A 65,590-nucleotide genomic window follows, 5' to 3' on the forward strand; every position below is an offset into this window, starting at 1 on the left:
GCTGTATATCAAATTTGGTTGAAATTGGTTCAGTAGTTCTAGAGTAGAAGTTAAAAATGTTCAAAAGTTTACGAACGACGTACGACGTACGACGAACGACGACGGACGAAAACAGATAGCAATAGGTCACCTGAGTTTACTCAGGTGACCTAAAAATGAATATACAAGTATTTTTCCATGTTTATGTAAACATTTGGCAAAATTGTAAAGACCAATATACATGTCATAAAAATGAAGAAAAATGCTTATTTCATTCTCACTAAATATTTAAATCCTTGTGCGTTGAATTGTCTTGAAAAATAGTCATATCATACAGTTAAAAAAGCATGCATTTTTATACTTTTGCGAATTTGATGGTGAAAACATACAAATTATAGGTGTATATTGTACATTTATGCCCATCTTCCTGATACTCGCACTAAAGGTTGCTCTGTTTGATGTAATATTATACTATCTGATACCAACACAACACCGTTTGAAGTTGAATATTGTACATTTAAATATAAATTCAATATATTTACAGAAATAATGTTTCAATACCATGAAGAACATGTTGGCCTGGTACAATATCCTCCATTGCTTTCAATATATCTTCCCTTTGGATCGCTTTTTACTTGGACTAAATATGATTTATTATTTTTTCTCTCCAAGTGATTTGAAAAAAGAGGACCGGTGGAAGAAGTTGTAAACGGGGTATATTAACAGACTAAGAAAGATAATCAAAACAGCTTGATCAGATAGGTTCACTTGTACCTTTTCATTAAATATCCTCTAATAGCATGCGACTTTTCTCCGCATAAAAAAAATATTTTAATATATGCAATATTAAAACAAATTTTATGTTGAAAAAACAATTATTTACAAATGATATACAGGGAATAAAGACAAAGGATAAAAATCCTGAATAAACGCAGAGGTTTGAAATTAATGTTAGTTTTAAAATACTATAGATCTCGTAAGAAAAGTAAGTACGATGATGTTGACGCAACGCATTTAACACATTGATTTGATACAATGTACTGTATGGACATTTGACAGATATTGCATTTCTATAATATTCCATTAGCACATGCTTCTTTGCATCTTTTTTTATTGATAATGAAATTGTTATTTAACATTTTAAATTATATATCTCGTTTACTTAGGTGTCCATTAATTTAACAATATCTAATTCACATTGCTCTCGATTCTGTAATATTTGATTCTTTAAAGTTCATCTTCTTTCATCTTTCTATCAAAATTACATGTACCTGATGATCTTAATTTTTTGCCTGATTTTTCAATGTCATGACAGCAATCCAAGTAATCTTCTTGATCTTTCATTGCAGTTTCTTCCAGTTCCTTAGATTCATCTGGTAAAACAGTTATGTAGCTGTTCCTGCTTTTTAACATTGGTTTTTCATACCCGTCAACAGGAGATTCCATTGTAATAGTATTTGCAACGTCAAAATATTCATCTTGGTCATCATTCTTTTTTTCGAATGCATTTCTTGAGCAGATTGCCAATTTTGATTGGTCCTGAACTATAATTTCATTGATTTCATCGTTTTTTCGGAGCCCGATTATTTCACTCAGTTGGCAATCATTATTGATAGGGGTCAGAGTAGATCCGAATCGGGGAATGTTCATGAAGAGAGAAGGGAGTGCACTTCCAGGGTTTGGTCTGTTCAGCAGTTGTGGATTAAGCATGTATTCTGCGTATGATGGGACGTAGATGTTGTTCATTATATCCATACTATTAATTTCCTCGTAAATTTCTGGTTGTGGCTGCGGTAAAGACTCTGTTCTGGACGTTCTTTTATATTGACGGTAAAAGAATATTAGAAGACCACCAAGTAAAATTAGGCTTGATGACATTAAAGCAATAATGATAGTTGTTGTCGGCGTTTGGTTTCCTTTTTCTAAAAATTACAATAAAAGTTTTGCTTGAAGTATTTTAATATCAGAATACGTGAAATCATAATAATAGAATAAAGTTAAAATGTTGAGGCTTTTTTGGCGAAGGAAAAGTATTACTTATATTTACTTATTTTCCAAAATATCATCAAAGGAATCTTTCTGTAATGCGATACTAGTATGTATTTTGATTGATAAATCATGATCTATTCATATTATGGACAGATGACGCAATCAAAAGTTTAAAAGAAGTTACAAAAAAAGATAATGAAAATCCTTTCAAAATGCCAATGAATATATTTTACTGCATAATTTTTTTTCTCCAAATGTTAGCAATGATTTGATTTAAAGTGTAAAAAAATTACATATAATAATAGGATGATTCCAGAAAATAGAATTTTGAACATCATAGAATATTAACAATTTATTGATTAAAAAAATGTAATATTCTTATCATTAACAACCAATAACGTCCAAAATAAAGTTAACACCGATGAGACATTTCTTTTTCGTTTGTAGCATCTGTTCTAAATCATATGTACAAGACACGGTGTATCCCGGTTCTCATCCTTAGGAATTTATGAACAATACCCATCTTTGACTGTGTACAGGGGTATTTGTGTTGCTAAAACAATATCAATTAAAGCTTCGAAAAGATTACAATAAATAACCAAGTGTAAAAAAGTATTCATTTCATTAGAATCTCAAGAAATGGATAATGCACGATTTTGATTCCGTTAGTTTGGACTTGGCTTTATTGTTTTCATGCTCCATATAGTAACACATTGTCGACATAAGCGTGTCTTAGAAACCCTTATTGTTAACTCAAAAATGTCATATGCCTTAGTATGTTACAGAAGGTGTTTTTCTTCTAAAACACACAGAGATTTATGTAAGATGTAAACGAAAACTTTAAGATACTAGGCAATCTGTTTTTATATTTGTATTTCAAAAACCCCGTACAATCACAGCATTTTTTTTTTAATCTTTCGTCTTTATACTGTAAATCTGTCAATTTTTACGCCGATTTATTTTGCGAATTTGGCTAAAAATGCTGTTGATTAATTTTTACGCTTCAAAAAATTTGCGAATGACCACAGCTTTGTTAACATTTTCTTTATGGTAATTTTTTTTAAAGAAAATATTTGAGATCAACTGTAGTAAGAATATTTATCAAATAAATCTTCATTTTAAGACTATAAAGTATTAAGCAAAGAATGAACATCAAAAAATAAAATAAATTTTACTGAGTAAACAGATTTACATATACGACTAAATACAAGTAGTACAAAAAACGTATAATAAGCTAAGCATTTTTTTCTTAACTTGGCTTTTTAAAGATTTTAGTTTTACAAAACACAACCTTAATTAACTGTTAAAAAATTCAGCTTGAAAAAAAAAATATATAGTAGATCATGTTTTGACAAAGTTGTATGGAAATGTCAGATCATGTCTGCTTTCACCAACTATAATTATTGAAATTTGTTAAAAAAAATACTTCTATCTCTACAAAAAAATCATATAAAGCAAGATAATTTTGGATTAAAGTTCAGAGAATCATATATAATAAACATTTATCTTACCACTACATGGTTGTGTGTTACATGCCTTGCTTTCTTCGGACATGCTCTGGCCAACACACGGTTTACCCCCATACAATGGAGCCGGTTCAGAACAATAGCGGATTCTTACTCGTGTTTTAGTTCCATTATTGCAAGAAGATGAACACCGACTCCAGTCCCCATGTGGAAAAAACAACGACCATTGGCCATGAACTAAAAATGTGTTTCATATTTAAATAATTAACTGGAGAAACACATTAATTGGAAATTCACAATTAAACGCTATGAAAAAAGTTACATCCTTTATAATGTCAAATTCCCTCGTTTGTATGAAAATGTTTTTTATTACTTGGAGATGGGAATAATGTTTTAGTTAATTTGAGGCGAGATTATGTTCTTTATATGAGACATCTGACAAGTAAAGTGGTGATACGTCGGTAAAAATAATCTTGTTGACAATTAGAATTTTGATTAAGCTATGTTCGACAAATTTTAACCTTAATTTATTATACAGTGTGTTTTAAGATCGAATGATTACTTTCGTCCTTTGTACGAATCGTCATGCCATTCCTTAAATCCTTCATTTAATGCGAGTTTCTCTTGTTTATTTTGACCACGAAAAAAGATCATGCAACAGTTTTTTTTTCATAGAAGAGACACATAATTACAATTAATTCCACTAAGATGATAATTACTTATTCAGTTTTATTTGGCATTTGAGGAATGATTCAAGTTTGTAACTTTAATTCATATTTCACGGTAAGAATCATCAAGTTCATACATTAAATGACCGATAAAAATATTTACAAAAATATTTTTAATTTCAAAAAGAAAGGAAAAAATCGATATCCTACCTGGGCAGATCTGAGTATTACATTTGCGTTCCATTTTTTCCTCTTTAGAAGCCATACAACGCTTTTCTCCACTTTGTATTTCTGTATTGTTACACGCTTTAGTCCTTACACTCTGTTGAATCCCTCCACCACAAGTAACAGAACAATCACCCCACTCTGACCAGTCCCCATGTACTGCAATAAAACTGTAGTATTTAGAGTCAAATCAATGAATATTGTTTTCATACAATCATTTCAACGCGATTTGTCATTGGTTCGTTCGGCATTACGTTTCAATGCGTATGAATGCATATAGACCTTGACTTTCTAATTATCAACATTTAAAAACTTTGATACGCCAACTCCTATTTGTAATTTTGACGTCACAATTGGAAAAAATGTAACAATCCACTGAGTGTGGATACCCTGTACATTGATAACATATAATTATGTGTAATATATTAAGCATAAATTCATATAAATAAATCATTATCAAATTTAGCATTTCAATTTTGAACAATTCCGATATTGTTCATTAAGTACAAAGGGTACTTAACGTAATTTAAACTGCATATATTGTTATGATATCTAGTGTAGATTGTTTTAAAATAGAAATGAAAAAAAGTATTTATTCGACCGCGTGGCACAGTTGTTAAGGCGTCTGCGCTAAAGTCGTGAAATACAGAGTTGATCCTTAGGTCGAAGGTTCGAATCTTTTTGGGACGTGGAGACCGGTCCTTCGGATAAGACCATATAAACCAAAGTATCGTGTCGCGAGATTAAGATCTCTCACTGCAATGAGTGCCGAGTATATAGAGTAAATTTGCAGTTTTCCGCCGGCAAGTGGGGGGTGTCTCTGTATGAGTGAAAACAAAAATCAAACAAATAAAATAAAATTTGTTGTTTTTATCTCATCAAAAAAGTTAGCAAACGTAGTCCCTTTATCGATCTATCCATAATATATGGACCTCAAAGAAAACATGTCGATCTCTCACTTCTTTTTCGGTCAATATACTTTTCTGTGAAGTAGATATACTTATGGATCGACCTCATGAGAGTGTTCATTGTAAATTTGTATAGAATTCAAATTCAACTTGGAAATATTGTTCATATAAATTTGATGGTTATATTACTTTATTGTTTCTTTAAAGTATACTCATAGAGACACACCGAACTTATCGTCTGGCAGTTAAATTTCTCATTTTAATTCATTTCAATAATACATATTTTTTAATGCATTTGTTCAGCTGATACATAACTTTTACTCCTAAAAACATTATGAAAAGGTGATTATCAGACCTGGGCATGACTTGATGTTGCATGTCCTTTCTTCTTTAAAGAAGCTCAATCCAACACAGTCTCTGCCCCCGTGTCGCGGTACGGGGTTGTTGCATGTCCTATTTCGGGTTCTTTCCTGATGTCCAGCTCCACAGCTTGTCGTGCATTGTGTCCATTCATTGAATGGACCAAAAAGTGACCATCCCCCAGGAACTTATATAATTGAAAAAAAAGAAATGAGAAATCTATATTTATTTATTCAGTAGCAAAAGAACAAAAACGGAATACATTCGAATGATTCTCTGGAAATAATATTTTTTTCAGGAAATTTTCCTAATTTCTATTTTTGTATTATCTTAATTCACAGCAAGTCACATAATGTGAGTGCTATAAAAAGTATGACTTTATGAGTTGATGAAGGAGGAGGTAAAGAGGGTTACAAAAACTTGAACGTATGTTAAGCCAAAAACTATCAATCATCGTATAAAAAAAATGAAACAACAGTTTATTGAGTAGCTAAATTCTTTACCTGGGCAAAAAGGGCGTGTACATGGTTTGCTTTCTTTTCGTGCACTAGGTCCCTCACACGGATTACCACCATAAAGAGGGGCTGGTTGAGAACATGTGCGAAAAAGCACACGCGTTTGAGTTCCATTACCACATGAGACAGTGCACTGACTCCAGTCACCAAAAGGAAGAAATTCAGACCAATGACCATCAACTTTGATATAGATCTATGTATTTATTTCTGATAAGGAATTATGAAATCTAATTTTAGAAGTACAATTACTTCACAGATACTTTAAAAGAAATGCCTAATATCACACATGTACCTGGACAAGGACTCATAACACATGTCTTTGTTTCAGTAAGTGTGCTTGTCCCAATGCAATTTTCCCCTCCATACTGTGGCGTTGGATTATCACATTCCCTTGTTTTACTTCTACTTTGTATCCCCGTACCACAGGTAACAGAGCATAAATTCCACTCGCTGTATTTACCAAATGCTGACCAATTTCCGTCAACTTTCAATGCATAAAATTGATTAGTCAGAATTCAAACTACTGTATTTTCACAATCCTTTTCACAAATTTTCACAATCCTTTTCACAATATTTTCTAACGAAAAAAACTGCCCTTAATATGTTTTCTCTATAGTTTACATGTTCAACAGATACGTGAGAGAGTTTATTTGTAGTATACATCTTTACCTGGACAAGGCTGGGTATTACATGACCGCGAGGATTTACTTCCAAAGCTTGATCCTTTACAATCTATGCCGTTCCCGGAGGGACGAGGATTTGTACAGGTACGCACCTCTTGTCCTGATTGTATGCCACCTCCACACGTTGCTGTACATGGTGTCCAGAAAAAGGAGAATGGTGACCAACCTCCATCAACAGCTTAAAGGGATGAGCAGTGTTAGTAATTTTAAAAGTAATTTTAAAAGTTTTGCGAACCTTTTTTTTAAGTTATTATCAAAGTAATCGAATTTACAAATACAACTCCGCTATGAACAAGGTTTAATGAGAAAGAATGTGGTCAATTGTCACATCCTTTTTTTTTAACTTGACGTCAAATTTGGTAGAAAGGTTTCACCAAAAAATTCAAATGACAGGTTAAAAAATATTTAAATATCGCTATTTATCTCAAACTTATTTGGAGATAAAAATGTAAAATCCTATATCTTTGCAAGTTAGAGTTTAATAAATAAATCACTAAGTTAAATAATGTCTAGTTATTTCCTCTGTAAAGGCTGCATATTATTTCCGGATTTTTTTTAAATTCAACACTTTATGACATTTTAACTCTGGTCAGTGCGCAGTACTGGCGACCTTCAATGAGCGAGATTTTTTGCAAAAATATTAAGTTAAAAAATGAAAAAAAAAAATGTTTTGAAAAAAATCGCAATAATTGTCAATAATTTTTTCGACAATACTTATATTTTGCTTCGCTGAAAAGAAATAAATTTCAGGAGATAGGCAGTCTCCTTTTTTTTAAGATGACTTTGCAAATTGCCATGAATATTGCTGAAGAATCTACCAAAGAGTAGTGAAAATTTTAGGACGCAATGATGATCATTTTTCACTCCTGACAAATGGTCATGCTTTTACCAAACAACCCTCGTAAAATTATGTTTGTTTCATTGTCCAATGGTCTGCATCTCGCTCTGGAATAATACTATCTGTGAGTAACTTCTGCTGAATATTATTTAATTTTGTGTTTTTCATTTATATCTTTTCTTGGGCAAGGCTGGGGTGATTAATGTATAATAGAAACTGATTTACTTGTCACTTGATCATACATTTCCTTCATGTATGAGTTTTATAATGATAAAAAAACTTTTTAATCTAAGTTAGAGTGCCAGGAAAATAATGTAAAATAGTTTATATCTTTAATGATTAAATATAAGATTAATTTTGAATTATCGACATCTTGTAATATGTTTTCAACCAACTTACGTTCAGCACATCTTGGATCAGCAAGAAAACAACGTTTATCTTTGTTTATCTGTGTGCAAGCTGGATCTGATTGAAAAGGATCTTCTTGATAAGTACATTAAATTCCGATTGAACGTTCATTTATCAAAAAAATTTATATCTTACAAAGATATGATCTATATTGTACCTTTGAGCATATTTTTAAACATGTATATAATCATGTTTAAGAACTGGGCGCCTGAGTTCCATACCATATTACACGTACGTGACTGATTACATGCAAATATTAAGTAAACTTACATTTATCATAGCGAGCAGCACCAAGCGCTACGCGTCACTGCGAGCTCTTAAAACAATTTGAATGAAGAAAAATTAAAATTCAGACTTTGCACATTCATCGAAACATTCTGTTCGCAGTTACCTTTGGCCCCATAATCCTTAACAAATTGGCCATGGATCTCGCCTCAAACTACGTTCTCGTGGTAACAAGAAGTTCCAAGATAGAAATAAACTTGCCTAGAAGCAGACGATTTTAATGGATATATAAAGCAAACAAAAAGTAGATTAAACATTTTTGATTAAAATTCGCTCTGTTCAGACAGAGTCTATACAGATACCAATTGTACGTGTAGTTGATTAAACATTTTTGATTAAAATTCGCTCTGTTCAGACAGAGTCTATACAGATACCAATTGTACGTGTAGTTTGAAGATCCCCATCAAAAACAAAATTGAATTACTCTGCCTGGACGTAAGGTTCGTACTATCATCATATTAAATTCCTTAGTTTTTCATATCCTTATCAAAGTCTATATCAGTGAAAATATTAATTCAACTGAAATTCAAAGGTACAGAATCTATCTAAACACTCTATTGCTTTTGAATCAAGTAAACGTGTAGCATATGCACATGGACCTTAACGCTGATCTAAGTGATTATGCCTTTGCCACTGTTCATTATCAGAAATTACCAAAAATTTTACTCTTTCTGCTTTTCTGATATTTTTAATGAAAAGGATGAAGATAATGAATATAAACCGATCTACAAAATCAACAACCAGTATCACACGCTACAAAGAAGGATTTAGTGAAATGACATATTTATTTAAAAAAAAAGTAATAATAATGACCAGGGAATTTACGAAATGCTGACACTTTACGAAGTTGTTAAAATCTTATCACCACCTTATCTATAGAAGCTTGCCTCTTTCTTATTAAAAATGATCACAACCAGAAAATGCTCTTGAATATCAAATAAGTTGGGAGACAGAAATACCACGTTCAGGCGATGCTGGAATATTATTGCATGAACAAAGAAAGTTGAAGATGGAAAACCTAAAGTGATTCAACATTGTTCCTTGTTTACCCTTACTGTCTTAAGCTTCAAGCTTTAAGACACCAAGATTATTAAACATAATCTGTAGTATCCTTTATGCCATATTCTCGGGGATATCTGCACTGAACCAAAATTCTAAGTTTTCACGTAACATTTTTATTTTTTTTAAAGAACAAATACATACAATTAAGAATTCATGGTAAATGATGCATATTTCAGTTTGATGCGTAAATATCATGTAAGTATATCGTCAGAATTTTAGACAAAGTGTCCAGGTCATGACGTACCATCAAAATGAAATTCACATGAAATAATTTCTATGGAGTCAGACCACTACTCGCCCTAATTACTGCACGGCATTCTTTTGTCATATATATCATGTCTCCCTGATTATGAGATTGACCTGTTTGTGCCACAATTATTGCATTGATTTTCCCTAAACAGGTGAAATTGTTTGGGGAATTTGACACTCATTATTAGATTTGACACTCCTTATTACATTCCCAAGTGTTCTCAATAGGATTCAGATCCGAGGATTTGGCAGTGCATCATCACACAGCCTTATTGTCAACATCCTAGGGAACGTAAGTGAATCGCTTTAAGGATGATTCAGAATATTTTAGATGATAGTACTCTGCGACGAGCAACAATTTCTTACCATTGAAGTGTTTTTTAAAATGTTTTCAAAAGTGTTTCAAAACATTGTAACAGACTTTTAAACTAATTGTGACGCGAAAGATATAAGATAAAAACTTGATGTTTAACATGCATTCTCTGTAAGCACAAAAAATTTACTATAGGGCTTAGAAACGACATATCTCCGATTTCTATGAAATTTGCACCACAGGTGCACCTTGGTGCAAAACCAGCAAATATGGTACTAGAAGTTTCTCACGTGCACCCGGTTGCTATGGAGACGGATCCATTTAATTTGGCCATTTTTGGCCATTTTGACCAAAACAAAATTGAGGAAATATAACTGCATTTTTGTTTTTATGTAGTAAACTCAAATGCATGTATAATTCTTTTTATCATAGGAAAACATCAACTGTTAAGAAATACAGGGCATATAATCAGTTATATATTCTAGAATCAACCCCGCTTTTAGAAAATGGTCCTGCAATATGGCATACTTTCTGAAAATGTGAAAAGTGGCATTTTTTGAGAAATCTGAGGTTAAATAAAAACAATTGTCTACGGATTTTTTTTTAAAATATTATGCGTGTCGTCATACGTCAATATCAGTAGTGTCTCTTTGTGAAAAAAATTGGTATGGGATCTTAATGCTATTTTAAGTAACTTGTATAAAAAAATAGGCATTCTTCAGAAAAATCAAAAAAATGAAATTTGGGCGCAATTTAAGACGCCATTGCTAGGTAATTATGAAATATACTGTAAAAGTCAATATGCTTATGACAGAAACTGGACAATAAGAGCTACTAGGCATATTGTTTTTTGGGATTTTCGTTTTCTATTTATAGCTTGAAATGCCTAAATATAAACATGTCTCATTAAATACTGAAAAATGTCAATATTCCATCAATTACAAGCTCTACTGAATCATAAATGATAAACATACGGATCCCTCCACTATTTCATCAATAAGAACAAGGAATAATATAAAAACTCAAAAATTATTGAGAAAAGGCTCTCATATCTATAAATAGTAAAACTGTCTAAAAATAGACACATATGATATTAACTATGAAATGTTGATCTACCACTATTTCTCAAATTAGAGATGAAGAATTTACAGACTTACTGTAATTAATTGTAACCGACATAGTGTGACTGATGAGAACAAAAGAGCATTTAGGACACTCTCTACACATGAATTGCAAATATTTTTTCGGATATTGAGAAAAATATATTGTATAAAGGAGTTAATATTTAGCGTATTTATCTAGTTTTCACTATTTGATTGTGAAAGATAGAGAAACTAGAAATCGAAGGTTGACCGAACTAAAAACAATTCTTCTAGCACAACATTATCCAGAAAATCTTATTCTTTCTGCCATAGAATAATCCAAGAAAATTCCGCAGGATATTTTAAGAACAACCAGAAAAAAGGACAAAGATCCATTCTTAATCCCTTTTGTAGCAACATTCAATCCGAAACACAATAATATATTTCAAGAAGCAAGAAAGAATTTTACAATCATTGAACGGAATAATGATCTTCAACAACTTACATCGAAATCGGATTTGATTCGCAGACAAAGACAACCCCCAAATTTAAAAAAAGACTATTGACCAGAGCTAAATTCAACACAATTCCAGAACAATATTCCGTAACAAGTTGCGGTGATTCGATATGCGGTACCTGTCCTAATCTCCGAACAGGATCTTCTATAATTATTTTCAAGTGTGGAAAACATTTCTTGTGAATGAAAATATGACTTGTAAGAGCAAAAACCTCTTTTTTGTATTACGTGTAACAACTGTAGAGAGGAATACATCAGCCAGACTGGGACCCAATTAACCGCCCGAATGTGCGTACATCGCCAACAAATTAACAATCCGAGCCTCAGAAACACGCCATGCAGTGAACATTTCGATGTTTGCTCACAAGGAAACTACTGTGTGTTACCCTTTTATAAACTTAGGAACAATTCCGCTGCAATGAGATTAGCAAAAGAAAACTACGTCATAAATCTGTTCTCACCAAAACTGAAGAAACATTAAGATTGAGAAATTATTTTTTTCTATATACCAGCGATTAGAATTTCTTTTTACTTTGTTTATTGAGACTGAAAAAAAAATATGATTTATTGTCCAATATTGTCTAATTTGATTTTCCCTAACATTTACATAATGTAGCCTTACTATGACGTCATAGATTTCTTCCTTCCCTGCAAAGACTCTCATGGCATCATGACGTCATAATCAACGTTACCAAGTTACCAAGCAAAACAATCAGTTCAATTTATGTACACCTGAACACGGATTATGAAATCCAGAAAGCGCTTGTGTTAAATGAAATTTGGAAACTGCATTTTCTTTTTCATATATATATATATATATATATATATATATATATATATATATATATATATATATATATATATATATATATATATATATATATATATATATATATATATATATATATATATATATATATATAAAAATGAAAGAAATATCACAGTGTCCGGTAATTAATATTAGAAAAAAATTTTTGACAAGGCAACAATGTTAGTAAAACGTAAGCGCTTTCTTCATTATTTCTTCAGACGTTTTACATTTGAAAACGATTCAAAAATGTGACGTAATAACGTTACCTGTTGATAACGTCAACAACAATTCAATGACGTCACAATGCTATTAGAGGAAACAATAATAGAGCCAAAGTAAAATAACATAATTCATATATATATATCAATATTACAAATTAAAACTTTTCTAAGGTGAAATTTATAGCAAAGGGTTGGGACCCCTTAACCTTTTCGCTGTTGTACAGTTTTACAGTTCAAATAACGTACAGTGCTGTGACAGTTTTCTATTACGTCGAATCAATGATGTAACGTAACTGTGACGTCATAAACAATGTAGATAAAAGTCTAAATACTTTCCGCCTAAATGCTCACTTTTTGTAGTAAATTGTGCAAAAAAGACAATAAAAACAAATTCTACAACAACTTACCCCTTTGAAAATTACATTTTATATAACATACATGCAAAAATAATATATTTTAATAGACTATAAGTAAGGAGTTTTTTTTCTAAATAATATACCGGTAATTTTATGTGACGTCAAATACCCGTCAAATATATAAAGCATTCTAATTAAAATTTACAAATGCAGTGTGTTGTAATGCATACATAAATAACTACTTGCAAGTTCTCGTTATTTATTTTTGAAAATTCTGTAGGACTTCAAGAATTTTATTTGTTTAAAGTGTCGGGAGGAGGAGGGGGCTACAAAAAAAATCCGACAAGCAAAGTAAAAGCCTAAATTGTTCAGAGTTTCCGAACTCATTAAAAAAAATTCCTATTTCTCGTGCTTGTGTGTGTGAAGGGGGGGGGGGGGGTGGTCTTACATTTTGGTAGACTTTTCGACAAAAAACACTTTAAATTGCCATTGCTTAAACTTACTGCAATACAGAAATAGGGGATGGGGACGGCATCTTAAATAAGATTATAATGTTTAAAAAAAAAAAGTAAACACCCTTTGTTATACGGGCATTTGCACATTTACACCTTTCCCTTAATCGCTTAAAATTAATTGTATCGTTTTAAATAATTATTTATATTTGTTCAATGTTTATGGAGATCTTTTAATACTTTTGATATTTTTCATTGCGTTTCTAAAAATTAAAACTGGAATACACAGACAAAGACGTACGTTTCTTCACATTGTCTTCGTCTTTACACCCTTGATCGTAAACTGGGATGCAATATATAGAATGATGTCTGATCCAATCGAATGGAGATTGAACATCTGAATGTTCAGATGAATGAAAAACTACATCTACAGGCCTTATGTTCTGTAATCGTTTTTAATCCATTAAATTGTATTATATATATACTCTTAATTTTTCATATGGACTTAAAAATATCACAGAACTCGTGCTTGTCCTTTGTCTAATTACCTTTAAGGTCTTACGCAAGGAAATAGCCAATCAAAATGAACTTAGTCAAATGAAGTTCCATATACATAGAGACAAAATCTTTTTCTTTTTTTTTTATTTTCGGCAACTTTTTTTTAGGTCTACAATTTTGATTTTGGACTCATGTACTAGAGATATCAAATCTTTAGCAGAATTGTGCCACTGAATTAAAGGGAACTCTTCTTTAGGTGCGCGTGATGCAACTTCCTGGATGGTGCGTAGTCTGTTTGTCAACATCTGAAACCCACGTGTATTTCGGGGTAGGTTTGTTTACTCTCTTTTTTTTTCTTAAAAGCCGCATAAGGGGTATTTTTTTCTGATCTCAAATTTTTGTCTAAGCATTAACCTTTATTTTCTATTTCATGATTTATCTGCTGAGAGTCTAGTTAATTAATTAATTTAAGTAAAGCTATATAGTAACATATAGTGAAATTATTTCCTTGTGTGAGACCTTACGACCATCAGTCCGAAGTTTCACCTGTTCAAAAAGCAAATATAGTACGTGTGTTAAACAGTTCACAGTTTAAGGCTCTGTGCAATTGTTCTACCTGGTACCCTAACAGGATTTTGAAGCATGGGGTTGAAATTTGGAGCACAAAATACTGAAAATTATTCATAAAATCTGAAACTTCCTTTCTGCATATTCCCGCATCTCAACACGATCAAGGAAGCCTTGTTGTAAAGGGCTCGCTTTGTGATCAGGCCCGGGTTCGATTCTTGCGATCCGTCATATCTAACTACCCCGGTAATAGATAGTTATATTTTTCTAGGTGTCTTTCGAATGGGACCTGACAAAGCCGGGGTCCATTTTCAAAGTTAAAGGAGTAAAACCCAAAAAGAAGTATACAAAATAAATGAAATTCTTTAATCTGTGCATGCCTGTATAATTGTAAGATTTGCTTTCAATTTATTCTAAATACCTGTATGCAGTATAAACAACATTTATAATCACTGTGGGTTGGATGTTAGTATCAAGTTCAAATGTAAAATAAGTAAATCTCATTAATTTATTCTTCCACCTTCATAAGAGACTCGATGACAATGAAATAGTTGTAATTTAAAATTTTTATTCAGTCGATGAAAAACGTGATTTACAGTCATCGTTTCGTAACACAGACAGTGTGCTAACAAATTGAATATAACCGTTACGGCATTATGAAAACTTGTATTCGCAGAGTTGTAGCAGAAATTTGACAAAAATACGAAAAACGATGTAATCAAAAAAACTTTTGAATTAATAAGCATTTGTTTGAAAAAAAAACAAGCTAATTAAGAGAAATTGTGTCCCCCGCTTAAGGAAAAAGTAAAACATGCGCAGTTCGGGGGGAGGCGGGAGAGTCGGATCCCCCTCACTGAATTTGTAGAATTATTAAATGTATACACACATGTACAGTACCGACCAGGCCAAACCTGACACCAAAGCAGTCCCAGAAAGCAGTCCCCGGGACTGCTTTGGACCGCTCTGGGACCGCTGTGGGACTGCTCTGGGACTGCTATGAAAAGCAGTTCCAGCAGTCCCAGCTGCCCCTGGGACTGCTTTCTTGGACTGCTTTGTTCACTCAGGTGTGAAAAAGGTTCTGAGTGACATAATACCTCCGCCTCGTGTGTATTTTGAATTTGCAGGCTCCCTGTTGTTTTGTTTACTTGCAACAGAGAGGAGTTTAAACTGATTAATAAGCAAGGATTTCTTACATTCTTATAATAAGTAGAGATTATTAAAGTTAATTCATATTTTCAGGGACTGTATACTTACACAAATTAATTTGTAGTTTAGAATAAATTTTTGAAAATATATATAAAGTTGATAAATAAGGAATTCATGAGAACATTTTTATTCCAAAAAATAAATTACGTTTATCAGAGTTTATGAGAAAAAAATGGCTACATGTGGGCCTTTTTTAATTATTTAATTTAAAATTATGTACTCAAAATTTGCATTTGGTACTATTAAAATAATCATTACAGTTAGGTTCAACATTTTTTGATTAAAAATGCTACACGTTTTATAAGGACCACGCTAAAAAAGAGTATTCCATGTAACCCTCAAGTAAAACCCAACAATTTATTAAATGACCATGAAATAAAATTATGCTCCCAATCTCCCGTAACATAAACAATGTGAATAATCATTGGGGAATTAATTAATGAATTAGCGGTAGCTTTTAATTTATAAACAAGTTATTAAAAGAGTATATTTATTTAAAAAAAAAAAGAGAAAATACCGGGAATTGTGATTTATTTCTTTTTTGTTTTGCTAGTGTTTACCCTGCCGATTAATGTTTATAAGATGGTATCAACACCCATTGTTTCAATCGCCTTTGGGCAGAAAATCGATGCATGTTATTTGGGTATTTGTAACAGTGTTACACATCATTGAACATGCTGGTAAACAATGAAATTTGTATAAATTTCTTTCGGGATTAACTAATTTTGAAAATAATCTGAAGCTTCCATTCTGGTGATTTACAGATGTACACTCTAACATTTAAAATAAAACACTTAAAACTGAGTTTTACAGAACGAGGCATTAACGATAATTCGATTGACAAGTCAATAGAAATAATCATGACTGAAAAATAATACCTGATAAAATTAACAAAGATTTTTTTAAAAGCCCCAAGACTTAAGAAAATTCCTTTAGAGTATGCCGATAATTTAAATTGGCGATATAATGAAAAGATCTATTTAAAGCTTCTTCTGGTGGAAAATAATTAATTCACGTTTAATTTTCTGTACAAAAAATAAATATGGGAACCAGTATCAATCACAGAAGAATTATTAATATGCCCAAGAATTGTGATTATATATTCATGTTCAGTGTAATTCATATATGTACATGTAAGTGTGAAAGCCTTCTTCGTCCAATAAATATTATAATTTCAATTTTTATGCGCATACATGTTCTCTTCATAAATGACCTTCCCTTACATGTAAGGATTCCTGGCATACTAACCAGAATCAATTTCTACTGCCTTTTATTGTCCATTGTTTATTGCAAATCCTATTTCTGAGTTAGCTCCGCTCATTAAATTAATAAGCCCCGTCCACTGGGACTGCTGGGACTGCTTTCTGGGACTGCTGGGACCGCTGTGGGACTGCTCTGGGACCGCTACTGCACTACTCTGGGAGCGCTGTGGGACTGCTTTAGCAGTCCCCGGGACTGCCCTGGGACTTGTTGTGGAAAGAACAGAAATCCGTCTTGATCGTATAGTGGTTTATTTAGGCTCTGTTATTAACTATAGAAACAGAACGTACAGTATTGTGACGTAACAATAACGTTAACGTACTTTACATAAACCCGCGGATAATCTCTGACACTCCGGGCACCGAAATGAATTTTACTAGCATCTTAAAAAGTTCAAATCAAAATAACAGTTCACTGAAATTTAGAATAAAAACACGTTCATAATCGCTTAATTAAGAGGTGCATTCGCGGATTCTTTCTTTGGCTTTTGTTTTGACACTCGATCAGAAGAAAGTACTTTTAGTTCGTTCTCATTCACTTCGATTGGATATAGTTTCGCAATTGGTCTATTTGTAAGTCCATTTTTGGTCCGTAAAGTGGCAGCTCTAACGAATCCGTCTCTCCCCCGTATGAGTTCCTCCACGACAGCTAGTTTCCACATGATCCGAGGTTTCTCCTCATGGATTTGGATAATATCACCGACTTTAATTTTCTGCGACCTGCTTCCATTTGCTGTATGATACTCTCTGAGTAATGTTAAATATTCTCTCTTCTAGCGGATCCAAAAGTTATTTAAGATAGTATTCTGATTATCCAGACGTTGGTTAAGACGGCGGGAAGTCAATGGGTGACAATCGCTTGAATTTTCTTGGTCATCTGCCGGGTATGGTAAGGAACTCAGTCATCTTCCGTACAGTATATGCGATGGTGTTAGTGGCTATGGATCCTCGAGGTTCGATGAAACGTATGTTAACGGACGGTAGTTAACTATTGCTTCAACTTCTGTTACTACAGTTTGTAGAGTTTCTAAATCGATAAATGAACGGCCGATTATTTTCTTCAGTGTTGTTTTGATAAATCCGATGAGTCGCTCCCAAAAGCCTCCATACCATGGAGCTGCTCTCGGAATGAATTTCCAGTTAACTCCCATATCTGCGAGTTCATCGTTAAGAGTTTTAGATTCAAACAGTTGCTTCAGGTAATTCGCTGCAGACTTGAAAGTTGGCGCATTATCTTAGATGATTAGCTTAGGCACGGATCTTTGGCTTGCAAATCTACGGAATGCCCGTAAAAATGATTGTTCGGATAAATCACCGACTGTCTCTAGATGAACTGCTCTTGTATAAGCACACGTAAATAAGCAAATATAAGCTTTAGATTCTCTTCGGTTCCGTTCCTTGACGAATAAAGCTCCTGTGAAGTCTACGCCTGTACTCGTATATGGCGCTGATTCCTCCGTACGAAAAAAATAGGGTAAAGGCGGCAGATCTGGTGAGGAATAGTCTTTTCCATGTACAAGTTTGCAAATCACACATATCCGCTTGACAAATTTTACAGCTTGTCTGATGGCTGGTATCCAAAACTTTTGTCGGATGTATGACATTGTTGCATTCGTGCTAGAATGGCCACTCCGCTGATGAGCATCTCTGATGATCAAGTTTGTAAATGCGTCCTTTTTTGGTAGTAAATTAGGGTTCTTCGTCTTGTTGTCTATTTCGGCATAGGAAATCCTACCTCTACAGCGTATGCATCCATCCGTATCAAGAAATAGACGAAGCTGTCTAATAAGAGATGGCTTGGCTCCATTGGAATTCATTTTCATAATTTCATTGGAAAATGCGTTCTTTTGACATCCTTTTATCAAGTTCTTTACGGCTCTGTTTAGTTCTTCGCATGTTAAACTGTTGAATTCTCTGTCGGATATGTGAACTCGGCAATTTTTCACAAATCGCAATACAAATGCAACTACATGTAGTAGTTTTTTGTAATCGCTGAATCTTGATACGTCAACGATGTTCAGAATGTTTTCGAGTTTAGTAGTAAGTTCGTTTGACGTTGTCGTGCATTCCTCCTCTTTTTCCATTACCGAATGTACCGAGGTCGGTTGTGGGCTCCAACATGGCCATGCCTCTTTGTTGCAAATCCATGACGGTCCATATTTCCATAAGGTACTGTCCATGAATGAAGTTGCGTCAAGTCCTCGGGTCAGCAGATCAGCAGGGTTGTCATGTGTTGGGCAGTATTTCCATGTGAATGCACTACATAATTCGCAATTTTCAAATATTCTGTTTTAAGATGTCGAATCTTGCTTTTACTTCTGTAACTTTCTTACACTCCCCTGGAAAGTGATTCTCTGTGCAACAGTAAATGCATGGGCGGCTCTTTATCTCTGTTGTTTCGACATAAGGAATTGACTCTTTTGTTTTCTGGTTGTGTCCATAATGAACATGGCGTTGTTTCTTTGAGGCTCCGGTAAGAATCATTGCTGTTGCGTGGAATCTATTGCTGTTTTCAATCTGCCCTGATTCAAGGATTTTGACTTCTTTGCTGATAGCTTTACGAAGATTGTGTAGTGAAATGTTGTCACCATCGTACTCACGTGCAATGTTTTTCCGGATTCCAGCTGGTAGTTTGTTGATTATGACTGGAATAAGTAAAGCTCCGTACATCTCTTGTTGTTGTCCTAGACATTCTAAACTCCTGACATGAGATTCCAAGCAGTCGCCATAATTTCTTAAACTGATGGCGTCGTTTCTCGGGGCATGCAGTTCAATAGTGCTCTCATGTGAGCATTGATAATTTTTTGCGGTTGACCAAACCACTCCTTGAGCATGTCTATGGCGGCTTCATCATTTGCGTTGTAATTTCTTCTTCTATGTCCTCTTCAGATAGGGCGTCTAATATTCGTTCATTTAGTTCTTGTAGAGTTTGCCTTTTCTGTGTTAGAGACTTCCTGATTATTTCGATTTCCTCCGTTACTTCACTGCCTGTTCTTTCTTTCAAGTCCAAAAATCGTCCGAAAAGTTTTGTCACCGCTGATCTGTTACCGGCCCGTATGGCTTTCAGTCTTCCTTCCATTCCGTCTTATGTAAACATTCCGTCGATCACGGCACCAAATGTTGTGGAAAGAATAGAAATGCGTCTTGATCGTATAGTGGTTTATTTAGACTCTGTTATTAACTATAGAAACATAACGTACAGTATTGTGACATAACAATAACGTTAACGTACGTTACATAAACCCGCGGATAATCCGTGACAGGACTGCTTTGTGTCAGGTTGCGTCTGGTCGGTATTGTACACTGAAGCAAATAAAATATACCATCATGGATATACAGATTTAATTGCTTATTCTTTATTATGAATAGATTATGTGTATATATAGAAGATTCTTTTTATATGGAATATTTATCACACTGTAATGAGGATTTTATGAGTTTGTACGAGCCAGACCTCGTAATTTTTTTATTTCGCGTGCTGAATACTTTTATTTTTTTTTAAAAAAAGTATTTCTAAAAAAAGTGATCCATCCGGGACTTGAACTCGAGACCTCTCACATGGGAAGCGAGAAACATACCACTAGACCACGGAATCACTTTACCTGGAGTCAAGTATATATGCGGAAGTGAAGTCACATACATGTATATATTCATGTTCGGTATTGTCAAAATTTTACAAAATACATGGTGTTTGATTTATCTAGCCTTTTTTAAACAGTTCTAATAGATGTAATAAGAACATAAAGTCCGCCGAGAACCTGTTTTATACGCAATAACTCTCCTCATGCCCCTGTGCTAAAAATAGCAACATGTAATACTTTAGATACTAATAAAACGAACGTGGCGGGGCACTTTGGGAGGGTTGAGAGAGGTCCTATGGAGTTTTGGTATAAAATTACATTGCATAAGCTCAAAATCTTCTTGAAATATTGCCCGGAAATTATAGTGTTACACACAGAGAGTTTGTATAAATTTACGACCTTGAACTTTGACCTTTTGACCTCAAAATCAATAGTAGTCTTCATTAGGCCACAAGGAGTTGTTATGTAAAACTCTTGCATTGCAATAGCTCAAATCGTTATAGAGATATCGTGTGGAAACGAAAGTGTAATAACAGACAGAATTCGCTTATTTATGACCTTGACCTTTGACCTTTTGACCTCAATATCAATAGGGTTTTTCTTTAGTCCATAGGGAGTTGCTATGCTATATTTCATTGCAAAGGCTCAAAGGGTTCTTGAGATATCGTGTGGAAACGAAAGCGTTACAGACAGACAGAAAGACGGACGGACGGACGGACAAACCCAAATAAATATCCCCCACTTTTCAAGCGGGGGACAAAAACTGATGCACTCATCCAAATTGAGGGCCTTTTCAAAGTCGGGTTCAAAGTAGTTTTCTTTCTTTGGTTGCTGGCTATATAAATTAAAAAAATTTCGAAAATCTTACTGAAGTTCGCTACTCCTTCTCAATCGGACTAGTGGGCCGTGAACCTTCGCACTAGTGGATCCCTCGCAATTTCGACAGAAAAGATATTTTGCCTGCCCTCTGATTGTAAATGTCTGCCCTATTTCTTACATTAACTAAATAGCGAGAAATTTAATCTAGCACAGAAGCAACGGAAAATTCTGAATCCGGCTAATAGCCCCCCCCCCCCCCCCCCCCCCCCCCCCCCGCCCCAATTCACCGGCAGATAAAATCGATGATTCATGCTTAAACGAAATTAAATCTGTATAGGTCTTTTGAGCAAACAGAGTGGATGAAATTAGGTGGGAGCATATATATACACGTGGAAGTTCCATGTCACGGTCGTTTCTTGCAGAGGCATAATTGATCAATGAGCATAAGAAGTTTTTTTTTTTCTGGCACTTGTCATTTCCTGTTCCCTTGTGGATTTTTTTTATTATGTGACATGTATAAAATAAATTTTTCCACTTTGTTATGCTCCTGAGAACTTCTTACAGTCGTTTTAAAAGCTATTCAATTTCAAAAATGTTCCAATTTTAAATTGTTTTTAAAATATTTACAGAAATTACAATATGATATTGCATTACTGGTATTTCCACAATCAAAAGAATGATAAGTTATTCCATTTTGGGAGATAAAGGGTTTTCCAAATGTAACTTTGATTGCTAGTGTCATTCATTTAAGGATTGAAAATATTGATAAGATATTTGATTTCAAATCAGAATATATTATTTACATTTTCTAATTAAAGACCAAGACAAATGAAATACCCGTTCAACATTTCTTTCCTTACATTCCATTTTTTCAGTGACGGAATGGTAAAATATTGTTTTCTTCAAAACGAGAACAAAGTGGCGCGAAATTAAGGAAGAGAACGTAACGTCATAATCAGTTTTACTTGTGACGTAATGAAGTTAAGGAAAAGCCCAAAATAGGCCCATGGCACTTAAAGTAGTATTTGAAAATAGGCCCAAAATCGGCCCGCGGCACAAAGAATGTTAAAGGAAAACATACAGTTTATCACTATATGAAAAAAATATATATATGTATATCGTAAACGGTTAATGTTTAATTTCCTATAAATAGTTAATTGTGTTATAATAATTTTCAACAAAATACATTTTATAAATTCATCATGTTACAAAACCCGATCATTTACAAACGGTTTGTATTTTCACATGTGGTCATGAAATAGTCTAGAACATGAAACCATTCCATGGTAAGATGCAAATCTTATACGGTACCACTTCTGATGCACCAGATATGCATTTCGACAAATTATGTCTTTTCAATGATACTCTTATATGCCAAACGTTTTTTAAAGAGTATTTGTTAATATAACTCTTGATGTTAGAGTCCTTTTGATTATGTTGATCTCCTATTTATAGTATTCTCTAATGGATTATGTTGGTCTTTTGAGTTGAAAGAGTCCCGTGGTGCAGCTTTTAGTTGATTTCCCCTACAATGTACAATGAAATTGGCGTAGGTTAAAATTCAAAAGCATCCACGATCACGATCGATTACGATTTATAACAAACCGAATTTTAATTTTTAAAACCTAACCACATCTGTATATATAAAATCATTGAAATTCTAAAAACTTACCAGTAACTGTTATGTTGTCTTTTTGAATATTTTCCGGATGTCCTACTGCGTATGCTCTTTATTCGTACTTTGGCAAACTCGTACTGAATTCATATTTATCATTGAATGTGTAAAATTCCTATATCTAATATCCTTAATTTTTATTGTTATTTATAATAGTTAGTAAAGATATATGGTAGTGCGACTTTGTCAAATCCGACCTCCTTATGGTCCGACAGTGTTATAGTCCGACACTATTATAGTCCGAATTATCTATCAGCAAAAATAGGATCGGAGCGCTCGGCGAAGATCCGACGTTGAATCAATGTTGGCAATTCATCTTAATTTGAATTCAATGTTGAATCAACGTTACATTCTCAACGCTGAAAAGTCAACGTTGAATCAATAGTGTATCTAAATTTATCAACGTCTAAACCCAAACTTCAACTAATATTGAACTTTAAAACAACGTTGTGTGACTGCTGGGATCATCTCCCAAGATTGAAATGTATCAATATTTTGGCTGTCTGTCTAAAAACAGATGTCCTTAGATCTTCTTCACTTCTACATACACTCAAACCTGTTTTAAGGAGCCACTTGTGAGAGAATGACAAATTGGCCACATAAGACAGTTGACCACTTATTCCAGGTTTCAAACCAAAGAATTAAAAAATTGCAACAACTGTTGTATATTTATTTTCACACGTATCCAAATCCACAATTTCAACACATTTTAAAAACTTGGGAAGATTTAAATCACATGAAATCCCTTTTCATAATTTTCATTTTACATGAATTTCTGAAAGAAATCTGTTATTGTTTTTTTTCTGTGTTGGTAATTTTGATTTTACACCCATAGAATTTACATCACACGAAATCATTTAATGTTCTAACAACTCAGCATTTCCCTGATGCTGTCAGTGTGAAAAGCTTTTCAGTTTTTCTAGATATGTATTTATTTATATAACATAAAAGGTTAAACGCGAGATTGACCGCTTGACTTGATGACCTCAGTTGAAATTGTAATTAATGTAATGAGTTTATATCATGAACATATTCAACAACTTACTTTCGTATATATAAAGAACACCACAAAAAAAAAAGAAAAGAAAACACTCGTAACAATAAAACTTTTAATCATATTATTTAAATCATTAAATCCTGACAGAATTCAAATTCAACCTGCAATTATTGGTCAATAACTCATTATCAGCTGTTCATGTTTGGCTTCGCATGAGGATACGGGGTCAAGTGTGAGACGGAAGTCATGTGACAAAACAGACAAAATGGCCGCTGAAAACAGTCATGTGGAGCGCACGGGACCTAAAAATACTGGCCACTGGCCGCGTCAGACAGGTGGCCGCTTAAATGAGTTAAAATATAGTGTAAAAATGAACGAGCGGGATTGAAACTGGCCGCTCATGGGGAGTGGCCGCTGATTTAGGGTGACCGTAAGAGCAGGTGCGACTGTATATAGATGTTAAATTCAAAAAAGGAGTAGGGTTACTTTTGAGAAAGTCTAAAAATGGATAAAAGGAAAAGGCTATATTTCTACATACAATTCTTTCTCAGACACATGCAGACATAAAATACAGAAAACAGCATTGGTCAGTTATGGATTCATAATAGATTTATCACTAAAATATCTCGAAGATGTAGTATAACTTTATCTTAATGCTAAATAGTTTTATTTTTCTAAAAATTATGGAAAATGAAACACATCAATAGCATAAACATATTTCCAGCATTTTATGACGTAAATACGGACGACGAGCATAAAAAAATGAATATAACTGGTTTCCTATCTTTTAAAAGCATTCATATATAATAAGAAGATGAAGCTTTTATCTATAGTATAATGTAAACACTTACATTTAAACATCATTTTTGGGAAAAAAACTCTGTTTGGACAGCCTTTGGCGAAATTTTCACAGGGGTAGTTATTTAAAGTAAAATGATACAGAACCATACAATTTCCTGTAAAACAGTGAAAAAAAATATTTCATGATTATGTATGTATAACGTTAGAAAATTGAGAGGGTTACGTCAGATAATAATAGAAAACAATCTGTGTATATTTTTTTTCTAGGCTTGTTGAATAAAAAGCTTTTAATTATAAGTTTTCTTTCTCTTTTCGTCTAATTTAGTGTTGGATAAACTTTTTCATGTCAAGAACCTATTTAAACATTGCGATATTGGCTGCAATAAAACGCATTATTTTACATTATCTCAGAAATAAGTAGTTAGACCTGATATACTTATAGTTAAGCTTAATTTGATATATATTTCATCTTGATTAATAATATGATGTCTTATCGTCTTTAATCTCAACAAAACAATTCAATGAACATTTTAAAGCAAATTTACATCTGATCATTTCTAGCTCGACATACATGAATAATCTTATCACAATAAAACGAAACCAGAAACACATTTAGAAATAAAGAAAATTCCCTTTTTCATTAACAGTTACATATATACCGGTGAAAATTCTTTGAAATTGTTCATGAATTATGACGTTAATCGTGAATTGCTTATCTTAATAATTAAGAAAGAACCAAGGAACCCGATTTTTAAACCTTAGACGAGTATGATAGAAATAAAATTAAAAGCGATATGTGTGGTAAAATATTATACAATTGTTTCATATTGGAACTCATGAAATATCCCAAGCCAGTAGAAAATTATTGAAATCGATTATTAACGAAAATTGAATATTCATAGACTTTCAAACGTGGGGCATCCGAACAAATTTTACAAACCTACAGTTTATATATCATATTAAAGTTCCTACACAGGCAATTAACTTTTTCAAGGGCTTCTGGTAGTGCAGGCGTTTGGTTTTTGAGAAAATCTAACTTAAGGATAAACAACACAAACATTTTTTTTTCTTACAAATTGCAAATGTTTTTGATTAATTTCATGCTTTCTAGCTTTCAAAGGGATATTTGATAAGTTAAACAATCAATGTTTGGTCAAGCCACATGGTTTGACAAAAAGTACAAAAAATGCAATAAAAGTTATTATATTCATTGCCAATGAAAAAATATTTCAAAAATAGCAGGGTAACTTTTGCGCAAGTGATTGATTGATTGTATACTGTTTAACGTCCCTCTCCAGAATATTTCACTGATATGGAGACGTCACCATTGCCGGTAAAGGGCTGCAAATTTAGGCCTATGCTCGGCACTTACGGCCTTTGAGCAGAGACACACCTGCTGTGACACGGGGCCTCGGTTTATACGGTCTCATCCGAAGGACCGCCCCATTTAGTCGCCTTTTACGAAAAACAAAGCGGTACTGAGGACCTATTCTAATCCGGATCCCCACGGGGATTGTGCACGTGTGTGTGTCTGGGGAAGGGACAATTTGTTTAAGAAGACACATATGTAAATACCATAGATACCACTCCTAAGTTAGTCATGGTACATTTAATGAACGAATTTTTTCAAGAGATTACAATTAAAATGAGATACAGATATAGGGTAAAAATGAAGCGCTGTGGTCGTTTTATATGATAACAGAAGCTTACTTTTTAAGACTACATTTTGTTGGCAACATTCACTTTCTAAAAAAAAAATCTTGTGAATAAGCGTAAACAAAAACAGCTGTTCTGATAAAGAGATTTTGATAAAATTAATTGTTTTTTTTAAACAAATTAAGAAGTAAATTATCTTGTTAGAAATATTCTTCAGACGATGCAATTTAAGGGGGTTAGTCGCAAGAAAGAATGGTTTTTGTTTCACCTTTGTAACTTTTTTTTTTAAGTTTTGAATGATATATAAGCTTCAGTGTATTTTGTACACATTGATTTTTTTTCATCTTTGTACTTAATTGTGGATTGGATAGAGCACTCGCTTCATGATCGAGAGGTGGTGATTTCGAATCTCGGCAACGACTGACCTAAGTCGATAAAAGATGAGTAGCGAGTGTTCCTTCGCCATGCACTCGGGACTTGAAATGAAAGTTTTTTGTCCTTCGAATCGGGGTCCCGTGTCACGACAGGCGTTCGCACGATCAGGATCCCTCGCTGTTCAGTGGCCATTTGTGCCGAATAAAGGTAAAAAATGCAAGCCCTTTACTGATATATGGCAACATAAGTAAAAGAAAAATTGAATAGGACGTTAGAACAGCATTCAATCAATCAAATAAATGTTTTAATTCGTTTTTTGGGCACCTCTTACGTTGCACTCTTGATATTATTTTTTTTTTCAACATCAGCCATGACCAAATCTTGCTGTAATCTAAATTTGAAGCTCAATGCCTTACACATTAACAAGAATGACTTTCTGTTTAACATAAAAAATTCTAATTTATTTTGCAAATCATCAAAAAAATATTGAATTTTCATGAAATCATAAAGAAGATATTCAACTCATATCATATTTAGCATGATTTGGGGGAATGTTTTTTAGTGTTTTGAGATATAAATAAGAGATTTGACTTGTATATAGACAAAATAAAAAAAAGCTGCTACAGAGAATTTTATTCTATTTGTCTATGTTTATTTTGCAGGGTGACAAATGTGTGACCAGTATTTTTTAATTCATCCTTATCTGTTGCAAGCATCAATGGTAAAATTACTTCTATTGACATCGCTATGTCACTTATAATTATACATTCAATGGACAACTCTAGTTTTTGACAAATGACATTAAGGTAATTATAAACCTCGGTCACGTAGTTTGGATTATTCATGAATTCATCAATTATGCATATTATACAAATATGCAAGTAACATAATTTCCTTTATTGGCGGAGACCCTAAATTACCAAACATTATAATCAAGTAATAAAATCTTAAAATAAAAAAGTGTCTTACCTTCTTCAACCAAACCGGAGGTTCTATCGTAGCAGAATTCCACAAGCTGAGACAGGTCAGCTAATGGCAGACAATGATAAACATTTAGAGAGTATGCAATATAAGAACAATTAAGTCTTATTGAAGCATCTTTAACTTCAGACATGTTCCCTGGACAATTGTCTACTGGAAAAACAGCCATGCCATCTTGCCCTAAGAACCTCTGGAACAGTAAAAGAATCATTCATGCTAAATAAATGCATGAGCCGAACTTCATATATACAAAAAAAAGCATAAAACTCATATTTAGTACCAGGTTTTATGGAATACCTTGAGTGAAGGTGACAATTTGTACCATGTATGTTGAAATGATTTAAACGTCGAACGGTCCCAAAAATAATATTATCTCATCATAGAACTGCGGTCAATCGGTCAATTGCAAAGGAAAAGGTAGCATAACGGCCAAACCTGGCCCCTTAATTGACGTAATAATCAGAACACTGGTAAAATTGTAACAGTTTTTATTTAAGAACCTAAAATGATGCGTGCTTCAGATCTTACAGGGAAGCCACTAGAAAGTGCAGAAGTAGGACATTTCACCAAATTTCCTCAATTCTGGTAGAATTTTATCATATTTGAGATAGTTATATTTTCGGAAATCATCTTTCTCGTTTAAAGTCATCATTTTGTAAGTTCTATGGTCGATACAATGACCTTGTCAGCAATTACAATTTATTGGTTGAGTAAAATGCTGATTGACATTTTTCATACTGATTGTAAGTCCATTATTTAAATGCTGAATTGATGACGGGTTCTTCCGTTATAAACCAATCATGACACGGAGCACACTCTGCTCTTATTTTGTATTGTTTAATAGACCTTTGATCTTGAATATTGTTCGTTCTCTTCATATGTTTCATTTCAGCATTTGCAAGTTCAGATTTATCCAATATACCTGTGTATTCCCGGAAGTTTTACCCCCTTTCCCCAAAATGATATTCAAGTTGTCGTCTAAGAAACTTTATAGGAAAAATAACACTTTTATCTCTACTAGGGCAAGTTTTAGCTGTGTATATGTACCAGTTTAAAAAGGCAACATTCGAAAAAAAAATGGTTTAGATCGATTTAGAGTTTATTACATGTAGCTGTACATGAATCCAGTTATATGCAAACAAAGGATTATAAACATTATTCTGGTATAACATTTGACCGGAAGTATTGTCAGCCATGTTGTATCTATCTCAACTGTAAACAAACTGATGATATTAAAAGTATCTTAGTGTTTATGTTATAATGAACTCAATAATACATGTAACTATATGGTTATTAATTAAAGCCAGTATAATTGTATGATAGTATTACCATCTATAAAGTTAATAACTATTTACTGATAAAGGAGAGTTAATATTTTAGCAATATGGAAACTCTGATGACGACGGTGATGTGATGATGACGATGATGATGATGATGATGAAGACTTAAACACGAGAATTATCAGTATTTGTGAACATTGATCCCTACCATAGTCTGGGACTACAGCCCCGGAGGTTTGGGAGGTTTAAAACAAAGTGTTGGACTTCATTGAGACTGTCGTATGGATAATTATGGACAATACCACCATAGTTATATTTTCTTGGGTTGGATCTGAACACGGGTTAACACAGCTGTTTAAACGTCTTTTGATCGTTTAATTTTTTTTCGTAAATAACATTTTTTTGTACGACCATTTGCGTGAGAGTGAATGTGTGTAATTGTGTCATTTTATAGTTTTATTTGTCTTTTCTTATATTTTTTTTTCTAAATAAATTGTTTGTTTTTGAAGAGGTTCTTGTTTTTTATTTAAAAAAGAAAGCCTGGCTAATTCAACGTTACAATCATATTCGCACCAAACTTTAATCTGTCCCTTTGAAATTTTTAAATAGTTTTCTTGCAAAGGAGCAAGAAAAAGAAATGACGCCATTAATGAACTTAATAATATTCTTAATCACAAAAGGGCCCAGTCTTTAATCCAACATATTTCAAGTTAAAGACTATACCTTGTATTCCTACAGTTATAGATCGACTATTGCTTCTAAACTTTTCATAATTACAAAAAAGGAAAGAAAACATTTGAATAAAACTCTCGATAAAACTTCAATTTAAAAGAATGGAAATCTTTTTTGTGACGTAAAAGTAAAATCTTTCATAATGGCAAAACTGAAAGGGAGGAGATCCGTCAAAATTAGCTTAACTCAAAGCTTTGATCTTATTTTAAAAACACGTTTAAAATAGTTTTTGTGATACATGTACAAAGGGTCACATTACTTACAGAAGGGCGTACTACATGGCATACAAATGAGAAGTACAAAGATTAAAATAAACAAAAACATTATTTTTACCTGATCTGTCTGAAGTATCCCGAAGAAAAACAATATTAGTTGGAACTTGTTTTCCATGATGACTTCAACAATTGCTTGAAATTTTAGTATAACAACTCAACAACATTATTCTTCTATTTACTAAGCTCTGCTGTTTTTGAAAATAATTTCCTCTCAGTGAAATTGAAACTAAATCTATACCAGATGTATTTCTGTGTAAAATTGTGCCAAAATTACGGAAGTATACAATACTCAACACTTGCTATGTTATAACTAATATTTGATCGTGTTATCATGATATAAAAAGTAATGAATCCTTTATCATACACATATTTTGAATTGTATTAAGATGTTTTTACATAATAAAAGGCAACTTCTTTTGTTGGGTAGATTTCATTGCTTTAAGTTTCTTTTTAACTAAAATGTCATATTGAGTTTCGGATATCAATTCAACAGGATATATAATCAAATCAATATAGCATTGTGGATATGAAAAAAATATATACATAGTTATTTATGGAATCACTGTTTAGTTAGGAGACTATGTAAGGGGCATCAACGATAGTGAAATAGATTGGAAAATTATCCCATGTTTCCCACTATCGTTGATGTCCTCGGCATAGTCTCCTAACTAGACAATGATTTCCTATAATTTCAATTTTACTTGACTTAAATAACAAGCTTAAAATAAATCAAAATACCGTCTAATCTAATAGATTTGAAATGCACAAGGCATTCCATGTTATTCTCCATTGCCCCGCACCATGACGTCAAATTACGCTATAAAAAATATACTAATAAAAACACGAAAAAATATAATGACCGTTTAGTTACTGTTGTCAAATATCAACATTTATGAAATAAACAACAAAATAATTTTAAATTATAATCATAGCAACCTTGCTGACTTTAATTATATATGTGACATAGATTTCGGTTGTCGGAAGTCAAAGGTAAATGACTGAAGGACGATGCGTGTATCATATGATGAAGTGCAGATCTATGTGGCTATACCGATTTCACCACCTGGTTCAGCTTAGCTGTTTACCGTGTATATGGAAGTGGAGTTTTCGGTCTCACCAGGCCTCGGTGATAGTTGACAGCGTTGCACTAGCGACTTGCTTTTGATTCAAAGAAAATCCATTACTAGTATTTATTTTGTTTAAAAAAAAATATACTGCGTATTTAATTACTTGAGGAAACAATTTAAAAAAACATCTTTTTTTTTCTTTGGCGTATTCATACGCCACTCATATACATGGAGGTTGACATGTGACCTTTCAGTAGTATTTCAACAGAGGAATACACATTCCACAGGTATTTAAAGTACATTAATTATAATTGCATCACTGAAATTCCTGTCCTCTTTTCAAACATCCCCCTAATGGAGCATTATCCGCATGGCGCATGGAGGGGTGTTTAAAGCCTTTTCCTTATATCTGTATATACGTGTATAATGGCTCAATAAGGGCTTTATCTTTATGTAATGGGCCCTTATGCCACTTTGGAGCAAGTAGTTGTGATTAATGAGGAGTGAAGCATCATTAAAGGGAGTAAACAAGCAAGCAAATTCACAAACCCAATCACGCTTTCACGCCCAAAATCAAAAGATTTTTTTATTAGGGGGTGGGTGGGTGTTTATAAGAAATAAACAAAGACCAAAGAAAACCGACATTGGGGCATATTTATATATATAGTTTTTAAATGTTTATATGATTTTTCATGAAACATAACTGATTTGGGAAAAAAAGGAGAGATAACTCATTAATATTGGGAAAACTTTGCAGTATAGAAATCAACGGAAACCGCAAAAGACCGTGAAACAAAATTCCTTTATACAGGTACCTATAATATGGACTGTCACTTTACAAATCCATACCAGTGCTTATTTACGGGGATATTTATGTTTATAGATAAAAATCGACAAAATGCCAATTTTTCCAATAACTTCAAAGCGATTTAAAAGTAACACATATGATTTATTAATATATATATATTTATGTTTAATCTAATTGCGTAAAGCATAAGAAATGGTTTATCTTGTCGTTTTTTTTTTAAAGTCAAGGCATTTGGTTAATTTTTGACAGTTTCCCGAGCATTTGAAATGGGAAAGTGGTAACTACAAAACACGAAAAACGCCGACGTTTTATGACCTTACGGTGCACCGGAGAACAGTTCTATTTGATTAAGATGTTATATAGACACCTTACGAGACTTTGACTAAATACAGAAGAAGAAAAATATAAAAACGTCATCAGATTTTTAGTATGCAAATGAAATGGGAGTTTTCTTAGCTAAGTATTTTTGATCGAGTCACCAGGTAGTACAAAACATACGCAAGTTACAACGTACTTTGAAAAATTACGCAATTTGAATTTTTTTCAAAGTGCGTTAAATTTGGGTCCAAATTAACGCACTTTGAAAAAATAAAATTTCTTTTTAAAGTGCGTTAATATCAACCATATTAACGCACTTAGAAAAAAAAATGTTTATGACTAGGTCAATGTTCTTGCAAATCTTAGGTTTGATAAACAATTGGACCTGTTTGATAACTCTTCGGTGATGAGGTCACTTCTGGATGTGAAAGTGAGCGATTTTTATTTTTCCATACTTTGAAAATTCTTTCTCTCTTAAATGTTTTACTGTACTTAATTTTTCCATTCTGAATGTATTTCATATGTAAACTAAAATTTATTGAAAGTTTTCAACGTCATACCAGTTATGCAAATACATATATTTAGGTGTAGCATAGGCAACTATACCGAGAAGGGGTTCTTACGCACACAAATATTTTGCAAAGATATATAGGCATTGAAAACAGGGGCTTACCTAGCTATAAGAGGGGAGTCCACTTTCAATTTGCTACCAACCGCTATGTACAATGTATAAGAAAAAAGTTGGGCTGAGAGACATTCTACTCGTCTTCTCCTTTTTCCGATGAGGTTAAATGAATACATGTATATTAAAACGTTTTTTTTCCCGAAAGATATAACTAATACAAATTGATTTTCTCTATTACTAAAATCTGAGCCTACAGTTTTTTGTTTTATAGGTATATTTTTTTCAAAGTGCGTTAAATTTCCCCATGGTAAATATGTTTATGTACACTTTTAACGCACATTGAAAAAAAAATTCAAAGTGCATTGAGTGTGTTCAAAATTTAACGCAATTTGAAAAAGAAATTCAAAGTGCGTCGATTTTGTCCAAATTTAACGCACTTTGAAAAATTTTTCAAAGTGCGTAATTTTTTCAAAGTGCGTTGCCACATACATACAAACTACTATCGTAATAGGAAAAGACGTTGTCACTGTCCACAGTCGATATAATATACTAGTATATATATCTATATTGTCTATTTAGTCAAATGATGGTGAGAATTTCGTCCGCAACTTACTAATGAATCTTCAGAAGATCGTATATGTGTGCCATATTGGTTCCTCAACTATTTATGGTGACTCAGGTATGTGTATCAATGAAATTCCTAAAGTATAGAGGGATTAATCCAACTTCATTTTTAACAAAGGTGAAATGTGACGTTATTTAGACACTTTGACTTTATCATCAGTGCGCCGTAAGGCGATGCAATGCATAACATAAAATCTCAAAATTTGTTTATTTATGCATATATCTATTTGAAATTTGCTATGTTTGTTTATAAAATATGTCCAAAATAGTGGTGAAAATTTCAGAACGTGGTGATTATTTTTCTTACTACATAACTTGTACACGATTTTACCAGACAACCCTCGTATAAGACTATTTTGAAATATGGTGATGCTTGAAAGTTCGATTCTTTGGAAAATATCTTCTACCTTCCTTATTACAAGAGCTGGAATTATGGATCATTTTTCATTTAGCGGTGGCATTAAAATAACATAATATGTTAATTAATTCAACTGTCTTTGTATTTAACAAAGGTTTTACGTTCAACTTGATGTAGATTTTGATTTAGATGGGTTCAAAGTGTACACTGTAGTCGAGAGTTAGCGTGCGTAGTCCTTCTGTAATATTTTGTTTTCTGTAATAGAATCAATTTTGGTCCATGTCCAGAGCCCTTTCATACGATTAAAAATTTCTTTGATTTTTTAGATTAACATTTGCCTGGGCAATTTGAACTTCAAAATGTAAAATGATTTTAATTTGAAAATCCCTACATCCAAACATACAAAACTAAGCATTAATGATTTTTTTTTTAAAAAGTAGTTGATTCGAATGTCTCTTCAAGAGAGGTAACTTTTTAATGGAATACAAAAATAAATCTGCTTATGACGAAAAAGGGAGTCTTGATTTCGAACATCAACATTGATGTCTTGATCAAGAACATTAACATTGATGTTTCAATCAAAATCTCAAGGATCTTCCCACATATTTTTTTTTCAATTTGAATTTTCAGAAGGAAAAGGAAAATAAAATAAATTGCAAGAGCAAGAAGGAAGTAAAACATTGACATTTGTCATCACGGAAACTAAATAGAACATCATTTTATTTTACATTTATAGAGCTTTTAGCAGAATACAATTTGGTGAAAATGCTATTTCCTGCACTTAAATTTTAAAATGTCTCAGTTTCAATGACCTGAATTATAATACAAATGCATAATAAGAAAAGAATTATATTTTACCCAAAGTAAACAGTACTTTGAAGAAAATATTACATTCAATAGAATTTGATAGAGATAAAAAAAAAATGTAAAAATTTGTAAAAATTAAAAAAAAAAGTAATTATTGCATAAATATATCTTTTGGTTTGTTATGAAACACTAGCACACTATTAGTTCAGCAATCAAATCAGCATACTCAAAAAAAAGTCAATCTTAGACTACTTTTAAATTGACATCAAGTAGAAAACGATCGAAAATATTCATGATATAAACAATACACAATATATTAACAAAAATTACAATGTACAACTTTCTTGTGGCATTTCAAGCACCTGTTCAATTATGAAAGGATTAACCAAATCACGATGAGCGTAATTTCACTATTAAGAAATAGATAAAAAATTTATAAACTTATATGGTAATAGAATTGGTCGGCCATGTGATCAAAGCCTGTGATGGTCGAAGGCTTATTGGGAAAGCATTTTTAGAATATGGTGAAAAATAAGTGACATCTATTTTAGATCTGATGAAGAGCCACTGTGTTAGAAAAGTTGAAATAAATGAGGGAGGCAATATTTTTTTTATATATAGATTTTGAATTTTTGATTTTGAAGGAGTATTTTCAGGGAAAAAATGTTTTTAAGTAAAAGTATTGCAGGGGGGTCCCTGCATCCACTCTTAACACCTTCACTCGGAAAATATATATTCGCTTATGTTGTGTTAACATGAAAAAAAGTCATAGTCCTTTTAAATAGCTTTCCACAACAATTTGTATCAATTTGGAATTTCCCGATCAATTTTTAGATCAATGTAGAGGAAATAAATCCTTGCATTTATCTGGAACGTCACGTGGAGGTCAATACAACAATACATTATTTTTCTAACATAGTTGGATCTCAGCCAATCAGAGAGATTGAAATTATTCAATCATATAATAAATTGTTTTATTACATTTCGCGTTGTCATCAGTGCAGAAATGAAATAACGCAAAATGTAACAACGAAAAAGCGCGTTAGTGCATTTTGCGTTGATCTCGACGCAAAATGTAATAACGCAAAATGTAATAATCCAGGTTTAATACATTTGGCGTTGTTATTACAGTTTGCGCTGTAACATATATGCATCTAGCATTGAGGTTTAACAGAGCTTAAATGGATTTAAGAAAATTATCAAACATGTACTTACATTTTACATAGTACCCCGTTACTCAATCGGAAAAACGTCCGATTAATTTGACATCCTTAGAAAAAAAATATTTAAGAAGTAAAGCTTATTTCAACTCTAGTAATACAATATCACATAACTAGGGACGAATTACGCTTGATATAGGCAATGAGACATTTTTTTTTTTACTTCGAAAAAGAGCTTCAAATATCGCATCTTTTAAAAGTTAACGTCAAGAGGAGTAATACGTTTTTGACGTAACTCGTTGTGACGTAGGCAAGTAATGCTATACAAAATTGATAAAAACATTTAACCAATCACATAACGTGTTACAACTAAAATTAAATTATTTAAGGAATGACTCTAATTCTTGGACAAATTATTCGATGATAACCTGGTTTGGGTCAGTTTATGCTTTATAATCCGCGAAGCGGATTATAAAAAAGCGTAAACTGACCCAAACAAGGTTATCATCGAATAATTTGGCCAAGAATTAGAGTCATTCCTTATAATTTAATTTTAAAATAATTTAACAACTGCGGGTGTGTTGCTTTTTATGAGTTCAAATTTGCCGCTCAATAATACATCCCTAGTAACTGAAGTGAAATGAGACAAGGGGAGGTATAACTGATATACAGATCTAGCAGTCATGATGTTTGTTTACACGAGGTAAAATCGAGCTACTGTTTGAAAATAAAGGTACATTTTTCCAATGAATCCAAAGGACTGGAAATGAGAGGATTGTATGGAAACGGATGAATCAGCTGGTTGTCAAGGGGGTGTGTCCCCATACCAAACCAGGTTATTAAAAAATAATTTGCGTTCCTTTTTGGAAATCAACCAATGAGAGACTAGAATACGAACAAAATTAAATCATTTTGAAATAACCAAAGATTATATCATGAAGAAAGTCAATTTGTGCAGTGGGTTTAGTGTGTACAGAGAATACAACAAACATATGAAATAATAATTAAGACTAGCGACCCCAACAACATCCACACGTTCCCTCTTTTTGGATAGTTTAATAATCAAACCTGCACAACAGATTGTTCTCCTTTTGCGTTTTTAAAATAGATATGCAGCACAAATTTCAATTCCTTGCAGTATTCCACCCAATTCAATATCTAGTACCGAGGAAACATATGTAATTTTATCAGTTTCACCTGATTTAGTATAATTGCTGACCAATAACACTGTCAAAATTTTACATTTCTTACATTTATTAATGCTTTTGAACATATGAAATGTTATTACGTTGATATTCAATTTTCAATAAGACGAATTTGGTCATGTGATAAGACTATCTAACGTATGGAATGCCACCTACACAAAACATGAAGGGGGGGGCAGAGAGAGAGAGAGAGAGAGAGAGAGAGAGAGAGAGAGAGAGAGAGAGAGAGAGAGAGAGATTCTATTTTTCCTTCTTATGAACTCATATAACAAACATAAAATTAAAGTAATTCTTCTTGCATTAAATTCAATTTGCAATGAGTAGTAAACTTCAGTTCAAAGTATTCAAAAGTAGTAATTCAATCAACAAAGGCGAAGGGGGAATACTTAGTTTCTTTTTCTTTTTTTTTGCTTAGTTCCATTTTTAATTGTTATTTGAAATTAACTCTAGTCATGATTCTGTTTAAATTAAACACAGGAAAAGAACAATGAAAATAAATTGCAAATTGAAAAGCAAGCCGGAAATTGTACTCGGACATGAATATCAATATCAATATCAATGTTGACCATATGAAAACTGATTAGAAACCAACTTAAATTATACAGTTTGAAGGGAGGAGACAAGATTGCAACTGACATTAAATTTCCTGTTTCTGAATATGCAGCAACATTGGTTTATTAAGGTCATCATATTATCAAAAATTATTTATATTTGTCATTCTCTTCTTATTTCTACATTGGTTTAAAAATGTTTTAAATCTTAAAATGACAATGAATTCAATGTTCTGAAGAAAAATTATATATTCGAAATAAAAAAGTGACATTGGCAGCGCTGTGAAGGCTTACTACGTAGAAATCAACGGAACATAGGCCTACAAAAAAGAAGACATTTTAAAAATCAAGTTATTTTTTATAAAGCTGAAGAAAGTTTGGTCCCATCAAGGGTTCCCATCGAGGGTCTGCTTTAATTAAAATATGCATCGAAGCTTTTGAATAGTTCTTCCATCGCAAATATGAACAACAGAAGTTTATTAACATAATTTCTTGTGTCATTGAAATAGTTATTTACACTGTTTGCGACAAAAAATTCTGACATCAAATTTGCAGTTCATATTGCTATTCAAAAGCTTTGATTGAATCAAAAGTACTTTATTGTCGTCCTGTACAATAATGATTTCTTATATAAAACACTATATTGGATTTTATTTTTTAGTTTTTCTTCTGCTTTATTTTAGTCTAATTGATCAAAAAGATTTAAGTTGCATACAAATCTATCATAATACACATTTCAACAGCAAAATATAATTTTCAGAAATGTAGCTCATATTGCTTATAATAGAAAGTGTTGCTTTTTAAGGTAATAAAATGATTGGTCAAGGTCAAAGCTAGTTCGATATGAGCCAAATTACTTTGAATCGTAAATAATAAGATGCACATTTTTTTTAAACAGCCCTCTCTAAGTACAAAACAGCTTAAATAATTATTTACGTAAACAGTTATTTCGTTAAACTAATGTATGCCTTAACGATATTGAAATTTGTTCATGATGTTTATCCAATACACATACTATGTATTTATCACGTTACTGTCCGTCGATGGGAGCAAACTTTCCTCAGTTCAGAGTGGGTAATAATGTGCAAGTAGCACTTTTCAAGTTTCAAATGATCTATAATTTGTATTCAAAAAATGATTAAGATCTATTAATTATATGCATTTGCAAAAAGGCTATTTAATTAGGCATTTCGAATTTAAATATGACAAATTTGTAAACAAAAAATGATAAAAGTGTATATTGATACATTCTCCCGTTAATTATTGAACAACCGCTTTAAGACCTTATTTCCGAAAATTTATTCATTCAATCTATATGACGACCTGTTTGCCAACAATGTCTGTTACATATATTTTTTTTTCTTGATGAACACTTAATTTTTTGTTCATGTAAGAAGGCAAAAACAACCGGTTGAAATAGGAATGTTTCAATGTCAAAATACGATTAAGCGTATAAAGACCGAACAAGTTTTTTTTAAATCAAATCCAATGCATTCAAAGTAGAAACATAACTGATATCTTGTTTATGTTGAGGTTAATTTGCTTTTAACTTTAATTTAAAAAATGATTATTAAATGTTGTTTACGTCTTCATCACCTGGTATTATTATACAATGTACTTAAAGGATCTAATTTATCATGGGTAAAATATTTGTGAAGGCCGCCCCCAAAACTATTTATTCTTTATTCAAGAATTAAAAGAAGTATGGTTCTCTTATTTTGCATGGCAAATATATTGACAAATTACCAGAATCTCTACCAATCCAGTATCCCATGTAGAGTCAACAAAAATTTAAAAATTAGTCATTAACTTTATTCATAACTTTTCTTGAAAAAAAAAACAAAACATTGCACTATTTTGCAAAAAAGATCAATATTCACAAGCATGATGTCCCGTACTTTGTATTTAAATATAAATACAAGTAAAGGTAGGAGAACACATTTAACAGGAAGAGGAAAAACAAGATCCATTTTTCTAACATCTAGAACAATGTCTTCAATAAGTCCCCGAGATATTCATTATAAACAAGGTAAGTGTTGACTTCGGTTTTTTGTAAAATAAAATACTTTAAACATAGTACTTGAGAATAAGAATTAGTGATATAACGTATGGAATTAAGACTTGCTATGAAACACTACAGTTACTGCAAAATTAGAATCATACAATGCTAAGTACAATAGTTGTTTTTTTTTTTTTTTTTTTTTTTTTTTTTTTTTTGAAAAAGTAGAGAGTACAAAGTAATAACGATGCGTTCATATTGCTTATGAAAAGTTATGATATACATTTACTCCTTAATGATGTCTTTTGACTGACTTTTGAATGAGCGGGGATGGATTATAAAAGTGGAATGCGAAAACGAACGATTATATCAATAGTTCTTAGAGTGTTGCTGACAGCGGTCCTTGCAGCTTTCATAACAAGTTTGGTCATATACATGGAAGGTAATCTCAAAAATGAACTTTTTAATCCTTATTAGTTGTGCAAAATTGTTCTACTCATAGATTGCATAATTTGAATCGTTATTACATGCACTTCTGTGTTATGTTTTCTTTTTTTGGCATGCAAATTGCATATAAAATGAGTTATTTTTGCGTTAAAACTCTAACAAAAATTTTACAAGTGTAATTTATTATTATACCTCTACCTACTGATTTTTCCTTATAAAATTATGTGATTAGATCTGAACAATTTCCTAGAAATCGTTGTGAATGAATGAAATGAAACGTGCGTTAGTTTTTTGAGCTAATCCCTCCGTCGAAAGCTTATTTGCGGTTATCCATAATCGTCTAGTTTTTTCTATAATAGAGACATTATTCATCTCTATGAAAGTGTTTTATTTGACTTATACAAAATTAGCAAAAACAAGCTGCGGTGAGCTTGCCTATAAGCATAAGAATACATAAAACAACAAGTTTTAGAATAATAATTGTATTTATGTATTGAATGTGATAACTTAGTTGGAGGTTTCCGGTAGGTTTAATTTTGGTAGATTGTAAAAATTCTTAGAACCAAGCCTTGGTTGATGGATTACATATAATAGGTGTAAGGTCACGTGGTCAGCTCAGCGAGTCATTCAGTTGTATTGTGATAACCCGCATGCTGACCACGATAACATCAGGCACGTCTATTTTGAAGACCCTCCTCCACCCCTGCATTCCTACCCCTTAAAATGGGTATTAATGTGTCATTTAAAATTATATATTTAATTGGTTCTGATTTAATTTGTTTATATATATATATTTTTATGTACATGTATTTTGTTTCACTACTATCCTTGGCCTATTTTGTTTTGATGTGCCATCTTTTTGCTAACTTTTTCATATGATGTTTTGATTGTCTTGTCTTGGCCTATTTTGTTTTGATGTGCCATCTTTTTGCTAATTTTTTCATATGATGTTTTGATTGTCTTGTCTTACAGATACTTTTTCTAGTCAGTTTTGGGGGATCAGACATTATCACATTTTACGTAACTGCTAATCAAAGCTTGTGAATCTGATCCCCTTCTTGTTTGTTAATTGTTCACATTGATACCGTCATTTTAATAAATGACATTATTCATCTCTATGAAAGTGTTTTATTTGACTTATACAAAATTAGCAAAAACAAGCTGCGGTGAGCTTGCTTATAAGCATAGGAATACAAAAAGATTTTTATTGTATAAAACCACTGTTATTTTTTTTTAATAATACGTTTTCCAAATTGATTTTGTAAATGGAATACATTGTAAATATGAACTGGAAGATCAATTTATGAAAGGTTAAAATATCCTTGGACCCGGATGTAATTTCAATTGAGGAAGGCGCTCTATCCACATGCACCTGTAAATACAACATAAAAACAGCTTTTTTGTGGACGGTATACAAAATATGCCCCAGACCAGTCTTAAGCACTATTCTATTTTAGAACATATTCCTATTCTTATAGATTCATACATAAAATTTTTCATAACTAATTCATCATTTTCTTTTGGTTGCACAAAACGTTCAATGAATTATTTTTTTTCTCTTGAGACAAGAAAAGAGGGAAGAAAGTTCAAATTCTTATCTTTATTAATGTGTGAATACATTCATTTACTTCAGGCATCAGAAACAGATTACTATCTTGTACATGTATATGTATGGAATATGAAGATAACGAACAATAATGGGATTCATAAGAGCATTGAAACTTTACAAATGTGTATACGAGGAATAATAAGAAAATTCGTGGACTAGCACAATTAAAACCGCCTAAGATTCATTTATAATGGTTTAGCAAATAATAAGCAAAATCATTTCTATATCAATAAGTCACTTTAAATCTTTCTTTTCTTATTTTTCATTAGATATTTCTGTAAGCTATGATATGTTCGGGCGATGCAACCCTTAAGATAAACATTAAGCAACATTTCTTCGCCGGCGTGGTGCAGTGGTTACAGCGCTAACTCTGGTTTGATTGCTTAAAAGGTGCGGAGTAGAAATTAAATTCTTGCCTCAGGGGTTCTAATCCCACCTCGGGACTCAACGAGCGACCCTTCAGATGAGACCGTTAGTTCGAGGTTCTGTTTCGCTGTAAGTCTTGGCAAAAAGATCTATCCTGTTCAATGATCACCAGATAACGAACAGCACTCAAGCTCAAAAGTCCATTACACACTATCAAATATGAGAACAGCAACCCGGATCTCCAAAACGTAAGAGTTGGGATCATGTGCCATTGAAGTGTGAGTGTCTCCTGCCAACTGGTCACACCCGCCGTGTTCTCCTTAATGGTCTTTCTATTTAAAAGAAAACGTCTTGAGATAGACGTTTAACGTAAAGGAAATAAAAAAATCATAAACACATTTCCATTAGTAATTAAGCTACATAATGTGGACACAAATTAAAAAAAAACAAGATCTTTAAAGTAAAATTAAGAAAGGAGGAAGGAATATCTATGCATGTACGTAGGTGCCAGACTTACAATTCTTTTTTTAATCAAATTTAAAGCAGATACATGTACATCGCGTCAATGTCCTTTTCTAGTATTACTTAATAACTTGCGTTTTAAAGGTAATCCAGAAACGAGCTCGAGAAAACGAATACCTTAGCTTTGTCAAAACATTGGATGAATATAATACCGGTTTCGGAACACAAGAAAATAATACCTGGATAGGTAAGCTAAAATATATAAGTATGTATATAACTTCTTGTCTTTTATCTTCTCTAATTGATACAAATTTGACGTGATCTTTAGTACATGTAGAAACACATTTAACTCCAAGTAAAACTGTTTGGTTAATTTTGATTTTTATTGGATTATTAGGCAAAAAATTTTAAATAAATGAAGGTAAAAAATATGTAATAAAAAAGGTTACCTGATAGCAATATTAGGGAGTAGGTTTCAAATTTCAGTACAACTATCCAAAATATACAAACAAGAATAAATCTAATTGTTGATAGATACAAAGAATTCTGTAAACACTTTGAAATTCTTTAAAGTATGAATAAATAGTTATTTTATTACAACCAACCTCTAATTGATTTTGAATATACTCCATGACAGGAAATGACGTGATCCATCACTTGACAAAAGTAAATGACTCATCTCTCTAAGTGTCCATAACTCTAGTGAATGGCACGACTTTGTATGAATTGTATCATCGATTCTCTGTTTCTGATGAAACAGATAAAAACAAACTTTATCTGACGGGGCCTGCAACGAGGACATTAGGTCAGTGATAGGTACATGTAGTTAAAGTCTATGTGAAGGTGTATGTGAGAGAGAAAGAAAGAGAAAGAAGGGAGTGCGCCGATCGAGCCAGTGCATAAATACATTTCATTGTACATATTTACTGTATATCCGTTTTTTTTTTCGATGATATATTGTTCGCATTTTTTGCGACCATTTTTAATTCTCAAAATATAAAACACGCAGAAATTATATCAGCTATAATGTGACATAAAAACATTACTATTTGAAGTAAAAAAAATAATAATCGTAAAATATAACTTACTCAGAATAAATACTGTACTAATCTTCTCCTTTTTCGCATAATTTCCAACATGCGAAAAAACCGGATATACGGTTTTTTTTTTTTTTTTTTCTTGTTTTTTCACAGGTTTGATCCTGCTATCAAAATCCTTCATTGTTTTTACAAGTATAGTTTTAGTATTTACAAAAATAATGTAATTGAAAATGAAAACAAATATGGTGGTCAAATTGTTTCTTTTGGCGCTACGGTACATTAGATATGACCTTTTTGCATGAAAATTTTGTCTTAATCAGAAGGTTCTCTTCAATGCTTCCCCATGATTATTTGGTCCAATAACGCATGTGACAAAATTTACCATTATTCTTTATTAAAAAAAACTGTTTGAAACCAAAACAGACATTTTTTATTATTGATTAATTGACCTATGAACGTTTCAAAAATTGTCATTTTTCCTGTTTAAAAAATATCAAGCATCAAGCAGGGTAAAGTCTATGTGGTGTCTATTTTCAAATTCACTTAGATATGTCGAATCGACATATGGATGAAGGTTACACATGTAATTAATTTATAATTATAGAAAGATATAAATTTTTTGTTTGAAGTTGAACCTAAATGTACAAGTACTAAACGTATTACACAGCATTATGAAAATCCTTCCAATGACTGGAAATTAAAGGATTGCATGGGTACAAATGATTTAGCTGGTTTTCAAAGGGGGTGTGACCCAATACCAAAGCAGATTATACAAAATAATTTGCGCTCTTTTTTGGAAATCAACCAACGAGAGTCTACATGTAGAAAACAATAATATACCGCAAGAACTATATGCGGTATATTGCATATATTTGCCCCCACAAAAGTCGAATTGTGAAAACATATACCGCATATAGTTTTTTGCCGAGAAGTGGGGTACTTGAAAAACTTGACAGAGATATGACAGGGTTCTTTTTGAAACATTTAAATCAACCGTCGTTGGACCAAGCACTGCACGACTGCGAGCTCTTAAAACAACCCCCTGGACGAAGAGAAATGAAAATTCGGACTTTGCACATTTATCAAAACATTCTATTTGCAGTAATCTGTGGCCCCATAATCCGAAGCAAATTGCATCTCGTCGCAAACTACATTATCGTGGTAACCAGACGTTCCAAGATAAAAATAAACTAGCCTAGAAATAGACTAGATTTAAATGTATATACATAGCAAAAAAATATAGATTATACGTTTTTGATTAACGTTTGCACTATTCAAACTCTTCGAATTGATAATACAACATATACAAGACGTCATGTGACGTCGGAGTCTATTCATAGCAAACTGTAAGTGTAGTTTGAAGAGCCCTATCTAAATTGAAATTGAATGAGTAGCTGCCTGGCCCTAACGGTCGCACTATCAGTATATTTAATTCCTTATTTTTTTCATATCCTTATCAAAGTCATCAGTGAAAATATCTATTAAACTTATATTCAAAGGTACATAATCTGTCTATACACTCTAGTGCTGTTGATTAAAATAAACGTATAACATATGCACATTGGCCTTAACATTGATCTTAGTAGTAATGCCTCTGCCATTTTTCATTTATTTATCAGAACTTACCATGACTTTTATTCTTACTGCTTACCTGATCTTTTAATGACAAAGCTGATGATAATAAGAATAAACAATCTTTATAAAAAAAATCAACAAACAGCATCACGTCGTGTATAAATCGTAAAAGCTGAACCCTGGTTATTCCAAAGATGGGATGATATGCCTTGGAGGAGTAAGAGTCCCTAAGCCTTGTTGGCCGATCATACCCATCAAGTCAAAATAAGACCCAGTGAAATGATATACGGGGATTGACCCAAAATTCATGCTTTCATGATATTTAACGAATCTTCCTATATATTTCTATTTAAAATTTTGATCGGCCATTGTGGCCCCACCCTACCCCCAGGGGTCATGATTTGAACAAACCTGAATCTACACTACCTGAGGATGCTTTCCAATAAGTTTCTTTGGCACAGAGGTTCTTGAGAAGAAGATTTTCAAAATATACCATCAAATTTTCACTATTTCTGAATTATCTCCCCTTGAATAAGGGCACAGCCCTTCTTTTGAACAAACTTTAATTCCCTTTACCAAAAGATACTTTGTGACAAGTTTGGTTAAAATTGGCCCAGTGGTTCTTGAGAAGAAATCGAAAATGTGAAAAGTTAACGACAGCGACGACAACAACGACGACTACGAGGACGGCAGACAACGGACAAATTTTGATCAGAAAAGCTCACTTGAGCTTTTGGCTCACGTGAGCTAAAAACTAGACAAATTCATTGTTAGACAGAAATTAAACCTCTCCAAAATTGTTTGCAAGGATAAACAGCGCTAATAAACAAGGAGTGTAATAACTAATTACAATTGCACATTCTGGTTAAAATAATCAAGCAAATTCAAGGAATTGTAGTCCCCCGCTTTCGGTGTCATTGTGGGTGAGATGTCATTTTTTATGACGTATTGTGTGTAATATGAACACCCTATCATATGTCATTTATTTAGAAATCATCACTGAACTCAAGGTCAAAGGGTTAAAGTTCTTGGTATCCAATGTAAAGTCTTCTAATAAGGATTACATATTTGAAGTATGAAATTCCTAGTCCTTAGCATTCAAAAGTTATAGTCAAGATTTAAGTTTTATATTAGTACAAAAATGTCCAAGGTCAAGGTCAAAAGGTCAAGGTTGTTGGTATCAAATGAAAGGTCTTGCCAAAACCAATGCATATGTGAAATATGAAAGTCCCAGTATCTACTGTTCCAAAGTTGTGGCCAAGGTCAAAGTTTTTGAAAAGTAGGTCAAACTCCAAGGTCAAGGTCAAAGGATCAAAGTTCTTGGTATTTAATAAAAGGTCTTCTCACAAGGATTACATATGTGAAGTATGAAAGCCCTAGCCCCTACCATTCAAAAGTTTTGGTCAAGGTTAAAGTTTTTTCGTAAGTACACAAATCTCCAAGGTCAAGGTCAAAATTGTTGGTATCCAATGAAAGGTCTTGCCACAAAGTATTCATATGTGAAATATGAAAGTCCTAGTATCCACTATTCAAAAGTTGTAACCAAGGTTATAGTTTTTAAAAGTAGGTCAAACTCCAAGGTCAAGGTCAAAGGATCAAAGTTCTTGGTATTTAATAAAAGGTCTTCTCACAAGGATTACATATGTGAAGTATGAAAGCCCTAGCCCCTACCATTCAAAAGTTTTGGTCAAAGTTAAAGTTTTTTCATAAGTACATAAATCTCCAAGGTCAAGGTCAAAAGGTCAAAGTTGTTGGTATATTATGAAAGGTTGTGCTACAAACAATACATATATGAAATATAAAAGTCCTAGTACCTACCATTCAAAAGTTAGGACCAAAGTAAAAGTTTGGAATTTTTGTGTAAAAGTGGGTCAAACTCCAAGGTCAAGGTCAAAAGGTCAAATTTAGTGGTATTCAAAGAAAGGTATTGTCACAAGATTAACACATGTGAAATATGAAAGTCATAGCTCCACTAAATCAAAAGTTATGGGCAAGGTTAAAGTTTTTGTGACGGACGGACAGACTGACAGACAGACAGACAGACAGACGGACAGACGGACAGACAAATGAGATTTAATGTCCCCTCGCTTTCGCGAAAGCGGGGGACAAAAAAGTAATTATCCTTTACCTTTTGAAAAGGGCACCTGTTTTGATTATAATTATTAGAATAAATTACTCTATGACAATTTAAATTTAAACTATCATTTATTCACTGTTGTTAATGTGAGTGGGATTTGGCAGCAGACTTAGCCTATTTTAGCGCTGTCCCTAATTTTAGGGATGGAAATCTTTAACAATATTTTCACAATAAGGGGCGTCAATATATAAATATAGCCCTTTGATGAGGTCGATCCATAGATATATCGACTTCACAGAAAAGCATATCGACCGAGCACGAAGTGCGAGGTCGATATGCTTTTCTGTGAAGTCGATATATCTATGGATCGACCTCATCAAAGGGCTACATTTGTTATATTATTCTTTTTTACAGAGATTGACAAAATCACCAATCACTTGTCTTTTTTAACACTGAAAGACTAGAGATTTAAAAAAAATCTGTTCAATAATGTAATGTGTGTTATTTTTCGTACCGATAAAATGATTTAAGGGATTTCCTTTTTTAAAAGGCTAATTTGTCTAATAAGATTTGTATTGATTTTTAAAAAAAACATATCTATTATATATTTTAACATAAAGTAGATTCTTCTTCAATGCATCCTGTGTCTTACTAATTAATACAGAACATCACAATTATAAATAAAGAGCTGAATTACTATTTTTTTTAATAGAAAAATCAAGTCATACTCTGTCTAAGCTGTTAAGAATTCAGCAAATGTTGTTTTACAGAAAATTATTTCCATTTTTAAAATCATTAAGTCGATATGCATTTAAGAATCCATAAATAGCAACTCAAGTCTTTATGCTGTTATATAATTGATCATGTGATCAAGTTTGAGCCAATCAGAGAGCTTGGAATATATAAGAAAAATAATATTTTAATATATATTTTAATATGTTGCCGATGGATCAAGATAACATTATTTCCGAACACATTTCTAAAGAATAATTATAAACCCCCTGTAAGCGTAATGAGCTTTGCATGATCCCATCTTTGGAGGTCAGTGTTTTCTCTGTCCTTTTTCTATGAACCTACACTTAAGGGAAAAAGCTAAATATTTTGTTTTATAATATGAAAAGGGGATTATACTTAATACATTGTTATTCAGTTGAGCTAAAATCACTTCTTACTAGTACAAAGATGTATTGATTAAATAGTTTAACTTTGCTGATCACGTAACAAAAACTATAATGAATTGCTTAATGTTGCAGTAGAGAAAACAGAATTATTTTTTTAATTAAAAATCATAAAGAAAATGTTTTTTTTTAGCAATTTATACAAAATAGGATAAAATACATAAATATACCGTCCCTCAGTGAAATTCAGTCCGAGGTCACACGTCTCTAGAAGATACACACAGTAATCATCGATTTATAACTATAAATCACTAGTGCTCGGAATATGTAAATGTATATACCATTCCTGAATTCTAACTTTGTCATAAATTGTGCTCGAAAAGTGTTAACATTCTTTTCATTATTTTTCCGATTTTGTGAATATCGGAAACGAAAAAAGTATAACTATGTTAAATTACACATAGACAGCATCAGAACATCACTTTGGAGCTGGAATAAACAACAAGAGGCCCAGAGGCCACAATGCTAACCTAAACAACCGGCTAGGTAAAAGCAAAAATAAGTTTCTAATATTTTAAATATATACTGAAACGCAATAGAAATGCAATATCCTATTTTTGGAGAAATAATGATATATAGTAAAGAATTTTGTTTCTTAAAAGTATTCATATCATCTATTTCGTAATAATCGGTAATTTTACGGTTGAACGATTTTCATACAATTACTGGAAGTTAAGATTGAGTCTCCTTAACAGAAAAATTGCATGTTTAACAAAATATTTGGCAATATTATGGAGTTTAAGGGTTTAAACTATTCATCATAACTATTTAAGCAATGTTTCTTTAATTAAACGCTCCTTTCGATTCCTGTAGCAATGCTATGGCTTCAATAATATGACATAAGTACGCATTTCCATTGCTCTTGCAGGAACATGACAGAATAAAGGTGATGGAGAGTTGCTGATTGAAAAATACAATACATAACGCCTATGCAAGCTCTTACGTCTCAAATACATTCAGGCCATTCCGTGGGCTATAAGTTCAAGTGTTTCTACACAGCGCTAGGTTAGAGAAAATTCGTCCTTATCATCTGAAAAACAGGCATTTAAAAATGCCAAAAAAATATTTTGTATTGATTAACCATTTGCATCGAAGAAATTAAGCTGCAGTTGTTGTGTAGGGCAGCCTTGCAGGCCTTAACTGAATGTCCGGGAGGGTGTGTTTTAACAGTCATATGGTACGTTTTAATGTTAAAAGGGAATCATTTAACACTTTTTATCAAATTTCTCATGTTTTGAAAAGTTAGTTAAGCCTTACTGAATTCATTTTTTAAAATCATTAGATAAAAAATTCAAACATTTGTAGATTACTGCTAGATTCATTTCCTTTGCGTTTCAGTAACCAGTAAAAAATATGTTTAGGGGATTCCGGAGGGGGTGGGGATTTGAACAGACTTAATCTATACTTCCTACGGAAGCCTTTAAATAAACATGATATAAAATGGCTTTGCTGTTTATAACATGCATACATTTATTGAATTAAGTAAATAATCATGCATGAACTTCTTACAGACATGTACATGGTCTATTGTCTCATACGATTTGGATTTGTTTCTACTTCTATTTCAATGCACTCGATCCGTAATTTGAAAATAATCTGTTTCATATACTAGTATTTGTAAATTAAGATTAAACTTCTTTTCAAAAAGTTAAAATCAAAAGAATATAAACCCACCAAAATTTGTGAATGACATTAGTATTGTTTTTGTGGTTTAATTTACTAAGGGTGTGATAATGATCCGTATCAGCCCTGGAGAGCTGATAACGTATTTCAGCCCTGCAAATCCATCCAGCCTGCTGGGCTGATACGGCTATTGTGACGTCAGTCATATCACATATGCAAAAAACCTGTATAATTACTAGAGTGTGTAATAAATTCTAATATTCTCTGCGCTTCAAATTTCGTCAATCAGGATTCGATCAGATACAACTCTTACCCGATTTTTTTATTTAATTTTTATTGACATTGCACTTTTGCTATGCACTTTGAACACTTTATACAAATATTTCCTTTAAATGTGAAATACTTTTATTTTTAAACTCCGCAGAACACCAAGACTTCTTAAAACTTTCATATCAAATAACCGACCGCCTTCTGTCGTTCACAATATGTTTTCTTGGTTCCTATAATTAAAAGCTGTGCCAACATAACAAAGGGTAAGCGTCAAATATTTCTGACAACATGTCATCAAATTCTCAAATACCGTAAACAATCAAGAGAAATTAAACAAATCTACAATAATTGATCGAAACAATGTAGTTCAATGAAATCATTTGTAGCAAATTAGATAAAATAGACCGTAATTACTATTTTTTCTTGGTGATTATTTCTGATGGCATAAATTATTACAAGTTTGTTTAAATATACATATATTTTACACCGAAAAGAAAAAAAACCCCATTACTTTCAATCTTGGACGGACATTTTGTAAAGGCGGACATAACGTGACGACAATTTTTTGATGATCAGCGGACACTTCGTGACAGCAGAAATAGTGTGATGATTTTTTGGGGGTAAAAGGCGGACATTTCTTAGTGGCGGACATATATGTAATATTACTATATTTTATGGAGAAAGGCGGACATTTTGTAGCAGAAGGATATGGAAATAACGAACAGTATTCAATCTCAACGTCCATTAAACAATATACAAAATAAGAGCAGAGCAAACACGGACCTCCGAAACATCAGAGGTGGGATCAGGTGCCATGGAGGAGTGAGCATCCCCTGCCGACCGGTCACACCCGCCGTGTGCTCGTTGTCATGATCAGGAAATAACGGAAAAAATCTGTCGTCAATTCAGTGTATAAATAATGGACTAACGATTGGTATGAAAAACGTCAGTCAGCATTTCACTCAATGATAAATTGTATTTGCTGACAAGGTCATTGTATCGACCATAGAATTTATGAAATGATGACTTTAAACGCAGCAGATTTAGTGTGACGATTTTTCTGAAAAAGAGGCGGACATTTCGTGACAGCGGACATAACGTGACGATTTTTTTCCGAAAAAGAGGCGGACACGTCGTGACAGCGGACAAAACGTGACTCAGCACACATATACAAAACACGTATTTTTTTTCTTTTCAAGGGAAAATTAAAAACCCAGAATTTGAAAAATCTGGATTTTATTATAAAACTTTACTTTCTAAAAAGAAACATAATAAATGGTCTATGGCTTAGAAACTAATAAATATTTTTGGTAAACAGATGGCAGAATTAAACTTTTAGACACCCAACTGAATTGCAATTATAATGTAAGCAAATTGGATAAAAAGGTGGCAAAACATTGTACAATTTGAGGGCAAGAAGAATATATTAAACAGTTAATTGTTGCATGAATATGGGAAAACTTCTCAAGTATTGAAATTAAATCTATCCTTGAAACATATTGTTATGATGTTATTGTTATGAGATCAATGACAAAACACTTATTTTAAAGATACTTGGACATAGATTTGAAGTTTATATTTTCTGTATAATATCACGAATTTTACATTTTAATAGCAGTTCACACAAAAATTAATTAAAAATCTTATTTCATTTCAAAGTTCTTAAAACTTTGAAATTTTTGGCGGGTTTGATTGACACATCATTAAACTTTCACACATTTTAACTTTAATCTTAATCCTTCGGAAAAGTGGAAATCTTGTTGTGTATTAATGAGAAATGTTAAAAGTTTAATCCAGAAAAATAATTTTATTCAGAGTAGAAATTTTAGAAAGCAAAACTCCTTCACAAGTATCGTCATTCCGAGCCAAGTGTTGTGAGCAAATCGATCACGCTCGTGTTATGTACACAGTTTTTGTAAACAGGGCACGATCTCTGTTATTGTTAATTTCTACGATTCACCGGGTGCGTTCAATCGTCAAAGTCTGTTCACCACAACTGCACGGACTGAAAATATACTGTGTGTTTGTTTTGCTTTCGATATCTACTCTGAATTTTCTGGATTATAGTATTAATATTTTTCATTTATACTGGTTACAATTGTCTAGTCAGTCTCAGAGGGATCACACTTGTACCTTTCAGCTATGTACATTCATCCTGCATTGTTTATTATTAGATGACCCCTTTAATGATTTGTTATACATTTTACTTTATGTCATTCAATTAAATGACATAATCAGCCAAACTGAATATCTATTTTTGGTTATTTTTTACTGAACTATCGGGCAAATATTTCTCATAGGAGCCATTAGTATTAGTAAAAAAATAGAATATATATAATAGTTTATCTTCTTCGATTTGTAAAAAAAAGTTTTATTACACATTAAATACACTGCCCAAAACTATTGTTCTAAAAGCTATAATTAATAAATTCCTATTATTTTGAACTGCTTTATATCAGAAATTAAGATGTGATTCTCTTCCACAACATTTGGTAGTTGATACCTTTGAACGCATTAAATAGCAAGGTCTTGCAGCCTATAGAATGCAAGTGTCAAAAAGGAATTTGCACTCATAGGAGGAGAGGTTGAGTTTATAGTCCTATGAAAGCAATTGTTGAGTGCAGGCTTAGCGTGGTAGAAAAAAAAGAGAATGCAAATATAAAAGCGAATATTGTGAAACTTAAAAAAAAAAGAAGTTACGAAAAGGCATGTAACTTAGGCAATCGTTGTAGATAAATCAGAAGGGTTATTTAATTGATCAATGTCTCAGCGGCACATACCTGTAAAGTCCAATTTCTTCCTGCATGTATTATTGATTGTGAACTAATAATTCTACGTAATATGTAAATGTCAAAATCTATGAATCACTTTAAAATAAAATGAAAATTCCACATAGAATCTCTAGATATGTTTTTTGATCGATACGAAAAGGAAATAATTCAAAGTAAGATAAACTACACCAACAGAAGCTACTGACGATTTAGGGACAGATGTTACAAACAAATATTTTCTTTAAAAAAGATTCAATATCATGTCACAAGTTTAGAAAAGTGGAAAGTTCTTAGAATTTTTTCTCCGAAGAACAGGAAAATGAAATAGACTTGGAAAATATTAGTAATATTTCAATAAATAAAAATATAGACAAATATTTGACATCATATGTATCCAATTAGGTAGAAATATTTTTAAAAATCCAAAGGATTTGTTTTGATTATTTATAAAATACCACGAATTTTTTCGAGACTTATCAATATTTTTAAAATGCAACATTCGGATAGCGGATCAGGTAAAAATTAAGTAAGTTACGATCAAAACACGAAATAATGTCTGTATTTTACAATCTATATAGCCCAAGCTAACACCAGGACATCTTTTGGGGAAGAAAAATCGCCCTTTTTCATCATAAACATGTAGTTTATTTGTTCAATATCCAGGAGCAGAAAAGATTTTCAAAAAAATAATATATTTTCACTATCTAAATTTTATAGCCTCACTCTAACCCCAGAACCCCTGACTCTGGGGCAATGGATTTCACATTTTGGTAGAAGAATCAATGCTTATAACAATTATGGTAAATCTCAGAAAATGAAAGGAAAGCGTGTGATGAATTAAGCGTAATTACAATTCATGAATATGAAATGGCTGTTAATTGTATGAATTTTTAAAAAAAAAAAGTAACAATTATGCCAACAGTTTATTTAATTGTAGTAGTTTTGCCCCTGCCCTCTACACTCAGCGTGTAGGGCAGGAACCATGACATTCAAAACGTTGGTTCCCTCTTCACCCATTGGATGCTTAATGCCAAAATTGGTCAAAAATAATTTAGGGATTGCAGAGAAAAAACTGACAATGCTCAAATGTTAACGCACAATCCCACGATACACGACGATGGACAAAAGAGATAGCAATAACTGGGTTAACTCAGGTGATCTAATAAGGCAACCTCTGGTCTCCCTATTATTCAAGATATTTGGTGTTTTCTGGTCTCCCTATTTACTTACAAAATAAAGAGCCTTCTGGTCCCTATATTGACGTGCAATATAAGGTGACCTCTGGTCCTCCTGATGATGTACAATATAAGGTGTCCTCTGGTCACCCTATTATTTTTACAATATAAGGTGACCTCTTGTGACACCTGGTCCCCTTTTTTTATGTACAGCATAAGGTTTTCTTGAGACAGGTTCTGAACATAGTATGTTGAGTAAAAACACAAATAATGTCTCTGAATACAGTGCCTCGTCATTAAGATACATAACATAATCTTTGACCGTTGCACGACACACATATGTACATATAACCCTTAAAATATAAAACATGGTATATTCTCCATCTTTATCATTGTTGTATATCTCCAAATGTCTCATCTATCACTTAAAAATATTATACAAATTAAATTGCTCCCCTTACATCTGTACCACTAATTACACACTGTGTCACTGTTTTGTTTCTACACACGTTTGACCATCATTGTAGTAGCTATTACATCTCTCCCATATTGAATCGGCGGATTCCATGGTTTAAACCAGACAGTACCTGATCCAAAGCGACCGTTGAGAAAGGCGTCATGGCAGTCGTTATACCACCACCCTCCTTTATGAATGCTTCCACAGTCACCAATCGAATTGTCATTGTCTCTCTCCGTAGTACTAAAGTACATCCCAGATAGGTCTTTTGAAGAAAACCTTGTATCTAACATTCTGTCACCTATCAAATCAAAGAAAAAACTGATTTTATTTCATAACTGTCTTTTTACCACAATATTATTTATGAAAGAATTTACGACAATCAAGAAGGAAGTACACCTGCCTGTTTCAACAATTAGAAATCAGGTATTTAAACGATTTCTCCGAATTTCAATGGTTACAAATTACTCCCCGTTATCAACATACGTATTTTCTATATGAATCAAAATTTACACAGAATCTTAACAGGTAAAGAAGAAATGCTTGCTTGTAGTCAACTAGACATTTATACTGATTAGCGGCGTATTATTAATTTAGTGACTTCCATCCATATGCCTATTCGATATATCTAAGTGAAATTGTAAATAAAGACACCACAGTGAATTGCGCATCTGTTACATGTACATAACTTGAAAAAGATATATTTTAAATTTGACGCACTGATTAATTTATGAACTATCGTGGATAAAAGATTACCTATTATCATGAGTCGTATAGAGGTCTACGAGTCTTAGGACAAAAAAATATGCATCGGCTTCGTATGTGACGTCAATAAATCGGAAAATATTCAGTCTTTACTTAATAATGATGCATGTAGATCTGCACTTCTCTGAGTAAAAATCAATTTTGTTTAAAAGTTAAATTATTTATTGCCAAGAAGAATTTTCATCAATCCGTGTTTACCCTACAATCTAGCAGCACTTACAAAGTACTATAGAATACAAATTAAGGAATGAAGAAAAATATGGTTAAAAGTATGAAGTAAAACGTTGATGCTTTGCATTTGTGTTAAGAATGAATGAATGGATCTATGGGGTTGAAAAAAAAAAACCTTTACTGTAATTGATTGATGGAAAGAAATCAGCGTACGTAATAATTAATCTTTAATTGAATATGAATCATGGAAATTATACTGTTTGTTATATCCATATATTTCATTGTTTTCATAAACACGTAATTTTTCATTTTTACTCGAAAAAAATATTTCATCAAAATATTAAAAACGTCATGGGTTAATTGTTGTTTCACAACATTCTGTAGTTAGCTGATATCATAACCAATTTCTTGATATTTTTGTAATTTTTTTAAAAGAACTGTTTTGAGTAAATAGGAGGACCCCACTCCCCTCTCTCTCCTTTCATCAAAGGTCTTTCAGACTTTGGATAAATCCATTGCTTTAAACCTACAAATGCACATTAAAATTCAAACTCGAAAATATCTTCTGCTTAAATAATTTTTTTAATATATTTTTAGAGTATTCAAGTGTAGGGCGCATTTAAATGAAGATTTTCAGGCAACTTTTGACTACGCCCCCTCCCTTCTTTCTGCCATTAAATATTGTGCGTCGCAAACCATTTGAAGTTTATGAAACATCGGTTACAGTGCAGATAAATAAAGTCTTTCAATTCCTAAAGTACGCTCTAGTTTACTAATTCATTAATTTAGAATAAACCATGACTAGGTACTAGTTTGTTTTGTATCAGGTAAAGGTAACTAAAGGATTTCATGTCCAAGTGTCCGGTGTTTTGTCCATACGTGTATTGTGCATTTGACTTTATACCTTGATATGATATCAACTTATGCTGAATTTTAATTTCATTTCTCGAATTGTTATTTTTTTTAAATATTATATAATACACGCAATGTAAGTATAGGAATTGGAAAGGGAATATCAATGCTGAAATTACCCGAATTCATTAATATCCTTTTAGAGCAATTTGTCTGATCTTCTATCACTGCCAACACCGTTGGTTTGCATTTCCTCGAATCAAAACAATTTGAATATAAATGTACACATTGAAATTAATATAAATTTGACATATATGTACGTGAATTGAAAATGTTTGATACATTAGTGTTATAAGGGATGTTTACGAAATATTGGTAGGGGTTTATCCAACACATTGTCAAGTTTAAAAAAAAAAGATGGAGAAACTATAATTATAGCTTTTCAGATATATAGAATACTATAAAAGCTTAAAGCTAGTACAGTATAGTCTTGTGCCCCTGTAATAAAGGAAAAAAAAATGTCTGATGACTCTTTTTGTTTTTTAAAAAACTATGATAGTTGGTTAAAACAACCAACTGTAAATGTTTTGCTGCGCCCACTCCCCCTGTTATTGCTTCCTACCGGCCTGACAATTAGGCTATTCCATATGTATATATACAGAATGCTTGAATGTATATATATTTCATTGCGTGTTTACTTTTGAATTAAAAAAAAAATAACAATTCGAGAAATGAAATTAAAATTCAGCATAAGTTGATATCATATCAAGGTATAAAGTCAAATGCATAATACACATATGGACAAAACACCGGACACTTGGACATGAAATCCTTAAGTTACCTTTACCTGATACAAAACAAACTAGTACCCAATCATGGTTTATTCTAAATTAATGAATTAGTATACTAGAGCGTACTTTAGGAATTGAAAGACTTTATTTATCTGCACTGTAACCGATGTTTCATAAACCTCAAATGGTTTGCAACGCAAAATATTTAATGGCAGAAGAAGGGAGGGGGCGTAGTCAAAAGTTGCCTGAAAATCTTCATTTAAATGCGCCCTACACTTGCATACTCTAAAAATATATTTAAAAAAATTAATAAAGCAGAAGATATTTTCGAGTTTGAATTTTAATGTGTATTTGTAGGTTTAAAGCAATGGATTTGTCCAAAGTCTGAAAGACCTTTGATGAAAGGAGAGAGAGGGGAGGGAGTCCTCCTATTTACTCAAAACAGTTCTTTTAAAAAAATTACAAAAATATCAAGAAATTGGTTATGATATCAGCTAACTACAGAATGTTGTGAAACAATAATTAACCCATGACGTTTTTTATATTTTGATGAAATATTTTTTTCGAGTAAAATGAAAAATAACGTGTTTTTGAAAACAATGAAATATATGGATATAACGAACAGTATAATTTACATGGTTCATATTCAATTAAAGATTAAGTATTACGTACGCTGATTTCTTTCCATCAATCAATTACAATATTTTTTTTTTCCAAGCCCATAGAGCCATTCATTCATTCATAACACAAATGCAAAGCATCAACGTTTTTCTTCATACTTTTAACCATATTTTTCTTCATTCCTTATTTGTATTCTGTAGTACTTTGTAAGTGCTGCTAGATTGTAGGGTAAACACGGATTGATGAAAATTCTTCTTGGCAATAAATAATTTAACTTTTAAACAAAATTAATTTTTACTCAGAAAAGTGCAGATCTATATACAACATTATTAAGTAAAAACTGAATATTTTCCGATTTATTGACGTCAATACATATTACAAAATATGACATACACAATGGATTCACATGAAAACATGATCAAAATATTGGAGAAATTTTTAAAATTTCTATCTTTTAAATTTCAAGAGCGCATGTTCATTACTTTTTCTTAATAATATTTTTATTACCCCTTTCTTTAAGAACTACAGATTATCATAACGTCAAAAACACACTGCAACGACGTCAACCTACCTATCAACTGCGAAATCGGTTAAAAATCAGTTATATCAAATTGTAATTACATTTTATACCTATAATTTCTTAATTTTGTTCAATTTTAATAATTAAGCGAAAAAAGTTGCATTAAAACAGTAAATGCGCTTCATTTTACTATGATGCGCGAAATATTGCGCAATGGAAACTATAGTCGACCCCCTTAAGCGTCGCAAGGACGAGCAATACAATACGATCCTGTTGTATTAATTATCAAGAAAAAATGGATAATTAACTTGATTGTTTATTCTTTAAGTACAATATATTCCTTTACTTCTATCAATAATTATATTACTGTAGGCATACTATTTTTTCCACGGGGTCATAATTTCTCGGAATCTCAATTTCTGTTGAATACGCATGTAAAAAATGACGCGGATTTCCTAGACTCTCACTATATGCCATACATTTATCACATGATTTCCTCGGAAAATGTGTGACCGCATGCATAGCGTAAATTAATTTCACTCGAAAAATAGTACTTCTACAGTATTTAAAAATCAAACCCATCAAACTAAGTAAAAAGAAAGTCACGAAAGAGTATGTCTTAAATCTATCTTTTAATATCATATGTATATCGTATTAAATATTAAAGCGCAACATTTTTTTTATCTGTACAATGAGCAGCATAGCATTAAGATTCATGTTTTTTTTTTATATTACTATGCAGTCGCCATGTAATGAATGTTTGTTCTTCATTTAAGAAATTAACAACAATGTTAAAAAGTTCTCTGGGAAATGAATTTTTAGTTGGTCAGGTGATCAAATCCTGTGAAGCGAGAAGGGCTTGTCGGTAGATTTAATTACGTACCAACTTAAAGTCCATTACCCAGTGAACTTCAAAACATTGTTTTTTATTATTTATTTTTACATTTGAGACAAACAAATTTCGAGTAAAACAGCATTTATTTCACAAATGGGCCGCAGTATTCCTATGTTGTGATATGCAATGACCTAAGTAGCTAATCTCGCTCCATTATTTCAACATTTACATTCATGTTTAACAGCTCAGTTCAGGAAATTTCTGTAAATAGTGAGAGAACAATTATCGCTTTGGAGAATAATCTAGATAGATGTACATCTTGTGATTGAAAAATATCCCTGTTGTTTATCATTTTTATCTTTCTCATTGTTATTAACTGAGAAAAATTCCAAAACAAATCGCACCATGCCAGAAATATGTAGACAAAATATCACCTATCTCTGTGATTCGTTCGCGCTATGACCCCTGTTTCCCAAATTACATTCACACAGAATTAAACATATTTTCTTTTCAATAGGTTCATCTAAGAAAGATATATGCACGTGTAAATATTTATTAATAAACAAGCTAAAAAAAACAAAAGAAAAAAAAAACAACAACAAAACAAAAAAAGAAAAAATATAAAAAATAAACAAGCGATCAAAAAACGTTTTTACATTTTTTTTTTAATTACAGTTTTTAGAAGGTTTTTGACCAATCAGGAACAATTCTGAAAATGTATATGTTAGTTCTCTTTCCTTTATTCAGTGTGTTCCGAATACTAACCATCAAAAACAATTACCTGATGAATCCGAGAACAGAATACTATGTTCCAGATAGCAAGACTATGTTGGGCCAACATTGGCAAAAGGTTGCATAGTTGGCGCTTGGGAAACAACGTTGGGCCAACGTTAGACCAATGTAACCATGCCAACCTTCTTGAGCATGACGGAATTCCTATGTTGGCCCAACGTTGGCCCAACGTTAGCGACTTCCATTCACTTTACTTCCCAAGGAAGGAGGGATGTTGATGTTGGCCCAACGTTGGCCCACTGTTTGTAATACACCCTTAAAAAGTGTCTTTTAAAGTTGGTAGTAGTATGTTGGCCCGATGTTTGTAATACACCCTTAAAGAAAGTGTCTTTTAAAGTTGGTAGTAGTAGGTTGGCCCAAGGTTGGCTGGATGTTTGTAATACATCCTTAAAAAAGTGTCTTATCAAGTTGATAGTAGTATGTTGGCCAAACGTTGGCCCGATGTTTGTAATACACCCTTAAAGAAAGTGTCTTTTAAAGTTGGTAGTAGTATATGTTGGCCCAACGTTGGCCCGATGTTTGTAATACATCCTTAAAAAAGTGTCTTATCAAGTTGATAGTAGTATGTTGGCCCAATGTTTGTTATACAACCTTAAAGAAAGTGTCTTATCGAGTTGGTAGTATGTTGGTCCAACGTTGGCCCGATGATAACACGAGTGTTCTTTTGTTTAGGTGTTTCAAAGATGGGATATTTATAGTGGGCCATGCCCAGATAGCAGATAACGTTGGCCCACTGTTGGTAACCTTACGTTGGCCCACGGTTATTTTGCTCATCGGCCCAACGTTGGTCCAACATGTTGGAATATTGTTGGGCCAACGTAGGTATAATTGTATGACAACTAACAGCCAGCCTTAATAACTGGTTGGTCAGGATGGCCCAACGTTGGCCCTTTGTTGAAATGTCAGATGGCATATTGTTGGGCCAACGTAGTTATTAGTGTATGCCAACTAACAGCCAACCTTAACAGCTGTTTGGTTAGGTTGGCCCAACGTTGGCCCTATGTTGAAATTCCACATGGCATATTGTTGGGCCAACTTAGTTTTTAGTGTATGCCAACAAACAGCCAACCTTAACAGCTGGTTGGTTAGGTTGGCCCAATGTTGACCCTTTTTTACAATGTCAGATGGCAAATTATTGGGCCAACGTAGTTATCACATAGAAACATTTGCAATTGGATAAGCGATTCTTTACATTAACCTATTATATGACTGTTTAAAAAAATTAATACACAATTCAATCTGCATTCATAATGCATATATGGACATGTTCAATAAAAAACATTACTAATGATTCACTGTGAAAATATTTTATATACATCAATTCAATCATAATTTACAAAATAAATTTTAAAATAGACAATAGAGGTAAATTATGAAAAATCCTTAATCAGGGCTCACTTCCTTTATTACTGTCCTTTTGTTGTATTCCCGCTCTTTTTCCGTCCCATTCGTCGCCTCCCGTTTTCTTCATCTTGATCTTTGTCATACGTACTCGTACTTTATATATTTTTTATGCTTGGTCTTCGATTTCATTGTTATTTACTGCCACGACATTTGTTTTCCTTGCAGTCTCTGACTGAAAATACAAAATAGTTTGATATTAGAAACAATACAATTACTGGTCCAACTTATGAATAAATATTACTTAAATTAAAACTTTTAATAAAGAGAATGATGTATTCTACTATAGGTGCACCTTAATTTCCTTGTTACAATCGTGTCTGTAATAGACAGTTAAGAATTAGATAGAAACAACTTAAAAGATGTTATTTAACCTTAACTTACAGTGCTTGTGTACAAAAACATGAAAATACTGAATTCCGAATCAATTTTAACAGTTAATCTGAATAAATAAGAATAAATATATACTTACATCGCTTCTAAATGCAGCTATAGCAAGTGTACATAATCAACAAATTTAAATTTCACTTCTTCTTGCTTGCCCTTCATTTTCAGTCTATCACCACCTGTGAGCAATTGAATCTGGCAGCTCACTCCACAGTTTGGTGTTTTAATCTCCAAGCTTTCGCGAACGCCTAACTTTTGTTTCAATTTAATTATAAGGCTGCAGTGTGTCACTTTGATTTATGTATATGTAGGCTTCATTCACATCCTGTTCCTGAGAACTTATTCAGTCTTCTCTAAATTCTCATGAAAAAATTCATAATTTCAAGGGTTAATTTCAAATAAATAAGCATGCATGTGCACAATTCAAAAAATGTAATAAAACACTCTTTGGTGCTGTGATCACTTAAGTTCAAAGTTAAAATGTTGAAAATATCAGATCTAAACAAAAACAGTCATCCAATTAAAAGCATGGATATAAAATGTCCTCTTAATTATTTCAGAATGTGCATCTAAATTAAAACTTAATTAGAACCAACGTTGTCCCAACGTAAAGCTCAGCAGCTAAAACTGACACTTTCATTTAGTTGGCAGTATGATAATTGGGCCAGCGTTGGCCCACTATAAATATCCCATCTTTGAAACACCTAAACAAAAGAACACTCGTGTTATCATCGGGCCAACGTTGGACCAACATACTACCAACTCGATAAGACACTTTCTTTAAGGTTGTATAACAAACATTGGGCCAACATACTACTATCAACTTGATAAGACACTTTTTAAGGATGTATTACAAACATCGGGCCAACGTTGGGCCAACATATACTACTACCAACTTTAAAAGACACTTTCTTTAAGGGTGTATTACAAACATCGGGCCAACGTTTGGCCAACATACTACTATCAACTTGATAAGACACTTTTTTAAGGATGTATTACAAACATCCAGCCAACCTTGGGCCAACCTACTACTACCAACTTTAAAAGACACTTTCTTTAAGGGTGTATTACAAACATCGGGCCAACATACTACTACAAACTTTAAAAGACACTTTTTTAAGGGTGTATTACAAACAGTGGGCCAACGTTGGGCCGACATCAACATCCCTCCTTCCTTGGGAAGTAAAGTGAATGGAAGTCGCCAACGTTGGGCCAACGTTGGGCCAACATAGGAATTCCGTCATGCTCAAGAAGGTTGGCATGGTTACATTGGTCCAACGTTGGCCCAACGTTGTTTCCCAAACGCCAACTATACAACCTTTTGCCAATGTTGGCCCAACATAGTCTTGCTATCTGGAACATAGTATTCTGTTCTCGGATTCATCAGGTAATTGTTTTTGATGCTAAGTATTCGGAACACACTGAATAAAGGAAAGAGAACTAACATATACATTTTCAGAATTGTTCCTGATTGGTCAAAAACCTTCTAAAAACTGTAATTTAAAAAAAATGTAAAAACGTTTTTTGATCGCTTGTTTATTTTTATATTTTTTCTTTTTTTGTTTTGTTGTTTTTTTTTTGTTGTTGTTGTTTTTTTTAGTTTGTTTATTAATAAATATTTACACGTGCATATATCTTTCTTAGATGAACCTATTGAAAAGAAAATATGTTTAATTCTGTGTGAATGTAATTTGGGAAACAGGGGTCATAGCGCGAACGAATCACAGAGATAGGTGATATTTTGTCTACATATTTCTGACATGGTGCGATTTGTTTTGGAATTTTTCTAAGTTAATAACAATGAGAAAGATAAAAATGATAAACAACAGGGATATTTTTCAATCACAAGATGTACATCTATCGATGTTATCAAGGTTTAGGATACTATAGAAATTAGCCTAGAACTGCACATATCTTTTTAACCCAAAATTCCTCTGGAGTGATGTTAACTAATGCAAGCGATACCACCGCTTTTGACTTCAAATATTTTAAAAACTTATGATATAGTTAGATTATTCTCCAAAGCGATAATTGTTCTCTCACTATTTACAGAAATTTCCTGAACTGAGCTGTTAAACATGAATGTAAATGTTGAAATAATGGAGCGAGATTAGCTACTTCTAGGTCATTGCATATCACAACATAGGAATACTGCGGCCCATTTGTGAAATAAATGCTGTTTTACTCGAAATTTGTTTGTCTCAAATGTAAAAATAAATAATAAAAAACAATGTTTTGAAGTTCACTGGGTAATGGACTTTAAGTTGGTACGTAATTAAATCTACCGACAAGCCCTTCTCGCTTCACAGGATTTGATCACCTGACCAACTAAAAATTCATTTCCCAGAGAACTTTTTAACATTGTTGTTAATTTCTTAAATGAAGAACAAACATTCATTACATGGCGACTGCATAGTAATATAAAAAAAAACATGAATCTTAATGCTATGCTGCTCATTGTACAGATAAAAAAATGTTGCGCTTTAATATTTAATACGATATACATATGATATTAAAAAATAAATTTAAGACATACTCTTTCGTGACTTTCTTTTTACTTAGTTTGATGGGTTTGATTTTTAAATACTGTAGAAGTACTATTTTTCGAGTGAAATTAATTTACGCTATGCATGCGGTCACACATTTTCCGAGGAAATTTGTCCAAGCGTACTTGATATAAATCATGTGATAAATGTAAGGCATATAGTGAGAGTCTAGGAAATCCGCGTCATTTTTTACATGCGTATTCAACAGAAATTGAGATTCCGAGAAATTATGACCCCGTGGAAAAAATAGTATGCCTACAGTAATATAATTATTGATAGAAGTAAAGAAATATATTGTACTTAAAGAATAAACAATCAAGTTAATTATCCATTTTTTCTTTGATAATTAATACAACAGGATCGTATTGCTCATCCTTGCGACGCTTAAGGGGATCGACTATAGTTTCCATTGCGCAATATTTCGCGCATCATAGTAAAATGAAGCGCATTTACTGTTTTAATGCAACTTTTTTCGCTTAATTATTAAAATTGAACAAAATTAAGAAATTATAGGTATAAAAATGTAATTACAATTTGATATAACTGATTTTTAGCCGATTTCGCAGTTGATAGGTAGGTTGACGTCGTTGCAGTGTGTTTTTGACGTTATGATAATCTGTAGTTCTTAAAGAAAGGGGTAATAAAAATATTATTAAAGAAAAAGTAATGAACATGCGCTCTTGAAATTTAAAAGATAGAAATTTGAAAATATCTCTAATATTTCTATCATGTTTTCATGTGAATCCATTGTGTACGTCATATTTTGTAATACTCTATAAAAATAGAAAAATTTGCTAATATTTTGCATTTTGAGATGCCCCCTCTGGTAACAAGACGGTAGAATTTTGAGTTTCTTACATATACTGTATGATATAATATTACTCATCAAATATTATAATTTGAACAAAATGTCTATTGCAGTATTTGTATAATTTGCTTTAAAGTGCTAAAAATTGGCATTTTCCTATATAATCCTATACTAAATGTACCTGTATTTTGAGACGGTCCCTCAAAAATACCTGGACGGTAGATTTCCCCCAAACGTTGCATGTACACTGAAGTTGATGTAAGTCATATATGGTATAAAAATGAAGAGTTCCGCTATTGTAGTTTTCACACAATAAAACTATAGTCGGCCCCCTTAAATAAGACGTCAAGTAGAACGTTCAATTGAATGCGCAATAGCTATCCTTCCCCCAAGTGTGTTGTACGTCTTTAAAACACAATTTTAAACAAGAAGGTCATATT

General features: G+C 32.4%; 1 protein-coding gene and 1 long non-coding RNA gene across 2 annotated transcripts; both read right to left on the bottom strand.

Moving 5' to 3' along the window:
• Positions 1-5,635: 5,635 nt before the first annotated feature.
• Positions 5,636-30,283, bottom strand: LOC134242810 (thrombospondin-1-like). The gene is made up of 8 exons (XM_062724931.1): positions 30,148-30,283; positions 27,791-27,992; positions 24,841-24,945; positions 8,031-8,096; positions 6,780-6,971; positions 6,403-6,594; positions 6,099-6,290; positions 5,636-5,724 (listed from the first exon to the last, which is right to left on the bottom strand). Exons 1-8 carry the CDS (start codon positions 30,202-30,204, stop codon positions 5,636-5,638), a joined length of 1,095 nt encoding a protein of 364 aa, XP_062580915.1. The 5' UTR covers positions 30,205-30,283.
• A 31,016-nt stretch (positions 30,284-61,299) lies between these two features.
• LOC134242811 (uncharacterized) lies at positions 61,300-62,025 on the bottom strand. The gene is made up of 2 exons (XR_009986928.1): positions 61,882-62,025; positions 61,300-61,584 (listed from the first exon to the last, which is right to left on the bottom strand). It is a non-coding gene; the product is annotated as an uncharacterized LOC134242811 (long non-coding RNA).
• Between the last annotated feature and the right edge of the window lie 3,565 nt (positions 62,026-65,590).

Source organism: Saccostrea cucullata, unplaced genomic scaffold (genome assembly GCF_032062105.1).
Source record: "Saccostrea cucullata isolate Sc308-1 unplaced genomic scaffold, CSIRO_AGI_Scuc_v1 ctg2655, whole genome shotgun sequence".
In the NCBI taxonomy this organism is placed as follows: domain Eukaryota; kingdom Metazoa; phylum Mollusca; class Bivalvia; order Ostreida; family Ostreidae; genus Saccostrea; species Saccostrea cuccullata.

Coding starts and splice junctions, on each gene's coding strand:
- LOC134242810 (XM_062724931.1), bottom strand. CDS start 30,204: ATGGAAAACAAGTTCCAACTAATATTGTTTTTCTTCGGGATACTTCAG. Junction 6,972..8,030: donor TGATCCAAGATGTGCTGAAC/GTAAGTTGGTTG, acceptor CATCCCTTTAAG/CTGTTGATGGAGGTTGGTCA. Junction 6,291..6,402: donor TGTTATGAGTCCTTGTCCAG/GTACATGTGTGA, acceptor TCTATATCAAAG/TTGATGGTCATTGGTCTGAA.